At 41.9% G+C, this 72,089-nt stretch overlaps 2 protein-coding genes across 2 annotated transcripts; one reads left to right on the top strand and one right to left on the bottom strand.

The window, feature by feature from the left end:
- The first annotated feature begins 15,898 nt into the window (after positions 1-15,898).
- On the top strand, positions 15,899-52,770 carry LOC142158009 (cytochrome P450 2C20-like). The gene is made up of 10 exons (XM_075211572.1): positions 15,899-15,987; positions 20,264-20,447; positions 28,867-29,029; positions 34,694-34,843; positions 35,197-35,357; positions 41,326-41,499; positions 43,779-43,920; positions 45,155-45,342; positions 51,597-51,738; positions 51,896-52,770. The coding sequence occupies exons 2-10, from the start codon at positions 20,268-20,270 to the stop codon at positions 52,087-52,089; spliced, it is 1,494 nt and encodes a 497-aa protein (XP_075067673.1). The 5' UTR covers positions 15,899-15,987; positions 20,264-20,267; the 3' UTR covers positions 52,090-52,770.
- Positions 52,771-64,928: 12,158 nt separating this feature from the next.
- On the bottom strand, positions 64,929-68,002 carry LOC142157599 (forkhead activin signal transducer 3-like). The gene is made up of 4 exons (XM_075211202.1): positions 67,733-68,002; positions 67,133-67,237; positions 65,910-66,167; positions 64,929-65,342 (listed from the first exon to the last, which is right to left on the bottom strand). Exons 1-4 carry the CDS (start codon positions 68,000-68,002, stop codon positions 64,929-64,931), a joined length of 1,047 nt encoding a protein of 348 aa, XP_075067303.1.
- Between the last annotated feature and the right edge of the window lie 4,087 nt (positions 68,003-72,089).

Raw genomic sequence — 72,089 nt, 5'->3', positions numbered from 1 at the left:
CTGGAGGGTGAAGCGGTAATCAAGTAGGTGCAGCGCACAGGTAGGTAGACCAGCAGGGGAACAAATACTCAGGAAGCAGTAGTATGTAGAACTGGACTCCTGGAGGACCCTGAAGAGTAGCGATGGTCTAGCCGAGATGAAAGCAGCAAGGCGTAGGTCTGATGCAGACTGGCGAGTAGACACCGGCAGGAACACTGAGAAGCACAGAGAGCGGATCAGCTGCTGCAGACACGAGAAGAACTGAGGAGTAGCAGCCAGCAGGACTCTGCGGGTACACGGAGGTAGCGGATAGAAATCAGCAGGTGCAGTCACGATGAAACACGGGAGAGTAGAGCTGAGCTGGAACTGTTGAGCACGGTGAGCAGCAGATAGGGATCAGCTGTTGCAGACTCGAGGAAACACAGGAGAGTTGAGGTGAGCTGAAGACTGTAGTGCACGGAGGCAGCGGATAGGAATCAGCTAAACAGTCACGATGAAACACAGGAGGGTTGAAGTGAGCTGAAGACTGTAGTGCACGGAGGCAGCGGATAGGAATCAGCTAAACAGTCACGATGAAACACAGGAGGGTTGAAGTGGTCTGGAAACCACAGGAGAGTTGAAGTGGTCTGGAAACCACAGGAGAGTTGAAGTGGTCTGGAAACCACAGGAATCAGCAGCGCTGAATACACGAGGAAACACAGGAACACCTTCAGAGGCTCGTGGGGAATGAGACTCCAAGATCAGGCAACGAGGTATGGAACTCAGGTGCTTTAAATAGGGAGTGTTGCCTGATCAGCCAATTAACTAAAAGGAACAGGTACTGAAGGTTTGAAAGGGCTGCGCATGCGCAGACCCTCAGGATGATGGACGGCCACGGTTCCTAAACACACGGGAAGAAGCACTCACAGTCTGGTGAGTGACACAATGTCTTGTGAGGCAGAGATGGAAGGCACAATTAATAGTTTGTATGGAGTAGATGCCTTGCAGGGAGGAGAAGCTGGTCACAGCAGATATGCACAATAACGCCAAGTAGTAGCGTGAGGAGATATCGTAGCTTGAGTGAAAGCTTGTCCTACATGAAGCAATGCAGTAACACAGTCTATATGGGTACTTGTACCCTGTGCAGCAAACAACAATGGAAACAACTGGTATGCGAGCAATAGGCAATAGTCAATAGTCAGTAGAGCATACCCAGTTGTGTAGATCCGGAATCAGCTGAGAAGTGAAGCGTTGTAGCGGTATGGGAACCGCCGCTGAGTTGAGCAGGGAGCAGCGTGGAAGCTGAAGCACGAGTAGAGCTGGAAGCAGTTTGGAAACTGTACACACGAGTAGAGCTGGAAGCAGTTTGGAAACTGCACACACGAGTAGAGCTGGAAGCAGTTTGGAAACTGCACACAGGAGTAGAGCTGGAAGCAGTTTGGAAACTGCACACAGGAGTAGAGCTGGAAGCAGTTTGGAAACTGCACACAGGAGTAGAGCTGGAAGCAGTTTGGAAACTGCACACAGGAGTAGAGCTGGAAGCAGTTTGGAAACTGCACACAGGAGTAGAGCTGGAAGCAGTTTGGAAACTGCACACACCTATAGAAGTTTACTGGGAGTGAGACTTCAAGATCAGGCCCCTACCTAAGGCTGCAGGTGCCTTAAGTAGGGAGGGGTGATTGATCCATCAATCACATTAGTGGTCAGGTGTAGTTGTTAAAGGGACCTGCGCATGCCCAGTGCGACAGGATGGCGGACGGCCGCGGTTCCACACAGGTGTGAGCGGGAAAGATGGAGAACCACGTACCAGAGTGGAGGCACTCACACTCCAGTGAGTGACACCCAGATTTGTAAAAACCTTTCAATCTATTTGGATTATGAATTTTGTTTTTATGAAAATGGCTATGTACCATTTGATCTTTAAGATTCTTTGCTCTTCGCCAACTGAATGATAATTGGTCATCAAGATTTTTCTTAAGATCCTGGTCAGTTAGTAAAATATGCCAATGTTTTTGAAATATCTTTTGCAATTGCCGCCATTCAGCACAAAAAGTACCAATCATTCTAATTTTTGAATTCTCCTTATTGGGATCCCTTTTTGGATAGATTAATGAATCTCTGGTTGTATTGATGACCGATTTGTTGGCTTTTTTTAAAATCCTGTGACTATATCCTCTGTGTCTTAGGGTGCCTAGAGTTGTCTTATGAATAGTAAGATCGAGGAAATTAATGGAAAATTAATCAATTTCAGATGTTAGCCTGAGGTTTAGCTTTTTGGAATTCAGAATAGTAGTGAAGGTGTGGAATGTTCCCCCTCTCCATCCCAGAGAATCAAAATATCATCAATGTAACGCAGCCACATTACAATGTTGCTGGTGAACTCATCATTAGACTCCGTGAATATGAATTCCTGCTCCCACCAGCCTAGAAAAAGATTGGCATAAGTGGGGGCACAAGACATGCCCATCGCCATACCTCTAATCTGGAGGTAGAATCTCTCATTAAAAACAAAATAATTCTTGGTGAGAATGAATTTTAAAAGTGTCAAAATGAACTCATTAAATTTAGCATTGATCTTCATATTTAGAAAGTAACGTACTGCTTCCACACCTTGTTCATGATCAATATTAGTGTAGAGAGATTCTACGTCGTAAGAGGCAAGTTTAGTGGTCGGGCTTATGGTAATATCCTGAATTTTAGAGAGTACGTCCAGCGTGTCTCTAATGTATGACTGTAGACCAGTCACCTATGATCTTAGGTGCCGGTCTACGAATTTACTGGCGTTCTCTGTAAGCTCTTGGACACCTGATATAATCGGGCGTCCTGGAGGGTCAGTCTCATTCTTGTGAATCTTTGGAAGGGCATACATTGTAGGGATTTTGGGATTCTTTACCATCAAGAATTCATGGTCAGATTTTTTAATGACACCACTCTGGAATGCTGAATTTATGATTCGTTGGTATAAATTCAGGAAGTTAGCAGTTGGATTGAAGATAAGGTGGCGGTAACGTGATGTATTATTTAGCTGTCGTTGAATTTCACCTATATATTTCTCAAGAGGCCAGATGACAATGTTGCCCCCCTTCTCTCTCAGAAGGAACTAGGACCTCACCATATCAATCTACTAAGTAAAGGACTAAGTAAAGGACTTTCATTCTCACCAGTTCAAACAATGAACTGGTCTTTATTTGTTGTAAAATATTTAAACAGGGTTAGTATTGTCTAGATCAGTGCACTGATCAGAGTTTATGTCCATCTGTTTTTTGTAGTGTTTGTTTTATAAATTTGTGCACCCAAAAGTTTGTTGTTCACTTTATATAGTTTCACAGATTCATTTGTGAATAGTGGTGTTTTCAATTCCCTGTGCTGTAATTTTAGATTGCCTAAGTGTTTTGCAGTGTTCCTTGAGAAATGTGCGCTATGTGCTTTGAGCACCCAGTTTGTGCACCCAGTTTGTGCCCACATGTAAATGCAAGATTTAGTTTTGCAGGACAAAATCCCAGGTGGGCCCCACTGACTGATGGCCCCGTCCAATCTTATAGGGTTGATTAACAGGCGGGTCCCACCCCTGGCACCGGTTATCCTATCATTTGATAATGATCCATTCCTTCCCACCCTTCTTCCTCTGCTAACCTCCTGACATGGGGAGCACACACCATATAACACACGTGTCTTCCCACATGTGCAGGCTGCAAAAGAAAACAGAAGACCCTGCAATGGAAGACGGTGGGGAGAAGGGGTATTATAATGTAGGTGTATCATTTTTGGATATTCGCACTGAATGACAATTCTGCCACTAGGGCACATCATATTGATAGGGTTAGTACACATGGAAAAGACTGAGGGTCTTTAGAGGAGATAATGAGAAAATGAGACTATGGGCTGTTAACTTAATGCTGAGGGTGGAGGGTAACAATTTAATAGTATGTGGTATATATTAATTTATTGGTGGGGGCTGCTAAATTAAAGTGGGGTTATGGGACTTTTAATGCTGGAGTAGTTGCAAATTAATGTCATTAGGAAACCACTCAGCTTTAATGAGAAACAGAGACGTCGAGAGGAGATTCTTTGTTTATATTGTGGTGGTCAAGGACATTATGCCTTTGCTTGGCCAAATATGATTCACCAAACCATCGCTATGACTGACAAAGAGTCTAAATTCCATCTCACAATCACTAAATCTCTTGACTTATGAAAAAGAAGACCCTCTGCCTGTCACGAAGGAGGTATCAGCACCTGCAAGTATTGGCTCAACTACACAAGGAGGCGCGGAGTCTAACAGCCAGTTTTCACCAGGGACCCCCGCAAGGAGGTTTGGACTTCACGGCGAACGACGTGCAGGTCGCGGCCCTCCCAGGTAGCTACTTGCGAGATGGCGGAGATATTCGTGGTCGTACAGGCTGAGTCAGGAACCAAGCGGGCAGATAAGGTACCAATCAGGAAGCGAAGAATAGTCAACAGGCCGAGGTCAAACCAGAGTATACAATGCTGGACAGAAGGGAGATCCAAGAGTGAGGTCAGAGAGAGCCGGGTCGGTAACAGGAATCAGACAGAATATATGTATATAACAGGTAACGCTGGAGGCTAGATAACTAGTTGCTCTGGCATCCTAGTGGTTTCAGAGCAGGATATTTATAGGAAGTGGCCATCCCTCATTGGTGGGCAGTGGTTTGGCGGTCAGACGCGCTGACCTCCGACAGGAAGCTCAACAGCGCGTCCCGTTGCTATGGCGATGGGCGCGCATGCGCACCACGCCGCCGGAAGAAGCGTCCCCGTTGCTAACTCAGACGGAAGCAGACGTCCGTCCCTGCTTAGCGAGGAGGTGCGGGAATGGCGTCTGATACTGCCTCAACAATCCCATTTTGTTCTCCCAATAACGCTTTCTTCTGGGTCGCTCTTAATTGGCAGCTTGGCTATGCTTGACTTGGGTGCTGGAGGCAATGTCATGGATATCACCTCCAATTATTTGAGAGGCTACAGAAGGCAAACATATGTACGAAGCTTGATTTATATGGGGCAGGACATGCCATCAGGACAAGATATGCAAATTTTGAGTCTTTGGTCAAGCCTTTCAGTCTATGTAATAGCCTTGCAACTTTCCAGCATTTCATCAATGATGTTTTAAGAGATCTATTAGACCAATTTGTTTTTGCCTATTTGGATGATATTCTTATATTCTCCAATAATCTGGAGAAACATTGCAAACATGTTCGTATTGTACTCAAAAGACTTCGGAAGAACCAATTGTACATCAAATTGGAGAAGTGTGAATTTGAACAAGCCAAAATACAATTCAATTCAATTCTTAGGAAACATAATTTCCCTGCTGGTCTGAGCATGGATCCCAGTAAGATCGATGCAGTCATTAATTCGCCTGTACCTAAGAATGAAAAGGAAGTACAACCTGTTTATTGGTTTTGCAAATTTTTTACCGGAAATTCATTAAGAAACTTTTCTGGAATAATTTTTTCTATTACGCAACTTGCCAAGAAGTGCGTTACTTTTGAATGGTCACCTGAAGCTCAAGCAGCTTTTAACCGACTTAAGACTCTTTTCACATCAGCACCAATTTTGATACATCCAAATCCTAAATTACTGTTTGTTGTCAAAGTGGATGTCTCTGATTCCGCAGTGGAACAGTTCTTTCTCAACATATCAGTGAGATGATGTTGTTGTATCCTTTTTCTTATTTTTCTCGTCAGATGACATCAGTTGAGAAAAACTACGATATTCAAAACAAGGAATTACTGGCCACCAAGTGTGCTTTTTCAGAATAGAGACACATTCTTGAGGGTTCAGTCCATCCAGTGACAGTTCTCAGGATCACAGAAATCTTGCATTTTTACGCACTGCTAAACAATTGTCCGCTAGACAGGCCAGATGGACTTTATTCTTCTCTCGCTTTAACTTCATAATTACTTACCGAAGTGGATCCAGAAATGGCAAAGCAGATGCACTCTCGGAAATCTTTTCCGAACCTCATCCAGAATATAACTCTGGAATGACAATTCTACCTGAGCACAAATTCTTAGGGGCTACTGTTTCTGCCGATTTACTCTTTCTTTTGAAGAAATGTTATGACGCTGATCCTGTCCTCAGAAATCATTCTTCAGATGTTAATTTAACATTTCATAATGGCAACTGGACTCAACTTCATCATCTTTATGAAATTGAAGTATTTATATTAGTCCATGATTCCAAATCTGCTTGACATTTAGGACATATAAGACTCAAGAATTGTTGGCACATTTCTCCTGGAGGCCAAATTTTAAAAGAAATGTTAAAAAATATGTTTCTTCATGCCTCACACGTGCTCAAAACAAGACTCCACGCACCTCACCACTGGGTTTACTCCAACCTCTTCATCTCTCATCTAGTCCCTGGAGCTCTATCTCTATGGATTTCATAATCAATCTACCTCCTTTGAAAGGGATGACAACAATCCTTGGGGTAGTGGACCATTTAACTAAAATGACTCACTTTATCCCTATTAAAGGAGTACCCCTTACTGAACAGACTGCAGAATTTATGATTTGGGAAATATCCAGGATTCATGGCATCCCCGATGAAATAGTCGCTGATCGAGGTGCTCAGTTCACTTCTAAGCTTTGGAACAGATTTTGCACTGCCCTTGGATAAAGATTAATCTGTCCTCTGCTTTCCACCCACAGACAAATGGACAAACGGAAAGGACTAATCAGACGTTTGAACAATATTTACAATGTTTTCTTAGTTACCTTCAAGTTAATTGGATGGATTTTTTGCCCACTGCTGAAATTTCTTACAATAACTCTGAATACAGTTCCATTTCTCAAACGCCTTTCATTGCCAACTTTGGATTCCATCCAACGTTTATTCCGAATCTCCCTGTTTCCAAACCAATTCCAACCGTGACTTATAGAATCACAACTTTACAAGAAGCCCAAAAGAAGCTTATTGAAAATTTGAGAGAAGCTCAGGAACATTACAAACAAGCTGCCAACAGACACAGTAGAGCAGTACCCTATTTTCAGATTGGAGACAAAGTCTGGCTCTCCACTAAAAACCCCTAACAACAGATACCTTCAGCTTCATTGGGTCAAAAGTTTATTGGACCCTTTAAGAGCCTATCCAAAATTAATCAAGTTGCTTTCCTCTTAGAACTTCCAGCATCTATGGAAATACATCCGGTATTCCATGTTTCTTTGCTCAAACCATTTCATGACAATCCCTTTCCTGCTCGGATTTTGCCCCACCACCACCACCAGTCATTGTGTAGGGAGAAGAAGAATATATTGTGGAAGAGATCCTGGACTCCAGAATCCACAGAAATAGATTACTATATTTGGTAAAATAGAGGGGATATGGTCCAGAAGAAAAATCTTGGGAGCCTGCAGATAATGTCCATGCCTCCAGATTAACTAGACTGTTTCACCTGTGACATCCTAACAAGCCATCTCCTGAAACATCCAGAGGACATAATGGAAGGAGGGTAGAACTATCAGGATTCAAACCCAGGTCTGCTTCTGTGGATTGCTGCTCTGCTGACTGAGATATTATGGACACTGGACAGGTTCTTGCCTTCACTATGTGTTCTAGTTCAGTTTCTTTGATCTCCTAATATTCCAGCATGTTATGGCTCCTGCCCTTCACTTCCTATAAAAGGCTGGCCTGTTCCTGTCTTCCTTGTCAGATTATTGTGCTTCTGTGTCACTCGCCGGGTCTCTGGTTCCTCTAAGCATAGAACCGGGTCACTCACCCCTCTTCCGGTGTCCGTGCAGCGCCGCAGCTGTCCGCCATCTTAGGTATGGTTCTGCGCATGTGCAGACCGGAACGAGCTTTAAAAACTTTCCTCACTCCTTATTGGCTCTCTGTTAGCCTTGGTCCTCACTCTGCAGAGGTAGCTGTGGTTAACTCGCCTCCTGGTTCCTTAGCTACTCAGCTTCTTAGCGTCTCACCTGCTGTCCATATACCTCGTCTCCACTACTCTGGTGCTTTTATCTGCAAACCGCAGAGCATCTCTACTCCTCCTATTACTTCAAGTGCCATCCACAGATCATCTCCACTACTCCGCTGCTATCATCTGCAACCCGCAGAGCATCTCATCACTTCCTATTACCTAGTCTGCTTTATCCTTTATCTTCTCCCTGAGTAACTGTATGTCCGTTGACCCTGCTATACTCTCCTGAGGACCACAACCTGCGCAGCAGAAGTCACTAAACCCATACCCTCTTGCAGAGGTCCCTGGAGAAGACCAGTCGCTGCGTTAGACTCTGCGTCTCTGGTGAGTAGACAACTATTGGGTCGAGAATCCTAGTGACCGTGACATTCTGCCTGTAGTCTAGTTCCTATTGCTGCATTCTGCCTTCAGCTATTGACTACTTGTGTACTGAACTCTGTTTGTCCTCGACTACGCCTCTTCCTGAACCCTTTACTTATTGTCTCACTGTGTACCGAACCCAGCTTTTGTTGACCACTCTTTATTATCTTCTTGTGGCCTGCCTTCCGTACTGCTACTGGACTCCCATTCAGTCTCCGGACCGTTACACAAAATATGCAGTGAAGGTTGCAAATAAACACAGAGGGCCTAAAAACATTAAGGTACGTAAATGCCGATACGTGACGAATTTTGAGTAAAATCACACTGCGCATGCCCAGAACCGGAGCATACACCAGTGAACACAACAATATCCAATTCATTTTTGAGCACAAAGGACACTTATTGCAGCCTACGATATCAGGGGTGGAATAGGGAGGGGAAGAGGCGTATACATGTGGTCAATATACAGTAAGGGCGTGCCAAGTGTACACAGCAGCGTGCGATTCAAGCTTTGGGCATCTCAAGGTACATGATTTTCAGTTGTATCATTTGCACCAGCTACAGGGCAGGTGTAAGTGCCGTTTACCAGTGATAATAACGGTCGCATATGCAGCTAGAACATGTTTTTGGTCAGCTGCTGGGTAGTGGCAGAGCGGTGGTACTGGAGAGCTGGGTCCAAACCTCAGAAACAGCCTGAGGACGGATTAGATTTAGGGTCTAATCTGTAGGTCACAAGATTACAGCAATATTGAAGAAGTTGTCAAGCCGGGTCTTAAAGCAAACAGTGATGTTTTTTTTGCTCAATTGTCCTGACAAGGACAGTTCCACTGATTAAAGGAATCAGTTGTCAGGTCAGGTGGAACATCAGAATGATACATTTCAGTGTAAAAGGCAGTGCTTTTCATACAGATTTGGACACAGCCTCAGAGGTTATTTTTAGAATCAGGATGCAATTGATTTGCCCAAACATGAATTTACATGCATTGCAAAACTAATAATATTTACACTTCTGTTATGTGCTAAAACTTGCTGTGATTTCCTGCATCTTACAGAGGACATCTGACAGCAAGTCTAGTTACCTCTTCCTTTCCCTTAAGGGGTATTGGACACTCACATGAAAAGCTCTAATTACTATGAGATTAGCATGGATCCTTTCTTCTAACAGTACAGAATATACATTTCCTCCAAAGAAAATAATTCCCCAAGAAAAGTTGCAAACCCCAAACAAGGCATTGCCTTACACCAAGATATGCAAAATACTTTCTAAACAAAGGCTTATTGCATCAGATAAATGCATAAAAAATAATGCATTTCCTCTAACAAGGTTAAAACAGAAAAAACAGATTTTCGCCCCTGGTCTGAGAAATGAAGATTTCCTATATAAAAATATACACAATATCAAAAATAAGTGCATTGGCAAATATATAAATAAGCACCCTGCGCTATTTTCTTTAAATAAATTTATACCATAAGTTACTTGTAAGTGATCCAGTCACAGTATTGTTTGTCAGAGCAAAGCTTACCTAGATCCGTAATCATCAACAGAAATATCTTTACATCTCAAAATCAGGTTAATGCATCTGCGACATGTCTCAACTTCAAGAGAAAAGACAAAAGCCAAGTATACCACAACAGAGAATGCTTGAAGGTTTGAAGAAAAGAGGAAAGTCTTATTGTGCGAGGGAGAGGAGGCAACCCAAAAAAGTCCTGAAACCGGGAATGGGAGGATGTAATGAGAGTGGAAGAGAGACGCAGATCTTGTGCAGAGTGGAGATGTCGAGTTAGGAGATATTTTGAGACAAGTGAGGAGATGTATGTCGGTGCAGTTTTGTTGATGGCCTGATACTGTCACGAATCGGGGTCTTAGTCCTGTTTACACCACTCGGTGGTACCATATAACCGTACATCTCCCTCCTGGTCGAATGCAGCATTCTATCCTGGGACAAGCGTGACTTCTGTCTGCAGTACTGGAGGCTGCTATCTTGGGTGAGACATTTGCTAAACATCCTGCTGAGTCGGAACACCTGAACTCATCCTCCAATTGGCTTCCTTTGCAGACTATAAGAATCTCCTCCTACACTCAGCAAATTGCCAGTGCAACACTTTCCTAGTTCCTGGTTCCAGACTACCACGGTTGCTGTTTGTTTGCTGTTTCATCCTGTCTGCTGTATACAGATCTCAACCATCAATCCTTCGTGTAAATTCAACTTCACCCTATTTGCTATTCTATGGATTTCTACCATTAACCCTCTGTGTGAATTCAGATTCATTCTACATGCTGAAATAAATAATGTGGCTATTTATTCCTTGTGTGGATTCACCTTCATTCTATCTGCTCTTGTAGAGATTCCCACTATTATCCTCTGTGTAGACCCTCCCCTTATCAATCTATTCCTGTCTCTCCAACTGGCTCTCTGGAGTAGTAAGTTATAGTTCTGAGTCATCCACTTTCTGGAACCATCTCTGTGTCTCGGGGTGCCAACTTCCAGTTCCAGGCCTACCTCAGGTTCTGAGTTCTGAGTTGTCCCAGGCCAGCTCCAGGCTTATTCTGTTGCCACCCCCTGAGGTTGCCACCCCCCTGTATAGTCTCTTCCTGAGTTCTGAGTCTTCCCAGTCCCAGTTGTGGTACTATATTTGTCTGAGTCTCTGAGTTCTTAGAGGTACTGAGTCTCTGTTTGTGGGTTCAGGTCCCCCCTGTTCCCATGTCCAGGTTCCAGACCAACAGGTCCAGATTCCAGTTATTTATTCCAGTACAGAGTCCAGTCCAGCATTCCTCCTCCTAACATACAGTATACAGGATTAGATCAAGCTCAATGTGCAAGACATTCATCCGGCCTCCCAGTTTCCTCTACACTCAAGCCACAGCTAGTCCCAAGGGTCCCGAGACGGATCTCAGAAACCCTATTGCCGTGACAGGTATGTTAGTTGAAGTATTTTATATTGGATTCAGTAAAAACACAGACAACCAAAGTAGAGACTGACAGAGTGGATCAGCAGAGGAAGACTGATTTGGAAGGAAAATCAATCTAGTCACTGCATGCAAAATAGATTGTAGTGTTAAGTGTCTGGTTCGAGGAAGACCAGTAAGGAGGGAATTGCAATAGTCAATATGGGAGATGATGAGTGCATGAATTTTTTTTTTCCAGTGTGCAATGTGTGCATATTCTGGAAATGTTTATTAGATGTATGTAACATAATTTTGATATAAAATTGATGTGGGGAACAAAGCATAGTTCTGGGTCAAGGATAACACCTAGACAGCGAACTAGATCATGTTATGGTCATGTTATAAACAGAAATAGAAATGCCAGGTAGTTAACTTCTGTTGGCGGGTGCAAAAATTATTAACTCGATTTTAAAAGATTGAGATGGTGAGAGGACATCCAAGAAGATATGGATGAAAGACAGTCCGAAATGTGGACCAACACAAATGGTGAGAGATCAGTTTAGGATAGATATATTTGTGTATCATCCACATAGAGATGATACTGGAATCCAAGAATTTATATAGATAGAGAACCACAGAGGACCTAGTATTGAACCTTGTGGTACTCCAACTTCTAAAGGGAGCAGAGGTTGATCCAGATAAATGAACACTGATAGAGTGATAAGATTGGTAGGATCATCATCACTCGTCTTGATTACTGTAACCTTCTCCTTACCAGCTGCTCCCACTCCTACTGTGTCCATCTTCATTCTATACTCAATGTGGCTACAAGACTTCTGTTCACAATGCTCCTCTTCTGCCTCCTCTCTCTGCCTTGCCTTACACTGGCTCCCATTCCCTACAGAATCCTATTCAAACTCCTCATCGTCACCTCCAAGGCTCTTTCCCACTCAACTGCCCCTAATCTCCCCTCCACTGGAACAACCACATTGCTCCATCCATCTGTCCCCTAGCTTGTGCTCCTTCAAACAGGCACTTAAAACTCACCTGTTCCATTAAAGCCTAGCAGACATCCACCTAACCCTTTCTCAATGTCCTCTGCTGGTTCTTATCTCCTCTTTTCGGCCGGCCCATTTTTTTTTTCACTCCACTCGCACTATATCCCCTTAACTTACTCCCTTCTGTGCCTGATATCTGTTTACCCCCCCTTAGGAAGTCTCTATTCCTATTATTCTGCTCCAACTTCACTACAACAGCCATACTTGTTGTTTCTGAAGTCTTGGTATTATTCGTTTAATGTTCTGTACTGTGTCAGCCTTTATAGTCTACTGTTTGTATTTTGTATGGCGCTGCGGAAATTTTGTGGGCCTTATAAATAAAAAATAATAATAGGATGAGAACCAAGATAGGACAGTGTCTAGAAGACCTAAAGACTGTAGCGTTTGTATGAGAAGAGTTTTAAATGTGTTAAAAAAGGCATTTGGAGTTAGAGGCCTAAGCAGAGAAGAGATTGGAATTATATTTGTTTAGCAGTGTTCAGAGCATTCGATAGGAGTTTTAGATAACAGTATATTTGAGGAAATCATTGGAGGTACGAGATTTACACAACTGACGTTCTGCTGTAAAAGAAAGTTTTTGAAGATTTTGTGTTACTTTAGTGTGCCAAGGTTGACAGCAAAGTCAACACAGAGTATGAAGAGTCGCTGGAGCCACTAGATCTAGGATTTGGGGAAAATGAGGCCATATCAGGGGAGGGGAATGTAGAAATTGGCGAGGAAAGTTGTTGGGGAGAGGTGGAAAACTGTTGAAAATTAATAGGGGCATATTCAATTCCGATCCCGATCCGCGGGATGGCGCCGGAACGGCCGCAAACCTAATCCGCGGTACCGCAATAACGTGGATTTTCGTTCGCAGTCCTACGGGCTGCGAACGAACGTATTACCGGCAGTACTGCGCATTTTCCACGGTAACGCGCGTTACCGCGGATCGGATCGGAATTGAATATGCCCCATAGAGTTAAGACTTCTGTGGGTATGAGGAAGCTTAGTAGAGTTTGACAGCAGAGAGGTTAAAGTACTTGGGGGAGAGCTTGTAGCTGATAAAGTAATAATCCGAGAAGGGAAAGAAGTGTTAAAGGAATTAGAAACTGAGCATAAGCTAGATAATAACAAGATCAAGACAGTGGCCTCCCGATGAGTAGATGATTAAACCCACTGAAAGAGGCTGAGGGAAGAAGTTAGAGAGAGAAGTTTGGAACCAGATTTGGAATGTTAGAATGTGAAGTATCAAGGAGGCTGTTGAAATCACCCATGGTGGTGGTGGGGATGTCGGAAGATAAGAAGTAAGGGAGTCATGCAGAGACATTTTCAAGAAACTATTGGTGTTGTCCATGGGGACTATAGATCATGTATTGACAATAGATTAAAAATCGAATAGCATTTACTTTAAAAGATGTGAATGTGAGTGATGGGACATTTGGTAGAACTGTGAAAGTGCAATGTGGGGAGAGAAGTAGTCCAACCCCATCTCCTTTTCTGCCTTTGGGTCTGGGGGTGTGTGTGAGATGGAAGCCACCATGTGAAAGGGCTGCAGGTGAGGCAGTGTCTGCTTGTGTGAGCCATGTTTCTGTTATTGCCATAAGGTTTAAGGTTTAAGGTTGTTTGAGAGGAAGAGGTCCTGTATGAGGGTAAGTTTGTTACAAACAAAACATGTATTCCAAAGGGCACTTTGAAAGGAAGAAATGGGAGGCAGGTGATGTGTTTGATGTTTGCTGGATTTCGGCAGTGTTGTGATATATGTATGGGAGTAGTGAGGGGGACCTGGATTAGGTGATATATCACCAGCTAATAGATGCAAAGAGAAAGAAAAATAGGAAATCATCAGCTGATTCTGGTTAGCTTCCTACTTTTCCACCATGCTGACAAGTTGTTCCAGAAGGAGTTGGATTGGGGTCCGATCTAGGGGACGGGCCCAGACTGTGCACTCTTTATATACACTGCATTCTTTATATAGTACACTATAGCGCTAACAATGTCCTCCATGGGCTGGATAAGCCCCCTCTAGTGACTGGTCCCAACCTGGTAGATGGCTGCACCCTCTCTAGTGGGCACCTACCATTGCATTCCCTTTATGCTCCAGTTCAATGCTATTTATTTAAACCTGTCTCTGAGTGTACGGGTGAATGTATTGGAGTCATCCTAGTGTCTTCTTTTTTGTTTGCTTTTTTTAATCACTATCAGTTGCACTGGTAGTAACTATTCAGTTTCCCTCAGTCTCAGTGTCTCCTGGAGGTGGATTAAAAATAATATATGGAAATTAAACTTGCTTATAATAAAGGTTGAACAGGTTCCATGAATACTGAGCAGACACAATGAATGTCAATCAGGCAAGAACCATGGCTGATTTTTTTGTTTTTTTTTACTATTTTAAGTATTTCGTTCGAGAACTATTTTCAAATCTGTATCAGCCTCACTAATCTTAATGTAACTTTATTCATTCTAGAGTTTTAACTGAGTTTTCTTTTGCAGGTAGTGACATTAATGACAATGGCACTATCACTAAAAGAACATGTTGAGATTGTCTTATTATCTGGAGAAACAAAGACACATGCTATAGCAAATGATTTCAACTAACGTCACCCAAATAGGCCACCCATTAGTCACAGTGCGGTTGCCAAACCCTTTGCCAAATTTAAACAAACTGGATCATTTGCAGATAAATCAAAAAGTGGACGAGCAAAAAACTGTTACAGATGAAACAACAACAACTGCTGTCCTGGAACCGGCAATGTAGCACTCGTCGTCTGTTTTGTGAATGTGGGGTTAGTCGTACGGCCATTTTTAGACTTTTGTGTAGACAAAAGTGGCCCCCCTACAAGATTCAGACATTGCAACAACTGACTGAGGATGACCCAGACCGTCGGGTGGAGTTTGCACACTGGGTAACACATTATCATTCATTTCACTACCTGCAAAAGAAAACTCAGTTAAAACTCAAGAATGAACAAAGTTATGTTAAAACAAAGAAAACTTTTGTTTTTCTTATGAAATTCTGCATCTGTTTGATATGTCACATGACTACTTTTCCAGTTAAAAAATTACAGTTGCATCCAAGATGGCCGACTTCAAGATGGCTGCCATACTGCTCACATGCCCTAAAAAGTTTTCCACCACACTCAGATCATATGTGTAGACACTAGATTAATATTTCCTTACTCATTTCCATTTTAAAAGGGTGTTTTATGGACCACCCTGTATATCATTATGTACAGCAGTTTTGCAGGCTTAGTTTCTCGACCCAATAGATTTCTATCTATTATTCTGGCTCCATATACAACCTCTAGCCAGAGTTGCTCATCTCAGTCCTCTAAAGCTACCAACAATTCATGTTTTCAGGATTTCTTTAATCATGGATTTCTTTAATCATGCGCAGGTGAATTAATCTAGTTTTCTGGGTCAGTAGTTATTTCACCTGATTCTACAAACAGAAATCCTGAAAACAGGACCTTTGGCTGTACTAGAGCTTCTCCGCCCTAGCCAATCTCCTTTCACCTCATTTTTATGATCCTGCCAAAGATCCTGAGTCATGTCTTTGTATTACTTTTGGTCTAACTGAAAGCAATAACATTTTTATGTTTGAGTAAATTGGGTCCCATCCAAAGCACAAAGGACCTTTACACATAGCAGAGAGAGTTTCACCCTTGTTGAACAGAGGGACATATTTGATCTGTGGGCTCTCAGGTTATAAACAGGAGGATCATTACCTGGGTGACCAGGGGAAGCTTGAGGTGAACGGATATCACAAGAATTGTATATCTATCTGCCCAAAGCCACCGGACATACAGGTCAGTGTTATATTCGTTTCTAAAGAGAATTATCAGCTAGTTACAGATCCCAGTAATGACTGGTAGAAAGTCTTACACAGGTGAAGACAGACAGCTTCCGCTTCACCATCCAGTGCTGCATTACTGCATATGGGAGGTTGGTTTCTTCCCTCTTTCCCTCTCATATATTATATACTGTATCTATAAAACACAGGACATGAATGTAGGGTGCATTTACATGATAAAGACATACTAATCCCAATAACACACATTTGTAATATCAGTTTACATAATATAATATATGAAATAAACATGACATTTAGTGGGCATTATAATCAAATTGTTCACTGGGGCTTTTAATTACTATGGTTTTCAGCTGGTCCTGCAGCCATCATCTATAACTCATCTATAAGAAGAAAGGAATATTGCAATGGGGCACTCTAGGGGCTAATTAAGATAAAATATAGATTTATTGGTATTCGTTATAAACATAGCACAAATACATAATTAAAACCTAAATCTTTATTGGCAATCAATATTATTAGCGAAATAATTAAAACCAAGAGTAGGATTATAAACCTGTTAAATTGAGAGTGCAGTTAAAATTAGCAGTGAACTGCTAAACTACGCTGTTGCTTGTACAAATATTATGGGTAATAGAATTTCCTCTTGTGTGACTCCCCAAATACCAATAGTATTTCTGTCCACTCAAATTGACCACTGAGAGAAGAATATATTGTATATTTCTAAACAGTCAGTGTGGCACAATAAGGAATACCTTTGGTCAGATGATTGAGGGGGACTTTAGTAAATTGCTCCCTAAACTGGAATAATATATATTATTCGTTAAAGGGTACAGTAGGTCAGATTGGTTAGGGAGTACTTTAATAAGTCACTCCCTAAGCTCAGATGGCTATAACAAAGCCCCAGTGTTTGTGTGTTAAATCTGTTGTAATTATAATTCCTTTAAATTATAGCTTGAATGTTTAAGTATGTGCTAACCACTGAGCCACTGTGCTGAATATTATCCATAATAACAGATATTAATGGAAGTAACACTTGAAAATAATATTACAGTCTATTCCCACATATGATTTGTATCAATATTTTCTGGCTTGAACGTCATATATAATTATATGAGAGATCTGTATGTCACAAGGCTAATCTCCTTGCTACTGTAGCTGGACACTGTAATCCTGAGTACAATTCATAGAACACACATTCTCCAAATAGGGAGCACAAGCTTCCAGACTGATATTAATGTCTAACATGGACACATGTCTCATTCAGCTGGACATCGATCTAGGTAAATGAACAGAAAAATATTCGGGGAGTAAGCAGAGTGCGTAGAGACTCGCCGATGCCAATAGGCTTAATCTAAGGTTGCCATAGATTAAGCCTATTAGCGACACAGGCGTTGGCGAGTTTCATAAGTACTACATGTGAGGGTGCACCTTCCCTTTCATATAGCGTACACTAAAGATTATATAACAAAATATATGGAATTGACAATAATATGATATATCATTGAGACATTGGGTTTACCCAGAGTGATACTCAACTGTTTAGTATCCTCTATAACCTGTATGTAGATGAAACAAAGGTTTTTACCTATATTATAGGAATGAGTATGTACCTATCTGACCGAGGTCACCTTGTTGCAATCATTTAGAATTTGCAATTTGTTCACTAACCTCATGTTTATCTCCAATATTATATTGAATATTGTTATTACAGGGTCTAAAATACAAATGCGTGTTATTGTGATTAGCAGTGAAGCACCTTTCATAAATGTAACAAACGTGGGTTTCTGAACTAAATTCCCCCCTTTATTTCTATATATTTATTATCATTTATTTATATAGCGCCAGCTTGTTCCGTAGCGCTTTACAATTGTAAATGAACACCATAATAAAATGCCGGATATTAAAGACACATAACGAGGTAAGAGGGCGCTGATCTCAAACTTACAATCTACAAATGTAAATATCTGTCTGAAGGTAGATGGGGCAGAGCAATGTTCTGCAGATCTCTGGAGAGGTCAGTAATGTAATAATCTGCAGAATATATCACTATGTATCTGTCAGGGGGTAGATGGAACAGAGCAATGTTCTGCAGATCTCTAGAGAGGTCAGTAATGTAATAATCTGCAGAATATATCGCTATGTATCTGTTAGGGGGTAGATGGGGCAGAGCAATGTTCTGCAGATCTCTAGAGAGGTCAGTAATGTAATAATCTGCAGAATATATCGCTATGTATCTGTCAGGGGGTAGATGGGGCAGAGCAATGTTCTGCAGATCTCTAGAGAGGTCAGTAATGTAATAATCTGCAGAATATATCGCTATGTATCTGTCAGGGGGTAGATGGGGCAGAGCAATGTTCTGCAGATCTCTAGAGAGGTCAGTAATGGAATAATCTGCAGAATATATCACTATGTATCTGTCAGGGGGTAGATGGAACAGAGCAATGTTCTGCAGATCTCTAGAGAGGTCAGTAATGTAATAATCTGCAGAATATATCGCTATGTATCTGTCAGGGGGTAGATGGAACAGAGCAATGTTCTGCAGATCTCTAGAGAGGTCAGTAATGTAATAATCTGCAGAATATATCACTATGTATCTCTCAGGGGGTAGATGGAATATAAGAACTCCCTACATTTCATATAGCAGATTAATTTGAACCTTGGTCTTTCAGTTGTATTTTCATCAAATAATTTTCTCACTGTGAAACCAGTGAGATTAGAGAACTTTTAAATCCTGAAACCAGATAATGTTTCCCTCTCTATACCCAGTAACGCTCAGGTCCCATTAATCCCTTCCCATCCCCCCATCTCACAAGTATCTTCCGGAAAACATGATGACTACGGTCTCTGAATTTCTCATTATATCCGTGTATTCCGAATCTGCTGGGATCTCTGTCATATTGTGGTCATGGCAAATAAAAAGGTCAACACAACGTGACCCTGTCTAGCTCCATCACTGTCCAAGATAATATAAGAAACATTAAAGAACCGCCATTAATCCTACTTGTCATGTGCAAGATCATTTTTGAGACCTATAAATCTGCAGATATGTGTTTGTGAATTAATTCCTAGAAATAGCGACATGTCTCAGAGGAGCTGTTTTAATCAATGTGTTTTGTTTATGTTAAACTACCCAGAGGGGGCTGGTCAGGCGCGGGCTGCCAAAGTTCAGCCAGGGGGGCGCACAGGCGACCGCATCACATGACACGCGATGCGGCCACGTCATCACACAGACCTTTTTGTTCAGACATCACAGGAAGGGGGGCTGTGGGCCCTGCAGCTTGGTATTAAAACTGCACCGTGACTATAAGAAATTGATCACTTTTGGGAGTCAATCTGATATTAAAGAGTGTCCCATTTTTCCTGCTTCTCCCAGCACCAGAAACTTGAGTGAGTTATCAATTCTGTGTTTTATCCTTTTTATTTTATAAGAAACAATTGCATTATATTTCTATGTCATTTTACGAACTGTTTTATCTTAAGCATTGTGAATGTATTTTCCATATTAAATTACCCTTAATAAGTTCAAGTCTCTGTGTTCTTACGAATTCACGCTACAGTTTGGTTAAGACGCTACATAATTGAAACGGGGAGAACATTGTGGTTTATGTTACCTCTGATTAAAGTAAATTGTGCTAGATTAATTCTAGGGAGAACTGAAGGCTTCCTAAATAAGAGTGTCAGCTCTTCATAAAAAAACCTTGGTGGTGGCATAGTTGGCACGACAAAGCTAGTGTGTGGCATAGATAGGGAAGGATTTAATCATTTTAGAGAGACCAGGTGGTTGTTTTTTGGTTAACCCTGTGTCACACACGCGTCAAGTAGACTCAGGTGAGTGTTGTTCGTGACACTACTCTACAAACTCCTCAGCTAGATCCAGCACTACACAGGAATCCACTACAACAGGAGGTGAGTGCCAGCATGTCCCCCCACCCCCACGTGCCACATGGTAAACTATCCATAGGGTAACCGGTGCAGAGCTGGTGCCTCTATGGAGAGGTCTCAAAATTAACATGCCCCCTCCATGAGGATAATAGACCACAGAGTGCTGGGACTCTGGGCTGTGGGTGTTGAGATAATAAACCAGTGTTGGATTCCTAAACTTTCTCACCCAGTGGTCTCCGCATACTGAACAGGAATTCTTCAAACCTATGTAGGTCTGACTGGTCCCATTATAGCTGTAGGAACATGTTGATCGGTATTAACAACAAACCTTTGTGTCATCCTACTGTCATATACAGAATAACACATTTCCCTTCTCCTGAAACCTCCAGGACCATGAGCATCTTACCAGTGCTGTCCCTGGCCGTCTCCTTCCTCCTCACACTCCTCTTCCTCCTCTCGTTCTGGAGAAAGCTGAAAAAATACAAACTTCTACCTCCAGGTCCAGCTCCAATTCCTCTACTGGGGACCCCCAAATATATTGGAGCCCACGCTGCCAGCAAGTACTTTCCAGAGGTAGGTAACAAGAATCTAACTGGTGCATCTAATGGGGTATGTTCTAGTACTGTGCATGGAAAGGACAATGTCAGGGAACTGCATGAGGGCCATTTACCAACAGTACAATTTACTGACGCACAACACAATGATTTGCAAGAATGGGGCTATTATTCTGTTTATTGCAATAACTTTATTTAAGTAGAAATATTGAAAATATAAAAACATGTATAAATAAAGGGCAATCAAACAGACTATCATATAATATTGGAATAAGGAGACGACGAGTAGAAATAGTTTTCAAGGAGCCTGGTAAGACAACAAGTTCTAAATTCAACATTGAATCCATGTATGAGAATAAATGCTATGGTTATCTAACCATTTTATGGAAGAAAGGGTTAGGACAGGTAGGGAAGAAAGGAAAGGGTTAGGGTTAGGGTTAGGGGGGAAGTCATTCGTAACAGGATCTCAGTGTTCAATAACAACTAGAGAGAGGACAAACGGAGAGGGCAGGAAATAATGATAACTCCCTTAAAAAAACTCCACATAAGGGGACTATCTGGATAAATGAGAATATTTTTCAGTGTCTTGGAATTCCAGCCAACAGAACCATATGGCACAATAGTGTCAGACGCCGTCCACTCAGTGCCAGGGACGGATGCTTTCCTCCGCTGTCTATTCACTGCGTCCCGTCGCCTAGCAATGAGACGCATCTTCCCTTTCTGCCGGGCGCTCTGCATGCCCAGTAGGCTCGCATCCCAGTTGCTAGGCAACGGGACGCTTTCACCCTGTGTTCAGCAGTCTGCTGTTCTGCCACCAATTCAAAATTCAGATTGTTCCTTGCATTACTTAAAGGAGACTCTGGCACCATTAGGGTCCCAGAGTATCAAGGTCCACTATTGCTCCATTGCTCTCTGCTTGACCTTCCGTCTCCTGACCTGGCTATTCCTGACCTTCCTTCTGGATTCTCTTTTGGCATGTATAGATCTCCTGGCTTGACATTTGACTTCCTGACTATGCTGTTGCCTGATCCTTTGGTACCTATTTGCTCGCACGGCCTTACCCTAGATTGCACAACCACGTTTGTTCACTCGCTACTTCGCTGGTGGCTAACTAAGAGGGACGCGACCTGCACGTCTTCTGCACCAAACTCCCTTGTGGGGGTCCCTGGCGTAGACCAGAGATGTTTAGACTCCGCGCCTCCTCGCTTAGCAGCTCAGTCTAGTAGGCCTCAGTCTCTGCAAACCCGTGTCAAATATTCATTGACCCTGTAAGGAGAGCAGAGGATCAGATTATATATATATTTCCTCTCCTGACCCTGACTCAGCAATAAATACATTTCCTTTACACACAATGCATGAATATGAAAACCTATATATTTATACTCCCATCGGAGGGAGTTAGCCCTTTCTGGAGCTGTACGCCAGTTATTAACCAGCACCACAGTGCTCATACATTAAATATTTGCATTCAAATGAATAAATATACCCTTTAAAACATCTTTCATCTTTTAGTGGTGAGGTCTAACGCATTAGATCCTCCCCCGGCCACACCCACCGTGTAATCTGGCTATTACCCCCAAATGTGTAATAGCCAAATTACATCTCCAACAAGTGTCAGAGGTCCCAGGGAACATTTTAGCAAGGACATTAGGACATCGATACCATCTGGAAAGGACCTTACGTTGTGTCTCAAGCACCGATATGCTAAGTGAGCTACCTTGGAAGAGACGACTCTTCTATTGCCACCCACTGCTTGTCCGCTCTTGCCTTTGTCCAAACTCTAGCATCTTGCCAAGCATGATGGCGTCATAATAGGTCTTGAAGTGAGGTAGCTGGATACCACCCAAGTACTTACGTCAGAATAAAAAGTCATGCTTAAAGCGATGTTTCCTTCCTCCCCACACAAAGGGCCTTATTCATTAAGGAATTCAGGCGAGAAATTGAGTAAGTTTTCTTACTTAAGTTTTCTGGACAAAACCATGTTACAATGCAAGGGGTGTAAATTAGTTTATTATTTTGCACACAAGTTGAATACTGACTGTTTTATTCATGCAGCACACAAATATCAACGTTTAAATTTCAGTGTACAAATAAGCTATCAAGTGTTTGTGTGCTACATGAAAAAACAGCCAGTATTTAACTTGTGTGCAAAATAATAAACTAATTTACACCCCTTGCATTGTAACATGGTTTGTTCAGAAAACTTAGGCAAAAAATTTACTTTTCTTCCTTAAGTTCCTAAATGAATCCGGCCCAAAGTCTCTAATCAGTCTGTTCAAATTTGAGAACCACTTGATAGGAATGTAAATTGGTAGAATTTGCAAAAAATACAGAACTCGCGAGTGAATATTCAGTTTGATAATATTGGCTCTACCTATCTAAAAGAAATTCTTATGGTGCTATTATTCTGCGCACCTACACTTTACTTTTGGGAACTACCCCTGGAAATTGTTGGTGGGCTACTTTTTTCTATAGATGTGGGTGTACGTGAAAATACACATGTTGAAAAATGTTCCTACAAAGTTCTGTCTTCTTTAGAACCTCCCCCTACATTAATTATATTTTTTATTTTTTTTCAATATGTTTAAGAATCATTTATGTCCTATATTAACCATTAATGAGGAAGGGGGGACATTAGAACGTGTCTTTATTACATGTCACTTATGTGTGTTTGAATGTTTCCATTGAATGGGTATATGAGTGCATAGAAATACATTGGGACGTCCTTTTTTTTTTTTTTATTATTTAAAACAGGCAAGTGTAAGTACAGGAGAACCCAAATTACCAGCATCTCATTTCTTTAAAATCTGACCTCACAAACCAGGAAACATCCCTGTGAATGTGCATGAATGAATCTCCACCTCTTGCACCTTTTTTAAATGTCTCATCTGGCATTTCAAGAACTGGACTGTAAAGACAAATTTTGCACTTCTCTCTGCTTATAATCTACAAAATATTGTGTCACTAGTATCTCCACATGGATACCTAAGGCTCAAAAGAGCAAAGTGGAGGCCCCTCATGTTAATGTGCCAGTCCGGTGCACGTACACAGGATGTACGTGTCGCACCACACCTGCTGAAAAGAAGCCCCTGCTCTGATATAATAAAAGCAGAAAGGAGGGGGAGGAGCATAGGAAGTGAGCGCTCCATTACCAATGCACAAATTTTGCTATGGGGCCCTGTAAATGCACTCTTCCATCCCAACCTCAGCCTGGGTGTCCTCTTCGATTCCACACTTTCCTTCATTATTTCCTATCCAGTCCCTCTCCCAACTCTGTTGCTTCAACCTTCAAACATTGTCAGGATTAGACCGTTCCTCACCTGTGATGTTACCAGATCTTTTATCAGCTCTCTCGTTGCAACTCTCTTCTCATGGCCTCCCTCTGCCACCTCTCTGTACTTCAATCCATCCTCCGCACTGCTGCAAGACCATCCCAATACCCTACAGAATCAGAATTAAACACCTTACATTCACCTACAAGGTCCTCAGCAACTACCTCCCCACCCCTAAATCTCTGACTTTATCTCACTCCAACTCCCTTCGCTCTGTCAATGACCAGTGTCATAACACCCCACTGATGACCAAATAACACTCCCTCCTCCAAGACTTCACTCATGCTGCTCCACACCTGTGGAACACAAACCCAAGTCCACTCTCCATCAGCCTCCAATGCTTTAAATACTCCTTAAAATCCCACCAGACTCCTACCTAACTCCACCCTTAGAAGCCCAACCAGGGAAGTAACCAGAGCTGTGCGAGAGGGGCGGACACCCAGGGTGCAAACATGAAGAGGGCGCAAGGAATTCATATTTTACATCAATTTCTTTAACATTGAGGGTTTTGGGGTCACACTTCCTTCTTGCCCCAGGCATCAACATTTCTTGCTACGGCTCTGAGACCATTCTCACTCCATGTCACCCCCTCTTTTCTCAGCAATACCCCTCACCATTAGATTGTAAGCTCTCATTAGCAGTGCTCTCCTTCCTCATTCTCCTTCTCTGCTCCCTTCCATTCCATCTTTCTTCATTCTTGTATTCATCTTCTTGCATGTTCTCCATAACGTGTTCTAAACCCTGACTATAACACCTTACACAATGTTATGTATCATGTGTTCCCTGGACTTTACCTGTTGGTCCTTTATGTCTTTGTAATAATGTATGCTGCTGTAGGTTTTTGTGGCACCTTATAAATAAACAATAGTAGGAATAATAATAAAGGTAATACATAGTATATTACATCCATGCTAGTATAAAGTATATCCCCATGCCAATATATAATATACTACATATGTAACAGGGTGGATAGTTGGCATCCCAGAAGTAGTGTAAGGAAGGATTCTACAGGCATGGTGGTATGGTAGAGAGGCAAAGGTCCCCCCAGTAGTCTTGAAATAAAACAAAGAACTCAGGTCTAAAACTGCATAAACTTGTGGTTTATTCTCCTTGCTTGTGGCATTAGGTTTTACCACAGCGGCAGATAAGTAGCGGTAGTGTAGACAAGTAATACCACGATACCATCAATATGCAATGTTATTCAACATGTCACAAAATAAATAACATTTTAGGCATCTTGGTTACAAGAATATCAGCAATATGCAAACATAAATCATCACAACACACATAGGTCACGGAATAAATATCTCACATTGAAGTTAAGCACTGTGCTTCAGTGAAATGGGTTTCACTGGATACATACTTTTGACAGACAAATGGTTGCTAGCAAGTTAAGTAGACCATTACAGACAAATCAATCACGGTAGACTCTCAGTGCAATAATACACCACTTATCATACAAAATCAGTAGAAATGCAACAAGGAAAAAACAGTTTATTTGGGTTAGATGCTTTAGCAGAAATGACTGCAGATCAGGGTTACTTTACAACAGATGAAGCCAACGGAGGTTATGGTTGTAATCCATAGGTTAAAGCACAGTTTCGGCTGGACACATGAAGCTTATTTACTTATACAAGATGCAATCAGTAATCGATCTGTCCCAGCAACTGTAGAGTTAAACAACTTGCATTTATCTCCTCATCAACTATTTTAGGCAGTTCCACAACAGAATCAAACTTCTGATTCAATATAGACAAACTCTTGTGACAATGATTCCTCTCTATGTCCCTTGCACACTGAATCAGCTTGCAGGTTACATTAAATACAACAGATTTGGCTGAAATAAACTCTTCCTTCAGACAGCGATATAACCTCTCAATAGCAATATCACAGTCCTGGTAAGAGGATTTAATAACAGTTTTATGTATTTCACTTTAATAACTTGAACATAGCAAAGTAAGATAAACCATAAACTTATTTATCTTTTGAGTCCAGCTGACATCTTATAGCCAGTGGCAAGCTGGGTCTCTTTCCTATTTCTCCAAAGATGTTGGGCTGACTTAAGTCTAGAACTTTAGCTGCAAAAATCCCTCAGGACAACAGTCCAGCACAGGCACTCAATGGCTCCTTTATCCCAGGCAGCAATCACAATGCACAATCCACAGCCAGCAGCAAAACAACCCACTGGCTTCCGCACCAGTCCACATTTGATTCCTCCCCTCTTCCACAAGAATCTCCTGGAGCCAAACTACCCATTTTTTTGTGGACTTTTTGTGCCTTGTTGCAGTATCTGTCTCTGCATGTTTCTAGTGCCGTCAGGAGCTCTAATGAGCAGCCTGGAGCTATAGTTTGTAGTTTGTCCATCACAAAATGGCCAACACAATTTGCATTGAACTTGCCAGAGGCACTCTGGGAACTGTAGTTTTCTGAATGAGTGCATACAGTAATATACCTGTGATTTGCAGGATATTACACATCCATGTCAGTATATAGTATATCCCCATGCCAATATATAGTACATACTTGCCAATACTCCCTGAATGTCTGGGAGACTCCTGAATTCCAGGTAGGTCTCCCGGACTCAAGGGAGAGCAACCAATCCTTCGCATCCTGCCCGCTTTGTCAGTATTCCCAATATAAAGACCACTGAGAGAGCATAAATGGAAGAAAGTGTTTTTTGTTTTTTTTTATTTAACATAGGTTACACAGGTTTTAGGATGCAATAGATGGTAGAGCAGTAAGTGCAAGTACAGCAGGGTATGGCAGTAATGACAAAGATAACTCAGGAAGCCACAGATACAGAGAATGGACAATAATATAGTTCAAAGAGGCAGTGCTGAGAGGCCAGATGACAAGTTTGATTCTGAGGCTGGAGAAGCAGATATAATCACTGTTTTTAGGATATCTGGATAACTCAAGAGGCATGAGGCACCGTATGAGTCACGGATGTCAGGACTCAGGTTACTCAGGAGACACGAGGTGCCGGAGGAGTCACGGTCAGGGAAAGTGTAGTGGTCTGCAGAGCGGAGTATTCAGAAATCCAGGTAGGCAGACAGCTAGGAGACTGGATCAGACATGAGGTGTAAGAACTGCAGACACAGGAGTTGGATAGCTGCTACCCACTGTAGATGTTGGATTGCTTGGGGAGAAATGAACTGCAGACACAGTGACATAGAAGAGTCGAACAAGCCAGGGTTTAAAGCCGGACGGTCCACCACGAGACCAGGGAGTAGCGGATGCAAAGTCACAACAATGCCGAGTCAGGAGTCACAGGAAGCTGTGCCAAAACAGAGGGACAAGCGGAGGTCAATACCAGGAGTTCAATCAAGGATAACACACAGGAAAACCAGCACAGGGCATGGCAACAGATGAACTGGCAAAGACTGCTGCGACAGACAGTCTTTTAAAGGCTAGAGACGAGTGTTTTGCATCCCAGAGTTTCGAGCTTAGCTCTAGCAGATAGCAGAACAATCCAAGTACCACAGTGGCCCCTTTGGTGGATTAGTGGTACTGCAGGCTGGATACATATAATGGCAGAGTCAAACATAGTTCTTGGCAGTCATTACCTGAAGGGGGCAAATCATGACAAATCGTTCCTAGTGAAGCAGGTAGGATGGGTGCCTCGAATTGCGCTATTTTGGCCCTGCTCCACGTGACAATATGTTGATTTTTTTTTGGTTGGACCAAAATGACCCGATTGACCAAGCCCCGCCAAATCCGCCATCTCCTGGAGGGTCCCAACTACTAAAAGTAGGCAAGAATGATATAGTATACTACATCCATGTCAGTGTATAGTATATCGCCATGCCAATATACAATATACTACATCCTTGTCACTGTCCAGTATGGCCTTTCATTGACACTATATCCATCCCGTGTCATGCAAGCACCGGAGGACCCTCCTCAGAGGGGGTTTTAAGCAAAAATGGTGACCCTGACACGCTGTATATTCTCCTATTGTGCATTCACTTGATGTATGTACAGATATGACCTCGATATGTGAGCTTTTCCATAATGCTGTCCTTTCCCCAATGATGAATTCCCTGTAATGTCCATTACTATCTCACCAATAAATATTGTCCAATGTGGCTATTGTGGTTCCAACGCACAAAGAGATTTAATAGCAAAATATAGCAGAATTACAGCAAACTATGATGAAGTATAAGAAGGTATAACTGAATCCATTACGCATAGTGCACTGGATCCAGTAATCAGCCATCAATCCTGAAGTCTGTGTTAGCAAAGAGACTGAATGATACTGTCCATTGGCTTTTTATACTGTTTGAGCTAACAAAAAAACAGTGATGATGTCCCAGTGTACACAAAGATAAACTACTTTGTTCATTGGCTCAGAGTAGAATACAGTTCAGTACAATACAGATCATAGGTCAGTTCAAAAGATTCCTCACCAAAGGTGGGGTAGCTCACTCCAAAAGCTGTGCATGTCTTGCCTAAGAACTGTCTCAAGCTGGTTTGAACTAACCCTTTCTACAAAGTATTTTTGAGTATGAATCTTATACTAACCATAACTGTCCTATGTGAGATCGCTTCTCTAATGGTACCGGATTCCTGCTGGTAAAAGGTGGATTAATATAAGACCAAACACCATATATTTCTCAGGACCTGAACCATATAAATGTATCTTTGTATTGATAACCTTTAAGTCTTAATAATAAAATGATGTGAGTTAGAACTTTATTAAAAGTGAACTATTTACAAATGTAAGTGTATTTGTTGTGTTTTCCTATGTGATTGCATATTTAACATTCATATGCTGGTGTATGAATTGCAATCGCACAGGATTCTATAATGACCGATAATTATTAATTTAAAATGGATTCATCCAATTATTCAACTTGGACATCCCCTTCGTAAGGCTGTGCTCCCAGCTGTCCCCATCATTATTATAGTAAGCCGGTCCTGAGCATCATGTTATATAAGGCCCTATGTGTGCTGAGTTATATTACTGGATGAACTCACCTACTGTCTCTAATACACCCAGGTGTTTTTATTTTTTATTTTTCTGCCACCTGTGTGGGTAGATTTATTGGGGTATATGTTGGTATAACGCCATTGGTGTAACTATCACTTGTGCTTGTTCTGCAGCTCTCTAAGAAGTACGGTCCCATATTCACTATCTGGAAACTAACGGATCCTGTTGTGGTTCTCTGCGGCTATGACGTAGTGAAAGACGCTCTGTTAAATCATGGCGAGGAGTTTAGTGGTCGTCCGGTCTTACCGGTGTTAAACAAATTGACTGAAGGATACAGTAAGACACCTCTATGAATTTACTGAATTCTCAGCTGCTCATGTAAAAGTGTTAATTCGACAGCATTGGTGTCATTCCCCTAAACGAGGGAGAATTGCAGAGTTTCAGAAAGAGGCCGGAACTGGCTTCAAAAATCCCAAAAATGTTTCTATACCCCAAGTTAGTAGAGAGGAAAGATGCACATATAACAGGTATTGTGTTAGGTAGTCTTCTCTGATTTTGGTGGTAATATTGGCTCCTTATATGATAGAAAAACTTCACCTTCATAAATGTTACCAGGTAAATTTAAAGAGGAAAACAAGCTATGTCTTTAAATGCAAAAACAGTTTCTAACAATTCTGGCGCTGTGTTGCAACACAAAACAGAACTTTCAAAAGGAAAATTAACAGATATATTGTGTACAAGTGAACCCGTGCATGATACTCATGCATTCTAGTCAAATCAAGCTACTTAAGGTGTTAAAAAGGTTCTTGTCATGCATTTGGGGCTAGCCCAGGCCTCCTCAGGAGAAGAGCGTTACTTCCCGACGCAAGCGCCCTTTTTTAACGTGGTTTTGGCCACATGTCACCACCTCATCATTCTTCTCCATCACCTCATCCTTCATCTTCATCGCCACATCTATCCAGATGTCTATCCAGACACAGGGATCTCTCTCAGCGGTCCTGAGTATCACACTCCTCTCGCTCTGTCACCCCCGGCAACCACCAACCACTCCCAACTGTCACCCCCGGCAACCACCAACCACTCCCAACTGTCACCCCCGGCAACCACCAACCACTCCCAACTGTCACTTCTCCTTCAAGAAATATATATATATATTTTTTAAATCTTTATAAACACTTTTAACAATTAACAAATTAAATTAACAAATTAAAAACATCTTAGTATACCAAATTTCAGCCCTTTCTGAATTTTTTTTTACACACACACTAAGAATTTAGTAGGTCAGTGTATAACTTCGCCCAGCAGGTGGCGCTGCAGCTTGGTTTTTTTTTTTCACACACAGACACACGCCACTAGGCTTTTATATAGTAGATACTTATTCTTCTCATGGAGATTGTGATTTCAAAGATCATGTGAATCTTCTTTAAAGGCTGTCAAAACCACTTATACCATATAAGAAAAAACACAAAAAAAAAATGGTATGCTAATAGACATCAATATTATAGGTAGATATTATTAAATCTATATATTAGACCAATAAAGGTGTCCTTATAATATGCCTGTACTGAGCTCGTGCTTGAAAACTGGCAAAACTAATCCAATCAATGCAGATAACAATAAACATTGGTCACTGTTCTGAGGTTAATGACTTCACATAGTAAATAATTTATGTTACCTGGTTTATCACTCTTTACATATTCAAAATTTGGAATGACGCTCATTCAAATGCATGTGTCTTACCTCTTCCCAGTAACTAAATAACCCTACTAGCAACTCAATATAAATAGTTGCTTAGTCCAGCCAAGTACTACAAACCAATAGGTCATTGTTCTACAGAAACAGATAGAATGCAACATTCAGAACATCCTGTAACCATAACAAATCAAAGTACAAAATGCTTTACTGCCTGATGGGAAAATCTTCTAACAAGATCGTGGAGCTTAAATATGTATATCTGTGAATTCCATATGAAGATACTTGGATGTAGTTGAAATGTCTACAATCAGAATGTTGACACAGTTAAAATGTTGACATTGTGACTGTCAACAGGTTGGAATGTTGACAATCATGATGGTGACAGAAAGTATTAAATTTAAAGCAGCAATGCCAGCAGTACATAACAAAAAATAAATAAAAGTCAGTAAATTTAAAAAAAAACAGCGTGCGCCCCCCTTCTCAAATAGCTTAACCCTAGTGCTGCCAGGCTAAGCTGATACTAGAAAAAATGGCGGGCCACCAATTGTAGCTGTGGGGTGAGACTGGACTTAGAATCCTAATTAGGGACATTTTATAGGAAAAAAAATATAGGTGACCCAGTCTAAGGTAGTCCACAATGGGGCCAGCCTTGGGATCAAATGCCCCCCTTCCTCCCAGCCTGCCCCTGGGTTCTCCCAATTTTACTAGCATTGGAACTAGGCTTTGCCAACCAGGACTGTGACACTATAGCCGGGGAACCTGAAGCGTAGGACCCCCTTGTCGTAAAGCCAAACTGTCACCAGGCTGTTTAGCATGAACATAATATGTCTTCCAGTTTTCAAAAAATAAACCAGAAAAATTATCCACAGAATCCTGGCTTTGTAAAATAAAAAAACATTTACACCAACGCTGACTATCTCTTTTACAGGAAGAGCTCCTGGCGCATAATGACACAATTACATAGTTGATGAGGTTGAAAAAAGACACCAGTCCATCAAGTTCAACCTATTTTGGATCCCCTGCGATCCTGCACTTATATTTGAAATTAATCCAGAGTAGGCAACCGCCAATCTGTTTCAATTTTGAAAATCCCCCCAGACTCAATATTGCAATCCAATTTTTTACCCTATATCCACTACTATCCTTTATTTTAAATTAACGGTCGTATCCCTGGATACACCTTTCCGCTAAAAATTTGTCTAACCCTTTCTTAAACATATCTATTGAATCTGCCATCACAACCTTCCCTGGCAATGAATTCCATATCTTGACTGCCCTTACTGTAAAGAACCCCTTCCTTTGCTGGTTGTGAAATTTCCTCTCCTCTAACCTTAGGGGATGACCACGTGTCCTGTGTATGGTCCTTGGGGTAAAAAGTTCCCATGAAAGCTCTCTGTATTGACCCCTAATGTATTTGTACATAGTAATCATATCTCCCCTTAGACGCCTCTTTTCTAAAGTAAACATGCCTAAACTGGCTAACCTTTCCTCATAACTTAATGACTCCATACCCTTTATCAATTTTGTCGCCCTTCTCTGAACCCTTTCTAGTTCCAAATTATCTTTTTTATAGTGGTGCCTAGAACTGTACTGCATATTCAAGATGAGGTCTTACCAACGATTTATACAGTGGCAAAATTACACTGTCTTCCCTTGCATCTATGCCCCTTTTTATGCATGCCAATACTTTGTTTGCCCTTGCAGCTGCTGCTTGACATTGAGCACTATTGCTAAGTCTACTGTCTACGAGCACTACCAAATTAATTCCATTTAATTTATAGATTGCGTTCTTGTTTTTGATCCCTGAATGCATAACCTTACATTTATCTGTGTTAAACCTCATATTCCATTTAGCCGCCCAAACCTCCAGTTTATTTAAGTCCCTCTGTAGAGAAGCTACATCTTGCTCTGATTTTATTACCTTACAGAGTTTAGTGTCATCTGCAAAAATAGAAACTTTACTCTCTAAACCATCACCAAGGTCATTAATAAATATATTAAAAAGGAGTGGTCCCAGCACGGAACCTTGAGGTACTCCACTTAAGACCTTTGACCAATTAGAAAATGTTCCATTTATCACAACTCTCTGTTCCCTATTCTCTAACCAGTTTTCGATCCAAGTACAAATTTTGATTTCTAGACCCAGTTCCCTTATTTTGTAAACCAACCTCTTGTGTGGCACTGTATCAAAGGCCTTTGCAAAATCTAAGTAGACCACATCTACTGTCCTGCCCTGGTCTAAGTTCCCACTAACTTCCTCGTAGAAACTAATTAGATTAGTTTGACATGACCTATCCCTCACAAATCCATGTTGATTCCCGCTAATAATTTTATTGCGTACCAAGTAATCCTGAATACTGTCCCTTAAAATACCTTCCAGTAGTTTCCCCACTATTTATGTCAGGCTTACAGGTCTATAATTCTCTGGTTGTGATCTCGTCCCCTTTTTAAACAACGGCACCACATCTGCTATTCGCCAATCCCTTGGTACTGAGCCTGATGAGATTGAATCTCTGAAATTAAGAGTAGCGGTCTAGCTATTTCCGAGTTTAACTCCATAAGGACCCTTGGGTGTATACCATCTGGACCTGGAGCTTTATTTATCTTAATATTCTTCAGTCGCCTTTGGACTTCTTCCTCTGACAACCAAGTATTAATTAATGGCATGGTTTCATTTCCATTTTTATGTATTACTCCTGTCATTTGTTCCTCTCTGGTAAATACTGAAGAAAAGAACGTGTTTAATATCTCTGCTTTTTCCTTAGTATCATTTATCAATTCACCCATCTCACTTCTTAGGGGTCCTATATTATCTTTTTTAATCCTTTTGCCATTTATATACTTAAAAAACTTTTTGGGGTTTGTCTTACTTTCTTTTGCAACGTGCCTTTCATTTTCTAATTTAGCCAATCTAATTTCCTTTTTGCATGTTTTATTACATTCCTTGTACCTATGGAAGGACCTATGGAATTACTGCTAGGGCTATTTATAATATGTGCTCAGCACTGAGATTTTCAACTATGTCGACATTCTGAATGGTGGCCTTTTCATTGTCGCCATACAGTACCCAACCATGTACCTAGGTACTGCAAAGTCTCGCTGGCAAAGTGAAATGGCAATTATGAAGGGCTCGCACTTCTCCTGATTTCCTCAAATATACAACTATCTATCACTGCCATGGAAATGCACTGGACACTGCAACAAATATTCTTTCAATCTCTCATCTCCACTCCGGCTTCTAACCCCAAATGCCTCTTTAATATGTCTAATCTCTTATTGACTTTCCCACCCTAACCCTTCTGTCAAGGACAAGATTGCTAAGACCCAACATGAAATTGTATCTTCCACGACAAATAAACTGCCCATTTCCTTCCCCTCACCCTCTGACACCTTCTCTTCATGTGTTTACAATAAATGTAGATGAGATATCTACTCTCTTAACTTCCTACCCTACTACTTGTCCTCTTGATTTAATAACTTTGAACCCTGTCTCCTGTGCCCTAGTCAAACAGTTTAAAACCTCTCTTTCTCTACTGGTATCTTTCGATCAATATTTAAGCATGCAGAGAATTACTGCCCCATCTCTCAGCTCCCATGCCCCCCAAGCTTCTAGAGAGAATTGCCTACACTTGCCTCAAACTGTTTCTTTCCTCATACAAATTACTGGACCCTCTACAGTCAGGCTTTCATTCCCAGAACTCCACAAAGACTGTACTGACTAAGACCTCCTCCTGCAGACTGTCTGTTCTCTCTGCTCAGACCACCAATCCAGTGCCCTTATGTTTAGGGTCACCCTATCTGGACTTATCACACAGCTCAGTCTTTCTCAGGATGCTCCTCCCTGCTCTGGGGTTTCTCAGTCTTGTTAGGATCCGCCCCCTTCTCACAGTAGCCTCGTGGGAGACGTAGTTTCTCTTCCTGGACTGGTAAATCACAATATCCATCTCTTTTCTTACTGATGTAATTGTGATTAGTAGCCCTTGGGTGCTCAAGTCCAACTGCAGCATCCCCAGGGGTTACAATAGTAATCCAGTCACAGCTCTCAAATGTAAAGTGCTGCAGAGTATGTTGGCGCTATATAAATATACATTTTAATAAAAATAATCACCTGTATATTTTTCATTTAGTAAACTGGCATAGTCCAATAAACATTTTTAACTGATACATCCAAATTTGCCACATAAATCCAAAATTGAAGTTTGAGCAGTTTGCTCGCCTTTACTTACACAGAACATTACCCTGCGCCAACTATGCTTTGCCCGTTTCCCGTTACCTGTGCTGTCCATGTGACCTCTTTCTCTCTAGGTTTTCCTAACACCAATGGAGAGAGATGGCGCCAGCTCCGCAGATTCACAATATCGTCACTCAGGAATTTTGGGATGGGGAAGAAGGTCATGGAAAAACGGGTGTTGGACGAGTCCCGGAATCTCATCCGGGCCGTGTCAGAGATAGGAGGTGAGGGGTCTTCCTTGCTGAGTAACTACACAAATGGAGCAACGTCGACTCATTAAACCAAAATTGTGTAACTTCTGCAGACTTTAATGTGTGTTATTGAGTTGAACATGATACATATTGCTGGTTTATTATTTAATGCACAATAATATTGCTCTGAATACTATTAAATGTATCTTGTAAATATGTTGTTTATGCTTACATATAAATAGAAAAAATGCCTTAAACAACGTTTACACACAGTAACATTTTCTCAGTTGTAATATCAGTCAAAATTTTACTAGTTTGATGTAGTAAAGTTATTATGACAGAAAAACAATTAAAGACAATGTTAATGTATAATAATATTTTCATAGGAAAACCCTTCAATCCTATTATGCTCCTGGGCGGCGCTGTAGGAAATATCACCAGCTACGCGCTGTTCGGGGAGCACTTTGATTATCAGGACCCAAAGTTACAGGAACTTATTTTAACTACAAGAACGTTTATAATGAACGCTCATTCACCCTTACACGAGGTGAGTATTGGTATTATGTTCAGGTAATGTGAGACTCATTTCTCAGTGCTTTATTGTAATCTGTAATATAACTGATTTATCAGAGTGTGAAAAGCTCTATGGGAAGTAGCACAGTGATACATTATTGGTGATAAATAGCGGCAAAAAGTCATTTTAAAAAAAATTGCACTTATTGCTGCAATAGCAACAATTTTAGCAAATAGTGATATTTACATCACATCTCTAAGACCTTCAGCAAACTTATACAAAGGATGCAGGACTGTTGTGTATGACACCTCTCAGACAGGCTGGGCATGGACTCGGGGCAGTGGGTTCAACCCGAGACAGCCATTGGATGAATTAGAGTGTTTGCCCTTATTTGTAGATCATAGTAGATATAGGCAGCTCACAGGAACAGAGCGGGATTTTCAGTAGTAGTAACATTACACAGTTAAAATTAGGGATGAGCGGGCTCGGATATCTGAAATCCGAGCCCACCCGAACCTTGCCGATCCGAGCCGGAACCGAGACAGATCCGGGTATTCCCGCCAATTGCAAAACTGAAAGCGAGGCTCCGAGTCATAATCCCGTTGTCGGATCTCGCGATACTCGGATTCTATAAATTCCCTGCTGGCCGCCGCCATCTTCACTCAGGCATTGATCAGGGTAGAGGGAGGTTGTGTTAGGTGGTCCTCTGCCCTGCTATATCCTGTGCTGTGCTGTGCTCAGTCCAGTGGTGCTGTGTCCTGTGCTCTGTCCTTCTGAGTTCAGTGGTGCTGCTGGGTCCTGTGCTGTGTCCTGTTCAGTCCAGTGGTGCTGTGTCCTGTGCTCTGTGCTTCTAAGGGCATTGTTATTTCCCCATTATTCCCAAGTTATAAAAAATTTAAAAAAAAGTTATAAAAAAAAAAAATAATTATAAAAAAAAGAAATTAAAAAAAAATATCCAAAAACAATCCTGCAGTAGAAGTCCATTGGTACTGCAATTTTACAAAGTTCACTGATTCTGCAGTATAAGTCCACCAGTGGTACTGCAATATTACAAAGTTTACTGATTCTGCAGTATAAGTCCACCAGTGGTACTGCTATATTACAAAGTTCATTGATTCAGCAGTATAAGTCCAGTGGTACTGCTATATTACAAAGTTTACTGATTCTGCAGTATAAGTCCACCAGTGGTACTGCTATATTACAAAGTTCACTGATTCAGCAGTATAAGTCCAGTGCTACTCTCCTGTGCCGCATATAATTTTTAAAGGCTTTGCCGAGTGTGTGTGGCTTAGGGGTACGCTCTCTTGTGCTACATATAATGGAAAACAAAAATTTGGAGGATAAAGCTGCGAGGAAAAAGCTCAGTTTTCCTAAAAGACCCGCTGGCGGGGATGCTGATAACATCTGGTCCGGACTGAAGGACCTGCCAATCATTGCAGACATGTCTACTGTTGCTGCATTGGATGCTGTCACAATAGAAAAAATGGTGGAGGATTATTTTTCTGACACCATCCAAATAGACATGTCAGACAGTCCATATTGTTACTGGCAGGAAAAAAAGGCAGTTTGGAAGCCCCTGTACAAACTGGCTCTATTTCACCTGAGTTGTCCCTCCTCCAGTGTGTATTCGGAAAGAGTTTTTAGTGCAGCGGGGAACCTGGTCAGTGAGCGACGAAGGAGGTTGCTTCCTCACAACGTTGAAAAAATGTTTATAAAAATGAATAATCAATTCCTCAATGAAGTACAGCACTGCCCTCCAGATAGTACAGAGGGACCTGTGGTTGTGGAGTCCAGCGGGGACGAATTGATAATGTGTGAGGAGGAGGAAGTACACACTGTAGGGGGAGAGGAATCAGAGGTTGAGGATGAGGATGACATCTTTCCTCAGTAGAGCCTGTTTAGTTTGTACAGGGAGAGATGAATTGTTTTTTTGGTGTGGGGGCCCAAACAAACCAATCATTTCAGCCACAGTTGTTTGGTAGGCCCTGTCGCTGAAATGATTGGTTTGTTAAAGTGTGCATGTCCTATTTCAACAACATAAGGGTGGGTGGGAGGGCCCAAGGACAATTCCATCTTGCAACTCTTTTTTTGGCATTATGTGACCAATCAACAGTCGTTTGCCATGTTCAAAAAGTAAAACAAAATTTCAACAAATTCAAAAAATTAAACCAAAAGTAAAATGCCCTGTCATAATTTAAAACAAGAGGTATTGACGTGCTAGAACTACTGCAGTGTTTATATGTTATAAACACTACACTTGGAAGTTGGAGGAGGTATTGTGGCCCCAGTACCAAATTTAGTACCGGGGCCACTCCATTATGCAGTCCAGGTAGAGGTGTATCAGATATTAAACAACGTTGACTGTTGCTGCAAAATTTTTAAATAATATTGTGGGGAACACTACACTATGCAGTCCATAAACTTTTTGGGTAGAATTCAGACCCGTGGAGGGTTTTTTAATTATATTGTAGGGACCACTCCTCTACGCAGTCCAGGTACAATTTTTGGTGGGATTCAGACCATTTGAGGGTTTTTAAATTATATTGTGGTGACCACTCCTCTACGCAGTCCAGGTACAATTTTTGGTGGGATTCAGACCATTTGAGGGTTTTTAAATTATATTGTGGTGACCACTCCTCTACGCAGTCCAGGTACAATTTTTGGTGTAATTAAGACCAGTTGATGGTTTTCTTATTATATTGTGGTGACCACTCCACTACGCAGTCCAGAAAGATACCTCGTTGCAACGTTTTGGACTTATAACAATATTGTTAGGTGTTCAGAATACACTGTAAATTAGTGGAAATGATTGTTATTGAATGTTATTGAGGTTAATAATAGCGTAGGAGTGAAAATAAGCCCAAAAACTTGATTTTTGAACTTTTTATGCTTTTTTCAAAAAAAAATCTGAATCCAAAGCCTTAAATCCGAACCAAAACCTTTCGGCAGGTGTTTTGCGAGACAAATCCGAACCCAAAACCTCAAGCAAATCCGAATCCAAAACACAAAACACGAGACACCAAAAGTCGCCGGTGCACATCCCTAGTTAAAATACTGAGCTGTCACACACACACCAACAGTGAGCGGTAGTGTAGATGTTATACGCGGTACCTGTGGCTTTAAAACCTTCATAGAATGTTTTACACACACATACTGACAGGGGGTAATACTGCACCAATACTGCACCATTTCCCAGCCAAAATCAGCTCGAGAGCTGGTTGCCAAATCCCTGGGGAGCAGAATTCTGGCTGCCACTGCTGAAGCCCTGAAACTCCAAAAGCGCTTGCCTCACAGGACTTTAAAATGAACCCAGGGGGTGCTATTAGAAGCACATCTGGTACCATTACTCTGCAAAGTGCTGCCGGAGTCCCTCCACTGGATACCCCACCTCCCGGTTCGTACTGTAACACATCTCTTTGTATAAATCCTTCTTATAATTTGGTGCCACCAGCACTAGAGCACTCGCCATGGCTTCTTTCAATGACTAAAATGCCAGCTCACAAGTGGGTATCCAGTCTTTCAACTTAGAGCGTCGCTTTTTGGTCAGGTCTAGGGTGCTAAAATTAGGAACAAACTATTGGTAGTATGTTGCAATCCCTAAGAATTGCCCAAAAACAGCACCTCTGACATCTGGCACTTGGCTGCCTTGAATGTCGGCCCTGTATATAGTAGATGGTCATCTCTTTATCTTACACAGAATGACCTTAAATTTGTACACTGACCATTCTTAAGACTCTGGAGTCCGTGGTATCTGACAACACCCCTTACTCAAGTAAAGGGTAGAAATATTAGAGCCTAAACTCATACGGGGTAACCTGGGACTTCTGGGACGCAGACAGGAGACAGGGAAAGATACAACAGAATCTTTATTAGAGAGTTGTCTAATACAAGTTCTCTAAATCAGCAAAAGGATAACCATAAAAACATAAACCAGGTCCCAATAAACCCCAGTGTACCGCTAGACTTCCCAGAACTTTCCCACACTGTCTGTGATTAATGCCCGATCCAGATGTGATATGATGGAGTAGGACCACGTGAGTCTTATAGAGCTACTGTCCAGCAAGTCTGCAAGTCCCAGAAAAGTTTAGTCCAGTAATCACGATACTTCCAGGCATAATCCTTCACACTGACAGCAGCTGACACTCCCACACCAGTAACTTTCAGGATCAAAATGACACACCCAGAATCCTCTCCTGCAGGCCTTTTTAAAGGGTCAAATTTTCCCACGCTGTGAATCCCTCCCTGCAGGGTTATCCGCGGGTCTTAGGAAAAAGGTCTCCCCTGGTAGAATTCCATTAGGGGCTGTACAGAAGAGTAGTCCTGTCTCTGGGCCAAATGAGATCCCCCACTGTTTTCATGCCACATTATCTGACTCGCTCCTAGTGGAGAACAATGGGATTTTGATGTCATTACTTGGTGATGGTGGGTGATAGCCCGTCACTCTCTGCATTCACCCCTTATAGTCATTTCTGATGTTAGAGGGGCTCCAGCTGCTCCCAGCTTCTTGCCCTTAGTGTCTTTACAGGAAGTGATGCTATCATACCCATGGCTACCAGGGCATGATGACACTTGGGGAACCACAATTACCAGCATGCCCTGGCACCTAGTGCCCACTGGGACATACAGTGCAACAAAGAAAAATGTAAATAAAACACACACACCATTAAAGATTACATTAATTGAAATAAAAACACACCAAAACATTCCTTAATCACCCTATTTATTGCTCACCTATATCCAGGGATCTTCATCATTCACAAAGTCGACATTTTAACCCTGTCAACTTAATGAACGTGTCGACATTCTGAATGTTAACATTTTCATGTTGATATTTCATCTACATCCCCCTGGAAATGCTTTCTTCCGGGCGGTGTGTGTAACTGGTGCTGGATATCTTTGCTGGTTAGTCTGACAGGATCCTCCTGCTTACTTTGGATCAGGACTACTGGCTGGGCATTGAGGTAGGATACTGTGCTCAGCACAAGACAGCCGCGGATTGATTAGGAAATGTAGATGTTACACATTTTACATGATGCCTTTTATGTACAATTATATACATATTTGTTGGTAGTCGATAGTGCATCCAGCTGTCCCTTTAACAAGTACCAACTTATTCTCTTAACTTTCCCAAAGGTTACTTGGTCTCATGATCATAATTAAACATTACACTCTGTGGCGGGGAGGGGGGGTTGCTCCCCTGTTCATGTACTGCTTGGGTGAGGGAGACTCTGCTCTCTCCTCACCACAGCTCCATCCTGGCTCCACTAAATCTTGGATGGGCACCATCTCCAAACTGAAATTTCCCATAGAGCTTGTTTTGTTGACCTTATTGATATGAGATAATTTACTTTGAGAGGGCAAATTATTGGGGGAGTTACTTAATTTGTGGATAGCCCATTGTATTTAAGGTTTCCTCCCCAATTCAAAAACACAGTGGTAGATGTATTGGCTGCTGAAAAATTGACAGTTTTCCTCTCACTCTTTTGAGTGATAGGCAATTGGATTTGATGTCACACTTACATTTTTGCATCATGTGTTTCATCTAATATTCCACCTGCCAACACATCTATGTGTACCTCTACTTTCTGAAGGTGTCTCCTGAGCGCATAGAGTAGGGGTGGCCCATCTGGATGTAGCTAAGCAAAACCAAGTAGTTTTCTGGTGTGCTTCCTAAAGGTGCTCAGCAAATGTCATCTGCAGTTGAAAGACTTAGGATGTGGAAGACCAACGATAAAATCCCAGTAGATATCACATAGCATAGAGAGAAGAGACAATGAGAACAAGTTCTCGCACCCCTAGTTCAGGAATCTGAGATAATGGCTTAATAAAAATTCCTCCACTACTTTCTCTACATTTGTTCTATCCCAAAGACCACCCGACATTCCTCATGTTACCTGTCTATCATCATAATCTCATGACACAAACACAACACTAGGAAACATGATTGATATTTACCAAAGCAATTACTGATTTGATGTATTTGTGTTTTCCGGGTTTGTAGCTGGCAAACACATTCCCGTTTCTCCTGGACATACCTATTTTCAAGCAGAAAATCTTCAAAGCAGGTTTAGATCTACAAGCCTTTGTCAAAAAATACATTGAGCAACACAGGCAGAACCTGAACCCAGCCTCACCGTGGGACTTCATCGACTACTTCCTGGTGAAGATAAAAGAGGTAAACCTATTGCTGTATATTTTATATATCAGGCGATTCTGAAAGGATTATTCCACCCAAAGCTAATAAGTAAATTGTATGTAAAGTAACAAAAACTCACCTGTCTGCACTTCAATGTCCAGACCCCCATCCCCCCCCCCCCCATACACACACACACACACACACACACAGACACTCCTCTATTAGTTTTCTATTCTGATCATCTGGGCATTGGACATTACTATTTTACATATCTCACATTATTCCACCGAAAATAATGTTTTGGTTTTTTTTATGTAATTGTCCTTTAACCTTCTTTTGGTCAGGACTCCTATGATGTCAGTGAGTCAATTTTGTTACCTATGGTTTCAATTCATTATTTATTTTAAATTGTATTACTGTTGGCTAAAAATTAAGTATTTTATGTTTAAAAATGCAACAATTAGGAAGTGCTTGTATGACACTGTAATAAAAAGGATTAATATGTTAGCATTAATTGGCAGTGAGGGGGTCCATCCTAAATAGAATGACAACCTAAAGGATAAGTCCACCAGTTGTGCATGGTAGTTATGGGGGCAATACATACTTGCCTACCTTTGGAATCTCCCAGAAGTGAGTTCTAAAAGGCAAGTGCAATGGACATGACAACTACGTGTCGTATCGCAGCAAGGGGCAGGACTGTTATGACACAATCGACATCGTCAGGATCTACCAAGCGGCCTGATGATGTGAATCACATGGCCCTGTCCTCTTTACAAGTGGAAAGGCAGCACTGGTCTACTCGGTCAGGTGGATGCCCCAAAACTTAAGAATCTCCCAGACGTTCCGTGAGAGTAGGCAAGTATGGGACACTTTTTGCAATGAATGGCACACAGGAGAGGTCTGATAAATAATCTACCAGTTTGGGTTTTGGACTGTGGGAGAAAGCCAGAGCACCAGGAGGAAACCCAATAGAGGTCCACAATTTGCTGCAATACTGTGGATGTTATGTAGTTGTATATAATTCTCAAAATGATTCTGTCCAGATCAGAACTACATCACTGGTCAGGGCCGTCATTGCTTTCTGTCCTATAAACAGACTATGACCAGAGCTCAGAACCAGTAGGAAGCCTGACCAGTGCATCTAGCTGTGGCCCTCAAATAATTACACTAGCAAGGATGGTAAATGTCCCCCTATCCCAATGGTACACGTCTCAACAGAAGGCTATGTGCTACATTTGCCTGCTGGAACTAGTCCATGTACGTCATTTTGGAACATTCACAGATATACAATATGTAAATGTTTTTATAGTGGAGTTATATGTAACTTTGAAATGAAGCTCTCTAATAACAGAGAACAATTTCTTTCAGACATTTTAGGCCCTGTAATATTCCCTTCAGTGTCATCATCGAGTCTTTTTACACCCCCAAGTGGTATGCCTCCTGATAGATATATATGCACCTACAAGACAGAATTGACTCTTAATTCAAATGGACTGGTAGGAGTCTATCAGACACAGCAACACGGACAGAGTTTTCACAATTTTGCCTAAGAACACAGCCATGAATAAAGAATGGTACCAAATCATCCTCCAAGAGCAACTTCTCCCAACCATCCAAGAACAGTTTGGTGATGAACAATGCCTTTTCCAGCATGATGTAGCACCTTGCCATAAGGCAAAAGTGATAACTAAGTGGCTCGGGGATCAAAACATCGAAATTTTGGATCCATGACCAGGAAACTACCCAGACCTTAATCCCATTGAGAACTTGTGGTCAATCCTCAAGAGGCGGGTGGACAAACAAAAACCCACAAATTCTGGCAAACTCCAAGCATTGATTAAGCAAGAATGGGCGACCATCAGTCAGTATGTGGCCCAGAAGTTGATTGACAGCTGCCAGGGGGAATTGCAGAGGTCTTCAAAAAAAAAGGTCAACACTGCAAATATTGACTCTTTGCATAAACTTAATATAATTGTCAATAAAAGCCTTTGACACTTATGAAATGCTTGTAATTTTACTTCAGTATACCATAGCAACATCTGCCAAAAAGATCTAAAAACACTGAAGCGGCAAACTTTGTGAAAACCAATACTTGTGTCATTCTCAGAACTTTTGGCCATGACTGTGGAATGTGCACAGTTCTAAACACGTAGGCCCACAAACACCACTTTATTTAGTGTTCTCTTCTTCACTCCTGTCACAAATGCCCTATTTTGGCCATTCGGTATATATATTTATGTTAGTAATAAGTCTTTCTATAAAGTGATCTGACTTTAATGAAAGGACAGTGATGATATTTCCTGATGTTTCTTCACCAGGAGGAACATCTGACTGGGGGTCATTTCTGTGAAACTAGCCTAATGATGGTAGTCGTAGACCTACTCGCAGCTGGAATGGAAACCACAAGTTCTACCCTGAATTTCTCTCTGGTTGTGATCAGCAGTTTCCCAGAAGTACAAGGTAAGAGTCACATTCTGTATATATAACATTGATTATGAGAATTGATGAGAATTTATCTTGAGACAGCAATGTTGTTTAACTGAACCAGCCTCTAACTACCATCAGTGCCCGGTCCGGAGGTCCTCTCCTGCCTTCTCAGCTATGTTTCTGATACCGGAGTATTTATTTGTTCTTGTTCTTGACTTCCTATACCCTGGTCTTTGTTTTTGTGATCATGTGATACGTCATCCAGATTATATTTCTGATTTGTGATCATATTTTATGCTTCCTGTCATTGATAATTCATTATTTATTGTATTTGTGTAGTCAACCTTCAGCTTGTTGATGACTAACTTATTTATCTGCCCTGCTTTCAACTGATGAGCATTTACCAATTACCAACCAACCTCAGTGGCCGCTTAACTTCCTACCTGTAGGGTCCCGGTGGTTGGTTGAGGCAGAAGACCCACTAAGGCAGGGGTGGGCAAACCAGTCCTCAAGGGCCATATAACAGTTCATGTTTTTAGGATTTCTTTAATCATGCACAGCTGAGTTAATCTATTTGGCTGGGTCAGTAATTATCCCAGCTGTTTCTACAGACAGAAATCCTAAAAACATGAACTGTTATATGGCCCTTGAGGACTGGTTTGCCCACCCCTGCACTAAGGTATCCCTTGTTCCCCTAGCTCAGCAGAATTCCCACCAGCAGATGTGTGGATATAATGCACTTATAATAATAACAATGAGGATGAATGCTCCAATCCGTTGTGATTGGCACTTTCATCCTAACTGGTGATGAGCAAGTCTTGTGCAGTTACCAGTTTATCAGCTTTATCAGAGGATCCCACTGAGTAAAATGTCAGATATAGGTCACTATATGGGTATATTAGCATTAAACACCAGAATGATCAAGTTAAACCTATGAGAATATAGGGGACTGACTTTGTCTCATTCTAGTGTGAGGCACCAATCGTTGCAAAGGGGTGCAGCCAAGGAGTCGAGGGGGAGGGTCTATCAGTGGGATGTGTAAGTTAAACTGGGTGTGCTGAGCTACTGACAAGGGTACAATGTGTAGGGTCCACTTGCCTGGCTGCTAAGGGATATATAAATCTCCATTGGGATCTTCTGCAGTCGGTGGTTCATTGGTGGCTGGTCGCTAGTTCTTGGTGTACATGTAAATTTAGGCTTTTTATCAGGATGTTTATTTTTATTAATTTGGATTCATGTCCACCATCCTAATCATTTATATATTTAGTGAAAGTCCAGCAGGAGATCGATGAGGTGACGCAGTCACTGCGCCCACCGGGAATTATGGACAGGGCACAGATGCCATACACCAATGCCGTGGTCCATGAGATACAGAGAATTTTTGACCTGGCACCAATAGCTCATTACCATGCGTTGACCAAGGACACACACTTTCGAGGATATACCATCCCTAAGGTATGCGCCCATTTATATTGCCGACTTACCAGTTTGCTGAATACTATAGACTTAAGATTTACAGCTCCATCTTTTTGATGGGTGTTACTTCGTCATGCAAAGCCAGCATTCATAGACAATGCATCTTATCTTCATTTCACAAATTCCAAAAGTGGAAACCAGGCGGTTTCAGAATGCAAAGTCTTCGGTCAAGGAGACTGGAGAGCTGAAGCGTCTGAGGTGTCCCAGCCACTCTGGCAGTGTTCCAATGAACCCAAAAGGAGTATTACCTCTTGGGAGTCCAAGGTTCGCCCCAGGATCTGGACTGTGGAATCTAAGTCCTAAAACTAAGTTTGGGTGAAACGTTGCTTGAATTGATAGAAACCAGGGTTGCCTTAATATTTTGTTCGGGATAGAACAAAGTTAGCCTCTGATCTATGCAAACACAAATATTTCCAATTGGGGAATAAGCCGGGGAAGCTGTTAGCTCGGGCATTTAAAGCCCAACGCGCTGACACCAGTGAGAGAGAGTCTCATTTGACAGGAGAAATAGCCTCAGCTTTCCACGCCTGCTATTCCCATTTATATAGCATAGTGGGTTCCTCCCTGGTGGCAACACCTGACTTCAAGTGGGAACTGATTGATGATTATCTCCAGAAATGCAATTTTCCCAAACTCTTGGAGTCTGACAGGGAGATGCTGGAGCAACCATTTACTGTGAAAGAATTGGCAAAAGCCCTGGACCAGATGGTTTCACAATTAGTTATTATAAGATGTTTGGCCAGGTATTAAATCCGCTCCTCCTAGGAGCCTTCATCGAGGTCTCTGATATGTCTGGCTTCTCCTGGCAGTTGCTTGAAATGTATGTTACGATTATTCCTAAGGAGGGTAAGGACCCCTCCCTGTGCTCCAGCTATCGCCCGATCTCCCTGTTAAATGTAGACCTAAAACTCTTTGCGAAATTGACGGCGAATCGCTGAAGAACCTCCTACCAGACCTTATACATAGCGATCAGGTGGGCTTTGTCCCGGGCCACGAGACACTGGGCAACACAACCAAGATTATAGATCTGATACAGGTGCTTGATAGTAGACGTACTCCGGCCCTATTATTATCAACTGATGCAGAGAAGGCCTTTGACAGGGTAGATTGGCGATATCTGGAGGGAGTGCTGGAGCACTTGGGACTGGGCCCGGTATATTTTCACAGAATCCTCTCCCATTAAAGAAATATTACTGCTCACATTAAAATGAATGGCTCTCTGTCAGACATATTCTCCATCTATAATGGCCCGCACCAGGGATGCCTGCTTTCCCCATTAATATTTGTTCTGTGCATGGAGGCTCTGACTCGATCTATCAGGAATAACCCAGATGTGACGGGGGTGGGAGGGTTGGCGCACAAGTTGGCCCTCTTTACAGATGACTTGCTGGCAACAGTAACCAACTCTACAGTTTCACTTCCCAATTTAATGCTCGATTTTGAGAGGTTTGGGGCACTGTCAAACTTTAAAATTAATTATTCTAAATCCATGGCCCTTAATCTTTCCATCCCCCCACGCGTTCTCAAGGGTCTCTGGGGCTCCATCCCCTTCACCTGGCATCCTTCTCGAATCAAATATCTAGGGGTAGTGTTGCCCAGAGACCTCTCTGACCTATATAATATAAGCTTTGTCCCTCTAATACCCATATTTTGCGCAGAGTTCAGGCACTGGTGATCTTGTGGATTTTTCTGGCTAGGGAAGATGAATATAATTAAAATAAACATTTTACCGAAACTTTTATATCTGCTCCAGACATTCCCAATACACATCCCCCTCGATAGTTCCTGCATCTTCAAAAATTGGCCTGCGAATTTATATGGGCAGCTGGGCCTCCCAGATTCTGCCATGACATCTTATACAGATGAAAGACACAAGGGGGCCTTCAGTTGCCTTTTTATGCTAAATATCACCAGGCTGTCCTCCTCAATGGGTTCATGGAATGGGCTAGGGTTCCACCATGCAGGCAGTGGGTGCATATTGAGGGACAGGAGATGAATATTTCCACCGTTGTCCTCCCCTGCCTGCCCAAGCTCCCACACTCCTCTCATCCCACTATTGGTCCCACACTCCAATGCTGGGCCAGATTGCGCACTTTGACATTCATCTCATCCTCATTGTCCCCTCTTACCCCATGACTGCTAACCCAGACTTTACCCCCAGACTGACACCAATGGCCTTTAGAATGTGGTCCTATGGAGGGGTGGTCAGGAGTGGTCAGCTGGTGGCCAGTGGCCGTGTATGCGCCTTTTCCTCCTTGCAGGAAAAATTGGGTCTACCTATATTAGAGTTTTGGTTGTACTTGCAAGCTAGACACTACGGTGGAGGGGTGTAATGCAGGGATCGAGTAGAAGCCTGTCCAGCTTTGAGGAGCTGTGCTGTGTCCATAGAGCCGAAACATACTGTCTCAACCATATGGCAATTGTTTTTTATTAACCTCTACCTGGCTATACTGGTGTATTGGATAGAGAACTGGGGAGGCCTCCCTCCAATCAGTTCTGTACCAAAGCGTTCCAGTTCACTATGGCAAGCTCTACAAGCCTTTCGGTAGTGCAGACGTGGGACAAAGTTCTTTATCGTTGGTACAGATGTCTCTCTCAGTTAAGTAAGATGCACCCGGGTGTCTCGGAATTGTGCTGGAAATGTGGATCCCCCCTCCAAATTTGGTGGTTGTGTCCTATAATAATACAATACTGGCGCGGGGTGAGAATAGTTTTGGAGGAAATCATAAGCTGTCCAGTCCAAGATGGCCCTGATTTTAGGCAGTTCAGCTCCTCGGATATTGCTATCTCTCAGTATATATAATACTTACTCTGACATTTGAGTAATGCAGCAATAGCAGTTATTCCAGTCCATTGGCGGTCCGCCGCCGCGCCTAGCATTCAAGAATGGTTCAGACGGATTGATCTTTACAGTCTCATGGATGACATCATCCTATCTGGTCAAAAAAAAGTCACCGAATGTGCGCCAAAGTGCCTCCGCTGGCTTGAATTGAAAGAGTCTCCATCTTTCCGCTTTCTTATGGACTGTGGGTGGCCCCCTATGGCTGAGGGATTGTGTGGGTAGATAAGTCAATGGACAGACAGGAGTCAACCCTCCTCTCATTCCCCCCCTCTCTCACTCCCCTCCTTCCACCCCCTCTTTATTCCCTCTTTCTTTCTTCTCTATTGTCTGCTTTGTTTTGTTTGTCTCTATATTTAACGCCATTTATTAGTTGACGGAATATGTTGTTTCGAGTTACTAATGCTAATATATTCAGTCCATCTGCTGTATACATGTCTTTATTCTTTCAATAAAAACAAATTACACAGAAAACTGAGTTTGGATGGAGGATCAAGATATCAGATTAGCAAAACTTGAAGGCTCCAGGGCTGAGAAGGATCTGAGCCCCCATACAGGTGGCTGTACCTGGACAGTAACATTTCCGTAACACTATAGTGAATGTAAAGTGAACAGGCTGACCCTCCTGAAGAGATAAGGGGGTCAGCCTGGTTTGGTTAAAGGGGCGGCGTGATGTCTTGTCTATCCCCAGCCCCGTGTATAAAAAAAAAAAAAGTATTAAAAAAAATTGCATGTAAATTTTAATGGGGTCTGTAATCACTTAAAGAAACATCTCCTATAGCAGCTATATGAGCCAATAAGCACCAGGGCCATCTTAACAACATTATGGGCCCCTGGGCAAAGCAGTGCACCGGGGCCCCTAGATATAGATATATAGATAGATACAGATACAGATAGAGATATAGATAGATGTACTTGCTCAGTGACCCTTGAAGGTTTTTTTTGCAGATTTTTTTCTTTTGCAGGATTATTTATTCTCATTTAGAACAGTGCCTTTGGGGTCCCCTTGCCCGTGGGGCCCCCGGGCAGCTACCCATCGTGCCCAATGGAAAAGATGGCCCTGATAAGCACCCTTTTACCGGTGCCTGTTCCTTGTGTGTACACCTATTAATCCATCAACCAGCTGTCTGGTGTAGAGCTCAGCATCCTCATCAGCGTTCTGTCAGCTACACAGCAGTCCTGATCCATAGTAAGTGGTCAGGAAGGACTGAGCCCAACTAACTAGTAAAGAGGCGCTGCAGTTACTATGTATTACCCAAGAAATATTAGCCTGATGGTGTCAGTGATATCCTCCTACAACTGTGTGAAGCCCAGTGATGTACAGATGAAGATAACAATCAGTGAGGGGCTGGTTTGGTCAAGTGGTGCCAGGAGGAGTAATTGCTGACAATCATAATGTGTGGTTGACCGGGGGGGTCAGAGGAAGTCCTTCCTCACAGTCCTCCATCAGTCCTCCATCAGTCCTCCATCAGTCTTTCTGTACATTTATACAGTGAGGCCATTTCTGAAAATGATTTTACAGGTACAGGGGTGATCCACCTTTTCTATACTTTGATTATTAATATTATATTTGCACAGAGCCTAAATGAGAATTGGATAATTAGCCATAAATGGGAGCAGAGGTGTTACATAGGCCAATTGGCTTTAATACAGATGTAACAAGTGTTACATTTACAAATAACACATCATGATTTTATTGCACCCTGCTGTTCATGTCTCCATTTCACATCACATTACTATAATGTAATGTGGCACTGTAGCACAATGGTTAGTACTGCAGTCTCATAGTTGCCTCTCTGGAGCCACAGGTTCAATCACAACTAAGGCACTGTCTTTGTAGAGTTTTGTATGTTCTCCCCATGTTTATGTGGGTTTCTTCTGGGTGTTCTGGTTTCCTCTCACAGGCCAAAATCATCCTGGTAGGCTAATTGGCGTCTGAAAATTAACCTTAGAGTGTGCGTTTGTGCAATAGGGAAAATGGTTTGTAAACTTTGCTGAACTTTGATTAAATATTGTTTGTGCTGCGTACTATGGTGGTGCTATATAAATATAGGTTAATAATAAAATGTCTTCCAATCCTTTATATTGTTTGCTTTAAATAACATTAAGGGTAAAACAACTCCAGTCACAGTACATAGCACGAGTGACAAAGAAAAAACAATAGTAATAAAAGAAATATTACAAGGATGACCTGGGTGGCAGAGTGCAGGAAGCATCATTGGCGGAGAGCATAAAAGACATAGGACAGCAAATCTGGATGACCGGAGGAGAGCAAAACCTTGAGGAAAAACCAAGATAAGAAACAAGGATGGAGGGTCCTGCTCAGGAGAGCTTACATTCTACAGGGAAGAGAGTCTGGTTTGGTGAAGCTAAAGCTGGCGTACATGAGGAAATCTAATGCTGTCAGCTCTGCTCCGGAGAGCAGAGCTGGACAGCGCATGTGTGGAGGGATCACATGATCCCTCCCTGTCACTCACAGCTCTCTCTCTGCAACGATAGTTGCAGAGACAGAGAGGGGATCTGTGTGCGCATGTCCAGTTCTTGGAACTGGACATGCGCACTTGAAGAGTGAGGAGAAGACCTGAAGACAGCGCTTCCGAAGAGGGGGGTAAGTATGTTTTTTTTTTTATCACTGAAACAGCAGTTTTTCGGAACTGCTGTTTCTCTGCAGGGCTGTACATAAATGTGAGAAGTAGTTCAATCCTTATCATTGCGATAAGGATTGAAAACTACTTTTCACTTTATGTGAAATAATGATAAATGTGCCCCTTAGAGGCGGGAGTGAGAAACAGTAGTTAGAAGGAGGAAAGGCGGTTGTTGGCCGAGTGGAAGGGAGAGGAGGAAGTGTGGAGGGAGATAAGGTTGGAAACATAGGGGGAGAGGAGCGGGCTCTGCAGGTGACAGAGGAGTTTGAATTGGAATCTCTAGGGGATAGGGAGCCGGCGGAGGGAACGGGAGAGGGGGCGGCAGATGCAGAGCGTTAATAAAGGAAGATAAATCTTGATGCAGCATTAAGGAAAGATTGAAGAAGAGAGAGAGGGAGGCCAGACAGAAGAAGGTTTCCATAGTGGAGGTGAGAGATCAGAGAGTGGATTCATGTTTTGGTATATAAGTGCAATAATGACTAAATACATTGTATCACTGGGGCTCCCCAGGATATAACAGCAGCACATGATCCTATACATTATATAAATGGGACTATCAATCTCAGAGTCTGTTGCACATAGTGCATGAAATGTCAGTCCAAATGTCATTAACATTTATATTTTTGATTGAGAGCAATAAACACTTTTATCTGATTTTACTCCAATGATTTGGTTTAAATGAAGATCTTTCTGTAATGTATTATTGAACCAATATATTATGTAACTGTCTCTCTCCTCTACCACTATAGGGAACAACAGTGATCCCATTCATCTCATCTGTGCTATCTGATCCCTCCCAGTGGGAGACCCCCCAAGAGTTCAACCCGGGGCATTTCCTCGATGACAAGGGGAAGTTCCGGGCAAAGCCTGCATTCATGGCCTTTTCAGCAGGTAAGAATGACATTTATTCTGTTACCATTGCTAATATGATTATTAATATTACATCATTTTCACATACATATTTTATAATGTTACAATAAATCTAATGATATACTCTGACCCAACTCTTCCTCCCAGCACTGTATAATCTTCCTTCTCTCTCCATTAGGGAAACGTATTTGTGCTGGAGAGAACCTGGCTCGTATGGAACTTTTCCTGTTCTTCTGTGCTCTGCTCCAGAAATTCACCTTCACTCAGCCCCCCGGGATCGAGCGCCAGGACTGTAAAACCCTGAAACTAAATAAGGTTAAAAACCGTTTTTTCTCAGAGCTCTGCGCTGTGCCTCGATCACCCCCATCCTAGAGACCGTCCTCTGCAGCTTGACCAAGAGTGACCACTCTATGGACATTGTGCATGATAACGTCACTCCAGTGGCCAAGAAGCGGCTGGGTCTTTAGAACAGATGATTCATTGTAATGTACACCAATTACTGATTAGTCTTTAAAGGGGTAGTTCCAAGAGGGAGATTTGGAGAGTGCTGATGGACAACATCCAGAATGTCTGAGTAAAGTAACTGACATAAATGCTGCTCCATTCGCCCCTCAGGGGCTCTCAGAAATAAATTTGGGTATAGGGCCGGTAGTCCGTGCAGCACATTTGAGTAACTTCCTCCTGACCAGTATGATTCTGAACACCAAGGTCTACAGACGAGCCCGGAGCTCTCTCTGGGGGGGACAAGTTGTGGGTGTGTCTTTTAATATAAAACTCTTTAGTGCACTAAATATAGAGGAAATAGGAATTAGTAGAAAATAATATATTATACATTTATATGACATTAACACACTAATCAATAATAATCGGAGACAAACCTCATTCCGCTGCCTGTAAGGTGGATGATTGACGTAGAGCAGCTCCAGATTTATTATCGCCAAAATGTGTAAATCAGTTTTTTTTTAGATTATAGACGTTGTATTACTTTTTTGTATAATTTCATTGATAACTAGTATAAACTATGCTCATTTCCTAATAAATATTATTCCTAAACTTATTTGTTCTGCTTGTTTGGATGTTGTTACGTCTGGTGTCTCGTCTCTTTCTGCTTTGGGGTGGTGGTTTTCTCTCTCAGTGACGAGGAGTGAAGTGGTCGCCACCAGGACATGTTAGACTGTTACATGTAGGTAACAAGCCACATAGGGCTGATGAAAGAGAGAGCAAATACTGTGTGCCAGCGACAAAATCCTTTGCAATCTTCATACTTCAAAAAGAAAGGAGTTACAAGAAGATGTGAAAAAGCAGGAAATGTGGGTGAGGTGACCCTGATACAGTGTGACCTCAATATTCATCCCATTGTGTGGTGGTAAATATCTTGCAGTGCTCTTGGACTTAGCCAGTGTTGATCACACTTTGTCACAACAGATGAACCCATATGGGACTTAGTAAAACTTTGCATTGATAATGTTGTCTAACTATGTGTCTAATATTGATGATGACAATGACTTTTTGCTGCTGCTATTCTTTTTGCCACATCTGGGAACTTTCCTGTTTGCTATTTGCAGCCCAGAGTAATTTTTCAGTGCATAGTGAAGAATTATAGGCCATTCATCAAAAGGGTTAAAAAAAACGAACTTTTATCTCTTTTTGAAATAATTTTTTTGTAACTGTCAAGAAGTGCATTACTTTATTTGGAAATGTGCTTACCATTCATATTCATTGTAACATAATATAAACTGTGTGTTTTGTTCAATAGACAGATCTTGTTCCAAACTACCAGAGGAAACACATGTCAATTTGAAGTCTCTCCTATCAATTTCTGATCTTTTATAAACTTGACTCCTGATTGTTCAACACTTGACCGTGAAGTCCACTCTAAATTCCTCCACCATTTATTGGTGTTAGAAGTAGGATTCAGATAATTTGAGTGGAAAGGAACCACAGGGTGGGACTGCCCATGGATGAAGTTCCTGCACAGCACCCAAGGTATATTGTCTAAGGGTTTTTTATCAGGAACTGTCTCTGCTTCACGTCTGTTGCCAGAGCTTACTGTACCTGAAGGATAAGACTTTGGGTAATATGACACTAGATAGTATTCTTAATAATATTCTTGATTTGTCTAGACAGGAGTAGAAATTAATATTGGTGGGGAAGGTGGTGACAAGAGTTAGACTGCTTCATAGGTCCACAGTGTGTGAGCGAAAGAGACTAGAAGCAGCCCTCTTACAAGATGGTTGTCACTGAAAGCAAGGGCATACAGAGGATAATTTTAGGGGACACCCAGAATGAATAAAGTATTGGTCCCTGTGTGTCTTCTGCTTGGTCTGACATGAGTGCGCTGACTTTCCATAATCCAGAGGGGCCCTTGACATCGCTACTGGATTATTCACTGGGTCACAGACCCAGATGTTTGCGGTTCCAGCCCTACCTTGGAGGTGGGATGTGGGCCTAACCCCCTCTAGTGCACCGCTGAGGCCAGCACTTGGTAGGTCTTGAAACCTAACCCGCAGCTCGCACCATTGCCTGGCTCCTGATATTGGCTATCAGGACCTATCCTGCAGTCTGCCCTTTGATCGCAGTGCAAAGTGGAACACCATCTGTGGGTGCAGAGCTGCTACAGCAAGAAGAGATTGAGACCAGGGACACACATGGCCCGATGGCCATGTTGAACAGTTCGGACAGTGTTCCATCACATTTCTTTTATGCATTGTACACCGCCATTACCCGGCAATCATCTTTCCTCCTCTCTGGCACTTGCTCCTGCACCATCTGCCTTCTAGGACCCTGTCATCATGACTCCCTGCACCATCAGTGCACCATCTAGGTGTCTGCACCATACTGGCCTTAGCACGTGCTCACCATAGTGCACCCCACAATGCGTATTGTTCCATTTTCTCCTATTGTCTCTCATTACCACCTCCCATTAGAATGTAAGCTCTCCCGGTCAGGTTCCACTACACTACGGCTCATGTCTGTCCACTGTCCTTCTTCCTTGCTTGTCCCTGTCATCTCGAACACTAAATTGTTTCTGTATACCATGCATTTTGTTCTGTTAATTGCATCCATGCATTTATTATTATGCTTATCTGTATCCTTGTACTTTATGATTATTGTTCTTATGTATGTCGATCTGTATGATTATATCAGTCGTTATGGATTCTGTGGTGCCACATAAATAAACACTCATCATCATTCTTCCTCTTATTAGTACAGGATGCCCTAAATAAGTATTTCCTTTAAGAATGAAAGCCCTGTATGTGTGTGTAATCCTAGGTGTGAAAACCGTGAGTGAACTGAGTATGGATCATGGGGGCCAGTAAGAGTAAATAGTTACCGTGTCCATTAGATATGACACCAGCCTCATATATGTGCATGAAATACAGTAAAAAGACTAGTAGTTATTAAAGGAAATGTAATTTTTGCATCTGATACAATGAAATGCTACATGAAACTGTCATCCTGTTTCATGTAGCACACAGATACTTCACAGCTTATTTGTACACTGAAATTTAAAGTTGATATTTGTGTGCTACATGAAAAAACAGTCAGTATTTAACTTATGTGCAAAACAGAATGCTAATTTGCACCCCTTGCATTGTAACATGGTTTTGTCCAGGAGACTTAAATAAGAAGTTTCTTAAGTTAAGATCCTTAATGAATCAGGCCCTAGATTCTCTGAAACCTGTTTGCTTCTATGTCCTGGAGCTACAGCTTCAGTAGCTGTTAATCTTTCAGCCCCAATAGATTAAGGGTCTCCATAGATGCAGGTCCACAGTGTAAATATCTTCAAACGTCAACTGTCATGTCCCACGATATAAAGGGGTTTCATACGCTGTTAAGTTATTGTTATGTTAATATTGCAAAGCCCTGCATCTTGTTAAATTTGTCCCTCCTGGTTTCCTGTAGCTAGGTTCTGATGTAATTATTCCTTCTTCTTGTGTCTAGTTCATTGTGTGTTTGTTATTTTAGCCTTCAATTGTTTCCTGTTCGGGCCAATTATCATCTTTTCACCTATTTGTACATAATTACAAGAATAACAGGAAGAAATAAACTAAATTAGTTGGGGTGACACTGTCTGACAACATATCTTGGTGTAAGTACTGGTTCAATACAGACATACACAGAGGATCTGTCTGAGGAGCCTGAAACTTACAGCTGGTTATTGAGTCAGAATAGTGAAAAGATGTTTGATTAAAAAAAAAAGCCAGATACAGCAGTAAGCCGGTTGCGTTTTCTGCAGATACAGAGACAATAACAAGCTTGCTTCAGTGTAAGAAGAAATCATCAGTGTGTGCAGCTACAGCACAGATCATTACAGCATAGATTCTTCTAACAAACTACAAACTCACTCCAATATTATTTAGATCCATTCTACCTGTGTGCTATCATGGCTGAAGGAAACACCATGCAGTGAAAAGTCAGGAATATGTAAACATTCTGAAGAAACGAAATACTCAGAATTCTTTAGAAGAATTGTAAACCTTTTAATCATCTCAATTTGGATCGAGACGGTTTATTACGTGACGTTAAGTCTAAGGACAGCGGTAAAAATCGCGCAATTATTGGAAACCTCACACATTTCTGTGTTCACCAGGTGTTCAAAGCGATCATCTGAGTCACAATGTTCAAAATATTCCATGCTAAGTGAACAACTTTTAAAGGCACGTGCAGAAGCAGAGACTACCAAAATACAAGCCGACTTTGCACAAAAGAAAACAGAAATGGAAGCCAGAGCAGCACGCGAAAAGGCGGAAAAAGAAGCGCTAGAGAAACAATGTGAGCATGCCACAGCAATGTTACGGTTAAAGGTTTTAGAACAATCTGCCAGTGGAAGTGAAAGAAACAGCATTAGTTAAGTGAAGCGGATGCGGAGGATCCTCTTAAGGGCACAAGAGACTACGTCCTAAGCCAAAACAGTGAACCACTGTGTGTAACTGACAGGCTGCTTTCTATCAACAGTAGACTGTGTATGTCTGACAGGTTGCTTTCTATCTGCGAGTACTCTGCCCTAGACATGGTACTGGAGGGATGAGTACCTTACATCAGTTTTGCCTTACACATATTTGTACAAATAGATTTCTGTAGAATATTTACTAATTCCTTCACATAGTTATCAACTTATTGTTAAGATTCTTCTATTGTGAGGATTATTCTGTTATATATATACATATATATACAAGTTAACCCTTGCATGATACTCATGCATTCTAGTCAAATCAATCTACTTAAGGTGTTAAAAAGGTTCTTGTCATGCATTTGGGCACTAGCCCAGGCCTCAACCACCAACCACTCCCCACTGTCACCCCCGGCAACCACCAACCACTCCCAACTGTCACTTCTTCTTCAAGAAATATATATATATTTTTTTTAAATCTTTATAAACACTTTTAACAATTAACAAATTAAATTAACAAATTAAAAACATCTTAGTATACCAAATTTCAGCCCTTTCTGAATTTTTTTTTCCACACACACTAAGAATTTAGTAGGTCAGTGTATAACTCCGCCCAGCAGGTGGCGCTGCAGCTTGGTTTTATTTTTTCCACACACAGACAGACAGACTAACACACGCCACTAGACATTTATATATATATATATATATATATATATATTGACACAGGATTGTGTTGGGTAGTATGATTAGCCAAGCAACCGGAGGTAAAGGTACTTTACCGCCGATGAATGCCCCTAAATCACGAACTACGTGTTTCCTTTCTTGTGAACATGGGCTAGTTCAGCCCGCCAATAGAGGTAGTCTCCTTGCAATTCGAGGACAGTTGCAAACAGGTAGAGATGCTTACTCTAGAAGATGTCCGAATCCCAAGATCTTAAAAAAAATAAAAAAATAAATAAATAAAATAAAATAAAAAAATAAAATACTATTCCGCATGATGGGACCTTCCTCTCCTCGTGACTGCGAAGGTTGGGGGTCACCTACAATTATTCAACTAACAGTGGGCGGCATACTCCTAAGATATTTGGAACTTGGGGATCATGTCTAGAGTGGCAGAAACACCGGGGGCTTTATTGAAACGTGTTCTTGGTGCCCAAACAGGACGGTTCATTTCGATCATTTCTAAACCTCAAGGGGCTAAACCAACATCTACGAGTAGACAAGTTTCGGATTGGATCAGTCCTTTGTTTTTACAGTAGGAAGCTCCCATTATCAATTCAGGACTTTCCCCTTTGGCTTTCCACAGTCCAGAGAGTTTTCACAAAGATTATGGCGGTAATCGCAGAACGTTTACGTGCCTTGGGAGAGAACATTATTCCGCATTTGGACTATTTTCTCCTCAAAGACTTATCGGGTCCTTTTCTCTATTAGCATCTGACCCTGTCTATTCGTATTCTGGAGCAACACGGTTGGATAATCAATTATTCCACATCCCAGTTCATGCCCTCACAGAGAATGAGGTTTCTAGGATTTATAATGGACACCACTTTTCAGAAGATTTTTTTCCAGCACCTTCTCTACAGATCCCTACAACTCTCTGTACGGTTAATCCTGAGTCACCTTGGTCCTTCCATGCGCCTGGGCATGGGGATTCTAAGGTTGATGGTATCTATGTTCGAAACCCTCCCATACGGTTGTTTCCACTCTCGCACGTTCCAGTGGAATCTACTAAGAGGTTGGTCGTGTCCCCCTTTTTCATCTGGTGACCCAACGAATCAGACTCTCCAGGGAGACTTGTCAACCTCTGAAATGGTGGCTAGTTCAAGAGCTTCTGATGATGGGTCGATCTTTGGTCCTGTGGTTTTGGATTCTGGTGACCACAGATGACAGTCTGAAGAGCTGGGGAGCTTTTCTTCTCCAGCTTCGTCGCCAGGGTCTTTAGAAAGACAGGGAGGCGCTTTGGTCCATAGATGTTCTCAAGCTAATAGCCATGCTGTTAGCCCTCCAGGGAGCTCAGTCTCTCCTTCAAGGGAAACCAGTACACCTCCAATCCTTTAATGTAGCGGAATAGGTCTTCTTGTGGGTGGAGAAATTTGATCCAGCAATTTCGGCAGTGTTTATTCCTGGAGTGAACACCTAGAAGCAGATTATCTCAGCAGGCATGCAATCCTTCCGGGAAAATGGGAACTGCATCCTCAGGTGTTTCAGGAGTTAGTTTGGAAATGGGCCTGACAGATCTGGATCTGATGGCATCCATACACAATCACTAGGTTCCAAAATTCTGCGCAAGAACCAGAGTTTCTCTGGCTGTGGAGGTAATGTCCATGAGGTTGGACTCCTGTTTAGGATATCACTTTCCACCAAATTCCGATGATTCCTCGGGTCCTAAGACCGGTACTGTTGGAAAGTTTTCCGATAATTCTGGTGGCACCGATTTGTCTCGGTTGGCTCTGATTCGCCAACATCTTGCTTCTAGTGGAAGGGTCAGGCTGGGCTTTTCCTCTCAGGCCCAATCTTTTCAGTCAAGAACCATTTACACCATCCACACTTGCCTCGGCTGGCTTTAATGGTGTGGCTGTTGAAGCCAACCTCTGACTGTAAAGAAGGTTCTCTTCCAGGGTAGTAGAGACCCTCATATAGACTCAGAAGCCGGTATCAGCTAAGATCTATCACAAGGTGTGGAGGATCTATGTACTGTAGGGAAGAAGTGTCATAACCCTGCCTTTTTCAGATTAGCCGTTTTCTGGTCTTTCTTCAGGATGGCTTAGAGATGGGACTAAGACTGAGTTCTTTGAAAATTCAGGTCTCTGCGCCTTCTATTTTTTTTCAGCGGCAGTTGGTTTTCCTCCCTGACATTTCTACTTTCCTTTAAGGGGCTATTCATGTTCAGCCTCCCAACGTTCCTCCGTTGGCCCCGTGGGATTTGAACTTCGTTATTGAGGTTCTTCAGCGGCCTCCATTCGAACCCCTGGAGTCGGCGAATCGGCGTTTCTTGACGTGGAAGGGAATGTTTTTGCTGGCCATTGCATCTACTCAATGTGTATCGGAGCTTGTAGCCTTGTTTCGCATGGGTCTTTATCTGGTGTACCATGAGAATAGGATGGTTCATAGGACTGTACCTACTGTCTTGCCTAGGGTGGCTCCTGGTTTCTATTTAAATCATGAGATAGTGCTTCCGGCCTTGAGAGAAAGGATTGCTCCTTCTGGGCCTTCTTCCTTTGTTAGTCTGGACGTGGTCCGGGCTTTACGAGTTTATGTGGACAGGACTTCTGCTGGTTGATGGGCTGACTCTCTTTTTTTGTTCTTTACGAATTTCATAGGAGAGGTTGGCCGTCCACAAAGCAGACCATTGCCCGTCGAATCAGATCTATGATTAAGCTTGCTTATGTGTGTAGAAATTTACCTGTGCCTCAGGTTCTTACGGTGCACTCTACCTGTGCGGTGGGGGCTTCCTGGGCTACTCGCCATAGAGCATCTGCAGAGCAGCTGGGTAGGGTGGCGTCCTGGTTCTCAGTTCATACGTTTATGAGGTTTTGCCAGTTCAACATTTTTGCGTCTGCGGACGCCAGTTTCGTCCGCAGTGTTTTGCGGGCTAGAAGACCAGAGAAATCCCTCCCTTAGGGGATACTTTAGAAGGTCCCCATGGTAGCAGTGTCCCCCAGAGTGGATGAAGGAGAAAAGAAGATTTTTGTACTTCCGATAATCCTCTTTCTCAGATTCCATCTGGGAGTTATGTCCTGGAGGACATAACATGATAATAACGCACAAAACATTTCTATTATTCTTTTAATCCTACATGGAGAACATATAACAATAATACTATATACTGACAACAGAGAGAGGTATCTCTAGATTTTTCTCTCTTATTATCGTGTCCAGTTACCAAACATCTGTCAACTGTTTCAGGTGCTTTGTGATGACTACAGTCTACTGTTATACACATCTATTCCAAGTATCCGCTAGTTGCCTTTTCCTCAGTCATTCATTGTAAAGTTGCCTGATGAAGGGGCCTCTGTGCCCTGAAAGCAGCAAATATAAATATCTTTTGGGGTTAGCCAATAAAGGTATCACTCCTATAATACGTTTGTCTTTTTTGACACAGAAGTATTTAACATCACTAGCTTTAGCTTATAATCCAATAAGTGCTGCTACAGTAATATAGCAAAATATAGTATAGTAAAATATTGTGCAAATAAATAACCAAATATGTGAGAAAAACAACATTTATTTACAAAATTAAAATAATTATATTGAAAGTGTAAAAGCGAAAGACATTAGGAGCACACGCAAAATCTTCATTCCACCCCCTGGGACTCGGAGGGACGTCAAGTGCCAGTAAGGACTAAAGTGATAACACTTGGCGTTAAAAGTGGCTTTGTCTAATTGCCGAACATATCAATACCCCATGGGCCTGTACCCAGTAAGAGATGTGCTACTGTGTACCATGGACTGGCCATATACACCTTGGGGTGTCATGTAACCGGGGTGCCTGGAATATACCGGGACATCAAACACCGATTTGTTAGGAGGGAAATCAATGGACGTAGCTTTAATTTCATCCAGTCGCTGTGGGAGGGGCATTTCTAGATGTAGACTGGAGGAGAAAGCTTCTCTCACCTCTGGGTAGGGGGCGCTAGTGTAAGGAGGGGGCATGTAGTTTTAGTGAGAAAATGATGGGAAGTTGGGGTGAGAGGGTGGATACTAGGAGGGGCCACCACATTGGGGGAACACATTTGGAATAAAATAACCCAAGGGAATTACAGTTTAAAAACTCATTAATCCACCAGATCTTAGAATATTTATCCATATATTATTTTGTTTGTGTGGTGTATTAGCATGCCATACAGGTGCCAGAGCTATGAAAGCCTGTAGGTTATTAGAGATATTTTTTCACATTTGAAAAATAACTGCACACTCGTCGGTCCTTCAAGTTTTTTGATCTCCTCCAGGTAATTGAAATGTGAATAGGAGACAGGAGAGATGGCTGAAAAGTACAAAAGTGGATTTGAACAGACTCCCTTGAAAAAGATTGGGGTGTCAGAGCCTGCTCTGAGTATCTTCTTGCACTAAAGAAAGTGAAGTATATACAAAACAAAACGTATTGGAATAAAACTATGTTTAACAATTATCTGAGGCAAAAGATGATACCGAGGGGTCTTAGACCTACGCTGTACCCAGCGTTTCACTTGGCAACAGAAGAGTTGAGAAAAGGGAGGAACTTACACTGAACAAATGATGATCATCAACATCATCATCATTTATTTATATAGCGCCACTAATTCCGCAATTGGAGCTTACAGTCTAAATTCCCTAATATAGACACACACTCACATAGACATATACATACAGGCAGAGAGGGAGAGACTAGGGTCAATTATTTTTTTTGATAGCAGCCAATTAACCTACCAGTATGTTTTTGGAGTGTGGGAGGAAACCGGAGCACCCGGAGGAAACCCACGCAAACACAGGGAGAACATACAAACTCCACACAGATAAGGCCATGGTCGGGAATCAAACTCATGACCCCAGCGCAGCCCCCTGCTGGTGCTCTGTAATCACTACAGTTCCAGCTTTCTTATCTAATGAATTAATGAAAAGATAATCTTTTACTGGATCGATATACCCAGGATATAGCTCAACTTGGAGACAAGTTAAAGGAATTTAAATAAATAGAACAATTCCAAAAATCATTCAACAAATGTAAGAGTGACTTGGATTTATATAAAAAAATCAATAATAGAAAAGAAAAGAATTTTTTTTACACAAGATAGAAATTATTATACCCAGAATAAAATAATCATGTGGGACACACCATAATTCGGAAATTAAACTACTCACTCAGAAATAGAGACCTCGCTATGTGTCTGCTCCTGATTATAAATAATTCACTAAATCTTAACTCAGAATATTAATTTATAATGGTATGCACTTCTAGCGATATAAGTTAGCACGGTCACTTAAATTGAGTGAATAGATGACCTTGTCTATCATCATCATCATTTATTTATATATCACCAGCAAATTCCGTAGCGCTTTACAATTGGGAATGAGTGAAACAACTCAATGAATGATATAGGTCATTAGAGGGCATTTTCTTATGGCACTATATTGTGGATTATAATCCTCCAGAACTAATATGTAAATAATTACTCGGGTATCTATGAGTAATGAAGTGAGAAGGGAACAGTCAATATCCCTTTAATATATGGAGAGAATATAGAGGACCTATCAAACATAACCAGAGGCTAAATCTATCCTTGTATTTAGTACCAGCTACAAATAACATCTATCTATATGAAAGAAATTAAATTATAATCTAATTAAATGCTGGAAGTGCAGTTCATTATGTGAAGTGAATATAATTTGACACTTATAATATTTACTGAATAAATAACAGGAGATCATATATTGAAATATATACTGTTTATTCTTACGTCATTTAAACACAGAAGTGAGGCTCAGCAGTTTACAGCTGTTATTTTAAATATCACTTTCTTACACATCACTTTATTTCACTTGTATTATTTTAGAATATTTCGCTACCTATGATGGTTCAGTAACAGATCAAAATAATCTTTTAATAATCAGTGATTAGTAATAAAAGTTGTAATTTTACTATAAAACAAATCACAGAAACCCTGATAAACACATTTTTCTTCTTCCTCTATTTGTCTTCATAAAACCTGTGGGTGAAAGTCCCGTCAGTACAAACCCAGCAATAGTGAGTGACAGAGGGCGGTTGGATCTCTAATGAAGTTCTCTGTGTGTAATGCATCAGACTTCACATCATGTGCCCGGGGGCATCTGGCAGAAACATGGACTGATTGGGGGCATTAGATAGCTGACATGACCTATTATATCATCCATTGGACTCTGCCATAGGGAGATTACACCATATTACTATCATGGGACAGGATACATATAGGGATATAACATAATACACAGACCCTACTGTCCCCAGATCATCAGAAACATTTTTGGAAACCACAAAAGCTTACAATCCTTTTTACTAGCGGGGGTGTAGGGATCTAATTCCTCTTTATACTGAAATGCGATGTACAGAGGAGCTCTCAGGACCGTATGAGGGACGTTCCCTGTGTGTAATGTGGCAGAAACATGGACGGATTGGGGGTATTAGCTGACATGACCCCTTACCCCACATAATGTACCCAGGGGCATCTGTCCTAAGAACATCAGAAATAAATAAATGATGAATAATTCAGTCTCCACAACGGCTCTGAGGTCTCTCTCTGCTGTTTACAGTTCTCTGAAACATCTTTCATTAAAATATAAATGGAAAGTTCCTGGGCTGCGGGTGTTGTCCAGAGAAAGACCAGAGTCATCAATTCAGGGGAAACGTTATATGCTAAACTATTATCATAAGAAAGGTGAAACTGTAGTGATTACAGAGCACCAGCAGGGGGCAGCAGGAGCCAGGGGGGAATAAACCAAAACAAACATTGGTTCAGTTACAGACTCTCAGGTCCAGCATTATTCTGCAATCACTGAATAGAGAAATGTCCACATTTATATTTTAAAGTTTGTTTGTATTTAACAAAGTTTCTCTCATATATAATAACTTCATTATAACATCATAATGTCTGTTCCAAAATGAAAGTACAAGTGACTCCTATATAACACACAGAACTACATCCATGATTGTAGTATTATTATTCTTATTATTATTCTTATTATTATTATTATTATTATTATTATTATTATTATTATGGACACAACAATAAATAGCTCCATATAATAAGATAATAATCTGAGCTTTCACATCTTCCTCTCCTCACTACAATACACCTTGAGCAGATGTTATTTATGTTTTCTATGTTTTTACAACAATGTTGCTGAATTCTGCAAAACAGTTTAACCTTTGTAGAGAAGTTGATACATTTATATGTTGTTTTTCAATCATATGGGAGACCAGTTATAAACACAGATCATCTAATTAAACAACAAATATTAAATGGACATTTCTTTTAACCCTAGTTTTTTTGACATTACATTACTTTCTAGCCTATCTACTTCTGACCTTGTATCACATGTTTAAGGAAAGACAGTAGTTGTTTTTCTCACATTTATCTGCTCTCTCTATTCACTACAATGGAACATTGATGTAGAAAAATAACCAAATCTGCTGGAAAACAATATTTATTTACAAAATGAAAAGCATAAACAGAAAAAAAAAAGAACAAGTAAATACAAAAATTTCATTCCACCCCCCTGGGACTCGAAGGGACGTCAAGTGCCAGTAAGGACTAAAGTGATAACACTTGATGTTAAAAGTGGCTTTGTCTAATTGCCGAACATATCAATACCCCATGGGCCTGTACCCAGTAAGAGATGTGCTACTGTGTACCATGGACTGACCATATACACCTTGGGGTATCATGTAACCGGGGTGCCTGGAATATACCGGGACATCAAACACTGATATGTTAGGAGGGAAATCAATGGATGTAGCTTTAATTTCAGCCGGTCGCTGTGTAAGGGGCATTTGTGGATGTAGACTGGAGGAGAAAGCTTCCCTCACCTCTGGGTAGGGGGCGCTAGTGTAAGGAGGGGGCATGTAGTTATAGTGAGAAAATGATGGGAAGTTGGGGTACAGCATGAGAGGGTGGATACTAGGAGGGGCCACCACATTTGGGGGAACACATTTGGAATAAGATGTAGGAAGATTAAAGAGAATCCCTGGGAAAGAAGCTGCTGGGTCCACAGGTGGAGGCTGAGCTGGTGCTGGAGACTGAGCTGGTGCTGGAGACTGAGCTGGTGCCGGAGGCTGGAGTGACGCTGGAGGCTGGAGAGATGCTGTAGGCTGTGCTGATGCTGGAGGCTGGAGTGACGCTGGAGTCTGAGCTGGTGCTGGAGGCTGGAGAGATGCTGGAGGCTGGAGTGATGCTGGAGGCTGGAGAGGAGCTGGAGGCTGGAGTGATGCTGGAGGCAGGAGAGATGCTGGAGGTTGGAGAGATGCTGGAGGCTGGAGTGATCCTGGAGGCTGGAGTGATGCTGGAGGCTGGAGTAATGCTGGAGGCTGGAGTGAGGCTTGAAGCTGGAGAGTTGCTGGAGGCTGGAGAGATGCTGGAGGCTGGAGTAATGCTGGAGGCTGGAGAGGAGCTGGAGGCTGGAGTGATGCTGGAGGCTGGAGAGATGCTGGAGGCTGGGGTGATCCTGGAGGCTGGAGTGATGGAGGCTGGAGTGATCCTGGAGGCTGGAGTAATACTGGAGGTTGGAGTAATGCTGGAGGCTGGAGTGATCCTGGAGGCTGGAGTGATGCTGGAGGCTGGAGTGATGCTGGAGGCTGGAGTGATGCTGGAGGTTGAGGCTCTGGATAAGCTCTGATGGGAGTGTCTTCTGTTTGTAGATGAATGTGATAGGAATTTAGGGACGGGAACGGCAACCCGTGGATAATGTAAGGGGACAGGTCATGTGGATAGCTGTATTGCCGGGTAACAGACGTGTTCTGAAGCCTCATGGCCTCTGCAGGAATCTGAGTAATGTCCACAGTCCAGTAGTTCCCTTTAGCCTGAGGTTTCAGTGGATCTTTCAGAACCTGTGAGAGAAACAAAATTTCTAATTTTAAAAAGGGAATAAACTGGAGATATTTGTCCTCAAGACTATCTTATGATTACAAAACATGTTATAACCTCCCATAAATATTAAAAATAGGAAAAATACAGTCATATCATCATCATCATCATCATCATCATCATCATCATCATCATGTCACACAATAAGAGAGACTGGAATCAATGAGATAGATATGAGATCAGATTTCCTATCAATGTTATTACTTTGATATAGGGCCGTAACTAGGGTTGTGCGACAGGGTCGACCGCCCAGGGCGCAACGCTGGAGGGGGGCGCAATTTAGCAATATTTTAGATTAATTTGGTTAAAATTGAGGGCTAGGGGGGCGGCATTTTTCTTTATTGCCCCGGGCGCTAGAATTCTAAGTTGCGGCTCTGCTTTGATCTCATAGATGATAAGAACGTATTGGAGATAATCCATGCTGGATGAATGACTATGTGGATTGAAAATAAGGATATCATGAAAAATTATACTAACCCAAATGTCATCTCCTTGGCTGGTATAGATTGGGGGTAACAGAGGGATGAGGGGCATGATGTTTGAATACAAAAGACGACATCTCCTTATTATGATTTCCTGATATCCCAGTATAGTATCCCCCTCCTCATCACTGTGTTTTACATTTTAGTATAGATATGTATTTAACGAGGAGAGCATTTCTCATTTTAGGATTCTCCATGTTACTATAATATATAGAGACTACACATCATCATTCTCTGTAATAACTGTGACTCCTATACATTATAAATATATACTAGAACACTAAAAAGTATTTGGCTCCTGAGCATAAGATAAATCATACAATAAAATGTGTATTTCTCTTTAAGGAAATAAACATCATAATTCAGTTATATTTCAGTATATAGAGCAGAATAAATAATTACATATTATTACATTACAATCCCTAAATATTCCACCACGTCCTCACCTTATTAAAGCATCCATTGGAAGATAGGTTGTGTCTGACAGAGTCCTTCCATCCTTGATAATTTCCTCTAAAGAAGGGGAACACGGTGCTGATATAGTCCAGGATCTGAGGGAACAGCAAAGGAACATTCAGACGTTTGTCACACCCTATAATGGGAGATTGTTACCCACAGAATCCCAGCTACCCCAAACCCCCATTCTGTCCACCAAATCCTGAGCTGTCTGAGCTCTAGAGGGTCTGCTAAGAATTGTCTCCAAATTACTATGGATATGAAGGGTTATTACAGGTATCTTCTTTCTCAGAATTTGCTGGTTTCCAAATTTGATGTGTTAAATATCCCAAAATACATTCCACTTAGGTGCAGTGTCCTGATTACATGATGTGATGGGGGCATACAGTATTGGGGGTCTCAGTGACATTATAGTGATAGTTCAACTAACTCCTGAGATTCTGTATCTGATCCCCTCTCCCCCAAATCTTATCCACCTGATACCACATTTCATAAGGACCCTCTAGCTCCCAATGTTCTTGGTCTAGTCTATGTTATCAGAAAACCCCCACAGACACCCATCATATCACCCCACAATCAGCTGCTCTTACCTGGGAGAGTTTGAGCCTCCTTTCGGGGGAACCCCTGATGACCATGGCGATCATGGCCAGGTAGGAGTAGGGGGGCTTGGCATAGCGCTGGTAATTCTTCTTTTTCGCGGACCCCTTGTCCTTTTTCTTGAGCTCCTCTGTGGGGTCCGGTTCCCGTAGGACCTTATTCCCCTCTCCGGGGCAGTTATCCTCCAGAGGAAAGCGTTCCATGCTTGGAAGGTCAAGGCCTGGCATATAGCTGGGATCCCAGGGATGGAAAGTGAACGCCATGTCTTACCAATGTCCTCTGACCTCAGGTGGATCACTGTCTGCTGTGATACTGGGACCAGGGGGTGTGTAAATAGCACAGGTCACCCCACCTAAAGCTTTCTTATGTAAATGCCCCATCAACAGAGGTAGTGCTGGGAACCCCTGACTATAGAAAGACTTTCCCTCCATGTAAACAACTATACACAGCTAAAGACATCAAGTATCAGTACTTGGGCGTGATCCACCTGTGAAATAGGTATTGTTATGTATATACTATGTATATAGTGTGTGTATATACTGTGTGTATACTGTGTGTATGCTGTGTGTATACTGTGTGTATACCACTCACTTGTTGTCTACAAGTCACTGTTATACTCATCCTTCTCATTGAGATATATATATATATATATATATATATATATATATATATATACACTCTATCAGTGGAACACTGTCTCAGTGTGTGTATGTATACAGATGAGGACTGGTACTAATGAGATATATGTTTATGCTCTTTATGATTTGTATATATGAAAACATTTTAGTCACCTATTGAACCTGTAGTTCCCAACTATTTGGGGACCATAAATGTCAGTGTGGAATTGTTCTGCAACCTTAAAAATAGAAAAGATTATATTATATACTGATCATCAGGGGATCCCAAAATACAGATTACAGGATTCAACTTTATTGTAATGTATTTCTTAATGAGTGTAAAGTGAACAAATAAATATGAAAGTGTCAGTACATCCAGGTAAGGGTGAGGATATTATTGGGCTCTGGCACATTAGCGGATGCTCGGACATTAGTAAGCACTGGGACATTAGTGGGTGCTGGGACATTAGTGGGCTCTGGGACATTAGAGAGCGATGGGACATTAGTGGGTTCTGGGACATTAGTGGGCGCTGGGACATTAGTGGGTGCTGGGACATTACTGAGCGTTGGGACATTAGTGGACGATGGGATATTAGTGGGCACTGGCACATTAGAGGGAGCTGGGACATTAGTTGATGCTGGGACATTAGTGGGCTCTGGGAAATTAGTGGACCCTGGGACATTAGTGGACGTTGGGACATTAGTGGGCTGTGGGACATTAGTGGAAGATGGGATATTAGTGGACACTGGGATATTAGTGGAAGCTGGGACATTAGTGGGCTCTGGGACATTAGTGGGCTCTGGGACATTAGTGGATGCTGGGACACTAGTGGGCGCTGGGACATTAGTGGGTGCTGGGACATTACTGAGCATTGGGCCATTAGTGGACGTTGGGACACTAATGGGTGCTGGGACATTAGTGGGTGCTTGGACATTAGTGGATGCTTGAACATTATTGGGCACTGGGATATTAGTGGATGTTGGGACACTAGTGGGCGCTGGGACATTAGTGGACACTGGGACACTAGTAGACGCTAGGACATAAGTGGGCTCAGGCACGTTAGCAGGCTCTTGGACATTTGTGAGCGCTTGGACATTAGTGGACATTTGGACACTAGTGGATGCTGGGACATTAGTGGAAGTTGGGACATTATTGGGCACTGGGACATTAGTGGATGTTGTGACACTAGTGGGCGCTGGGACATTAGTGGACAATGGGATATTAGTGGGTGCTGGGACATTAGTGGGCTCTGGCACATTAGTGGGCTCTCAGACATTAGTGAGCGCTGGGACATTAGTGGACGCTTGGACACTAGTGGATGCTGGGACATTAGTGTACATTGGGATATTTTTGGGCACTGGGACATTAGTGGTCTCTGGGACACTAGTGGACACTGGGACATTAGTGGACGTTGGGACACTAGTGGGAACTAGGACATTAGTGGGTGTTGGGACATTAGTGGATGCTTGAACATTATTGGGCACTGGGACATAAGTGGACATTGGGACACTAGTGGGCGCTGGGACATTAGTGGACACTGGGACACTAGTGGGCACTCAGGCACTAGTGGATGCTGGAACATTAGTGGGCTCTGGGATATTAGTGGGTACTGGAACATTAGTGGGCGCTGGGATATTAGAGGATGCTAGATAAAGTCTGAGCTTTCCTAAATCAAAGATCTTACTGTCATTAAATTCATCATTTAACCTGTTCAATTACACCAACTATGAGCAATAATGTGCTAGAGATGAGCGGGCGCGGATTCCGCTAATCCGAGCCCACCCGAACAGTGCGGATCCGAACGGGATCCGAGCACTGTTCGGATATTTGCGGCGGGCAAAAAATTGAAAACAAGGCTCTGTCGTCCAAGTCTCGAGTCGAATCTCGCGACTCCGCCAGAACAATTCCATCTTGTACCTCTTTTTTTGGCATTATGTGCTCAAGCTACCTCGGTGCAACATTTTGGCCTAAAAACAATATTGTGAGGTGTTCAGAATAGACTGGAAATTAGTGGAAATGATTGTTATTGAATGTTATTGAGGTTAATAATAGCGTAGGAGTGGAAAAAAAAAACACAAAACTGGTTTTTAGCACTTTTTATGTTTATTTCAAAATATATCCGAATCCAAAACCTTAAATCCGAACCAAAACCTTTCGTCAGGTGTTTTGCGAAACAAATCCGAACCCAAAACCTCAAGCAAATCCGAATCCAAAACACAAAACACGAGACACCAAAAGTGGCCGATGCACATCCCTATAATGTGCCAATATTACCACCATTCCTGTGATTACCATCAGTGCCCTCTAATACCAGTGATTGTAAAGCTCCAGATATTGTATCACATCATAGCCCCCGGCTACAGCTTGTTTACAGTCATTTACACATGAGAGACCCCTGTACTAACTCATCAGGACCCTTATGTTCCAGTGATCTCCCTCCACAGGGGCTGATCACACCTGACATATCCATACTGCCCCAGGGTAGTGTAGTGGTCATCCCAGAACATGTAGAACATTGGATATAAACACATTATAGATTATATTATGTATAAATATTGTCACATGACTGAGGGAATAATATTTACTATAAAAAGCAGAAATATCTGGATTTGGATATAAATATAAGATGATACATTGTATTTATAAGAAGATGCATTACACACGTATCAAGTTTACACTTATTCATCATCACTGAGCTGAGCTTATTTCATTTAGTCATTTTACCCGAAATACTAAATTAGCAGAGAAATGTAACATAATTCCACTCAAGTAATATGGATTCCAGTAATATTACAGAATGACATTCACGTTATTCCCTCCGTGTTATTAATATGTCTGTTACTCTTAGTGTGTGAGATAAGAAGCTATCCTCTCTCTCATGGGCTTCTGGGTAGGTGTTCCTATTGACGGACGCACTTGTACAAGATCCCGGCACTCGACGTTAACCAGGGCTCCCAAAATACCAGGCGGACGGCGTCTTATGGGCACTCACGTGGATAACCCTACCGACAATACAGAAAACCACGCTACCAGCAGCAGACTTCCATGTTGCCAACAATAGGACCATGAGTGAATGGAGTAGTGGTTGTTAAGGACAGGTATCCTGCAGATCTGTGTAGCCGACCTTCAGTACCTGCAGGGAGAAGCCTATGGTAATGTATGTGAGTGTTAGACAATCTGACAGCTGCTGGGATAAGGACAGGAAAGGCAAGCCAGGATTTTCTTGCCGACTCCGTCACTAAATCTGCCCAGAGTTTAGGTTGCAGTAAGTGAGCGTTTGTTGTGTGGACATATAATACAGCACACTGTATAAGTGTTTTATACATATCATCCTGAGACTGAGATATAAAAGCAGACTTGGTCTGAGATAAAAGTGGTGTTGCTGGTGGTGGACCCAGGACTGAGGATAACTCTGTCTTAAAAAGAACAAGCTGCTGTAGGAAGCGTTTGGTTGTGTCCTCACTTGATTGTCCTTGTGAGCCTCTTAAGTGTCCTCTGGTGTCCTCTGGTTGGTGTATGTCTGGCCTATAAATCTGACGATCTCATATAATACTATACAGACCTATATGTAATCCAGTTTATTTCAATGCAGTTTAATACAGCTTAGTATTGGATTCATGACTGATTGATATTGAATGGGTTCTATATTGACACTAATATTGTTACTGCTTTTATTTTTGCAATTTAGACTGAAATAGATGGATACAGGCTACAGACCATAGGAAGAATAGA

Source organism: Mixophyes fleayi, chromosome 5, assembly GCF_038048845.1.
Source record: "Mixophyes fleayi isolate aMixFle1 chromosome 5, aMixFle1.hap1, whole genome shotgun sequence".
Classification (NCBI taxonomy): domain Eukaryota; kingdom Metazoa; phylum Chordata; class Amphibia; order Anura; family Limnodynastidae; genus Mixophyes; species Mixophyes fleayi.
This window is presented reverse-complemented; position numbering and strand designations above follow the sequence as displayed.

What these genes read in the sequence shown, in the direction of transcription:
- LOC142158009 (XM_075211572.1), top strand. Translation starts at nt 20,268, where the DNA reads ATGAGCATCTTACCAGTGCTGTCCCTGGCCGTCTCCTTCCTCCTCACA. An exon ending in CCAGCAAGTACTTTCCAGAG is followed by an intron (nt 20,448 to 28,866) that starts GTAGGTAACAAG and finishes CTTGTTCTGCAG; the next exon opens with CTCTCTAAGAAGTACGGTCC. An exon ending in CTCATTCACCCTTACACGAG is followed by an intron (nt 35,358 to 41,325) that starts GTGAGTATTGGT and finishes CCGGGTTTGTAG; the next exon opens with CTGGCAAACACATTCCCGTT.
- LOC142157599 (XM_075211202.1), bottom strand. Translation starts at nt 68,002, where the DNA reads ATGGCGTTCACTTTCCATCCCTGGGATCCCAGCTATATGCCAGGCCTT. An exon ending in GGAGGCTCAAACTCTCCCAG is followed by an intron (nt 67,238 to 67,732) that starts GTAAGAGCAGCT and finishes CTGTTCCCTCAG; the next exon opens with ATCCTGGACTATATCAGCAC. An exon ending in CCAATGGATGCTTTAATAAG is followed by an intron (nt 66,168 to 67,132) that starts GTGAGGACGTGG and finishes TTTCTCTCACAG; the next exon opens with GTTCTGAAAGATCCACTGAA.